Raw genomic sequence first — 72,089 nt, forward strand, 5'->3', positions numbered from 1 at the left:
GGTACAGTCTGCATACAGTAAAATGTACTCGTTTTCACTGCATGGTTCAGTGAGCTGCTACAGATGTGAGCACTATGTAAGCAGCACCCCAAGGAAGATACAGAACGTTTTTCTTCATCACAAAAAGTTTTTTTTTTTTTTTTTTCAATCACAAAAAGTTCTATCTTTGCGATCTCTCCCCAGCCCTCGGTTACCACTGACCTACTTTCTGTTTCTGGAGCTCAATTTTGTCCGTTGTAGAACTTCTTATAAATTGAACCAGATAGTGTGTACTCGTGTGTAGGTTTTTTTTTTTTTTAGCTCACATGTTTTGAAATTCCTGCTATTGCATATGTCTGTACTTTGTTCCTGTTTGTGTGTGTTTGCTGTTACACTGGCGTGTATCACGATTCCTTTATCCAGGCACCTGCTGATGGATATTTGGGTTATGTCTAGGTGAGGTTATTATGAATAAAGCTGCCACAAACAAGTGGACAAGTCTGTGTCTAGATCTATGTCTCCCATTCTTTCTGGAAAATATCTGTTAGTAGAATTGCTCGGTCCCAGGGGCGATGTAGGCTTGATTTTACAAGAAACCGTCAACCTCTTCAAAGTCGTACCATGTTACATTCCCACTACGAATTGGGAGAATTCTTTCCCTCCGCATCCTCACCAACACTCGGTATCCTCAGTCTTTGTAGCCATTCCAGTCCGTGTGGAGGAGTGTCTCTCCTTGTACTTAATTAGCGTTTTCCTATGACTAATGATGGTAGAGAGCTTTTCTCATGCTCTGTGGTTCTTATTTCTTTTGTGAAGTATCTGTTCAAGTTGTTTGGCCACGTTTTTAGATCGGGTTGCTTTTCTTCCTATTCTTGATTTATAAGAATCTGTTCTATATTGTAAAAGTCCTTTGTCGGATATATGCATTTTTACAAATGTTTATTCCAGCGTGTAACTTGCCTTTTCCTTTGTGGGTTTTTTTTTTTTTTTTAGATTTTATTTATTTATTCATGAGTGACACGCACAGGGGGAGAGAGAGGCAGAGACACAGGCAGAGGGAGAAGCAGGCCCCATGCAGGGAGCCCGACGTGGGACTCGATCCTGGGACTCCAGGATTGCACCCTGGATCAAAGGCAGTTGCTAAACCACTGAGCCACCCAGGGATCCCTTCCTTTGTGTTTTTTTAAATGAAAAAACAGGAAAGTTAATTTTGATTAGGACCAATGTGATGTCCAAGATGTATTTACATCTTTCATAAATCCTGCATTTCATGTCCTAGCTAAGAAGTTTTTGCCTATCCCAAAGCAAGGTTGGACTTCTTGTGGGAAGATTTTTGATAATGAATTCAAGTTCTTTTTTTTATGCTTAGGAGTTTTATTTAAAAATTACTTAAATCGACTAAACACATTCCTTAGCTTTATGAAACAACAATGACAAATGCTTATGCTGTGACCAAAGAGAACGATCCCAGTGGAATTAGCCCATTTTTCTTAGTTACAAACACATACAGTCCAGTTGAATTCAAGTTCTTAATAGATATAAGGCTTTTCATATTTTTATTTCTCCATTTGTCAGTTTTGATACACTCTTTTTCAAGAAATTTGTTTCATTTCACTTAAGTTTTCAGATTTGTTGCCATAAAGTTGTTTGCAACATTCACCTATTATGCTTTTAATGCTTATAGGATCCGTCATGATGTTTCCTTTTTAATTCCTGATACTGATAATTCATTTTCTTCTTTTTCTTGCTCATTATAACTGAGATAGTATATATTTAATTGCCCTTTTTTAAAGTACCAGCTTTTGGCTCTGTTGACGTTTTTTCTTTATTGCTTGTCTTCAATTCCGTTAATTTCTGCCTCTTTTTCCTTCTATTTATTTTGGGTCAGTCTCCTGCCCACCCCACTCCCTGGCCCAACTTCTTAAGGTAGAAGCTCAGATCATTGATTTATTCTTTTTTTCCTTTAAAAATATAAATATTTAAAGCCACGAAATTCCCTCTAAGGCCAGCTGTGACTGGATGCCACAAACTTTGATAAGTTGTGTTTTAATTATTATATAGTTCCAAGTATTTTCTGTTTCCAGTGAGATTTTTTCCTCGACCAGCGATATGGTGGGCTTGTATTATATCAGCTTGGCTGAGCCAGAACTGTGTTTCCCAGAATTACCTTCCTACCTAGTTCTAGGTTAGCATGCCTACCCAAGTCATTTTATGTCAGATTTAGAAGGTGGAAATGGAGTAGCAACCATCTTATTTTCTGTGCTGGGAAAGATGAGGCTGTCTATGAAACCCTCTTGCTGCTCAGTCATGTTGTGACGTGTTTACTGGCTCACCTGGTTGGCCTGTGGCAGCATCTGGGCCCAGGGCAGCTGCAACTCCCCTCTGGTACCCTTTAGCTTCTTCTAATTCTGGGTCTGACATGTGTTTAAGCCTCTGATGCCCTCCATGTCAGTGTTGTGAGGGGATGACAGAGGTACCAGTCAACCATCCTGAGTTCCGGCACAGAAACTCCTCGCCACTCCCTCATGCCTACCTCACAGTTCTCTTCTTTCCGACTCCCTCCTCCACACGCTTCAGAACCCAACACCAGACGCAGAATCAGTCACCACATAAAAACTGTGTGACCAGCTTTCACGAGTTACCTGTGGTCAAATCCTTGCTTCCCTAATGGAACACAGACAAAAGATTTGGCTCTGAAAAAAGTGGTTTCAGAAGTCACAATCTTAAGAATCAGATCTCTGTAGACTTTTCAAATCACTACATTGGATACCTGAAACTAATGGAATGTTGTGTGTCAACTCTATGTCAAATTAAAAAAAAAATTTAGGGGATCCCTGGGTGGGTCAGTGGTTTGGTGCCTGCCTTCGGCCCAGGGCAGGATCCTGGAGTCCCGGGATCGAGTCCCACATCAGGCTCCCCGCATGGAGCCTGCTTCTCTCTGCCTGGTTCTCTGCCTCCCTCTTTGTGTCTCTCATGAATAGATAAATAAAATCTTTAAAAAATAATAAAAAATAAAAAAATTTAAAGAATCAGTTCTCTGAATTAGTCCCATGTTAATCTGCAGTTGGTTCTCTGAGTCGATTAGCTTTAAAGTCATTAATGATCCTGTTTGCAGAACTAAAGGGAAATATTGGAAGTTCATGATATGCAGTAGCAAAATGGTTACTTAACCAATCCCTTATAGTTGCCTGTAATCAAGGGCCTATGGAGGGCAAGGCTCTAGAGGAACAAGTATTTGTGGCGTAGAACATTTTAGTAGAAGCTGAGGCTAGGAGTTTGTCAATTGCTTTGAAGTGTGCTGAACAACTTAGGCAAAGATGATGCTGAGTTCATGACTTTAAATTCCCAGTTCAGGGTCCAGTTAAGGAACCTAAATGCTTCTGTGGTTGCCCTAAAATAAACTTTTATCTCCTGTAGTTGTAGGGCAAAATTTCTGAAATCCACATCAAAGTTGAATTGTGCCGATAGCAAGTTTAATTCCCAATCAGTATTACTGAGTTTTTTTATGTTAAAAGACTCTGAAAATGAGATGGGGTATTAAAAGGGTTTTGCACCCCAATTCCAATGTGTGTGCAGGGGGAGGTGAGTGGCGTTCCACGCAATCCTCTGGCCCCAGCTGGGTGTCCTCCATTCCAACTCAATTCTGACACTGTCTACTCAGATTTCACAGGTTAGGGGCTCAGTTCCACAAGACTGCCCTCTACCTCAGGTGCCAATTTCAAGTCCAGGCTGGTACCTAGAGTTCTGACCAACAGGCTATAAATCAGGTTTTACAACCCCCTCCTCAAGTTTGATTAATTTGCTAGAGTGGCTCACAGATGTTAGGAAACCTGTTTACTCACTAGATTACTAGCTTATTACTAAGGATATTAGAGGATACCAATCAACAGCCAAGTGGAGACTTAATAGGTTGAGGTCACAAACAAAGGAATTTCTGTTCTTATGAGTTCAGGCTTTGGAGCTGAAGCAAGCAGAAAGGTTCTGGTTCTCCAATCTATAAGTTCTCCAAACCCGTCCCTTCTGTTCTTTTTATGGAGACTTCATTACGTCAACATGATCCATTAGGTCATTGGCCATTCGTGATTGATTCAAGCCCCAGCTACTCTCCCCTCCCAGGAAATCAAGGAGCGGAGGGAAAGTTCATCCTTCTAATCACATGGTTGGTTCTCCTGGCATTCAGACCCCTTAGATGGGGTCTAAAAGTGCGCTCATTAACGTAACAAAAGACACCTTTAATACTATCCTCACTTAAGAAATTCCAGGAGTTAATAGGAGCTGCTTGTGCCAGAAACAGGAGGAAGACCAAATATGTATTTTTTATCATAAATCACAATATCACAGGTATATAGGCAGATTTGATGCAGCTAGGGACCTTGAGCCCGTAATTCTGCTGAGCCTCCTTTGCCAAAAGAAAACTGTAGTAGGCAAAGTATTGGGACAGCACTATGTAGCAGAAAGATATATGGCATAAAAGTAATACGGGTTCAAACACTGGTTCTGAGCTTATGCTTTTTCTTTTATAATTAAGAGATTAAAGGGCCACCTGGGTGACTGAGCTGGTTGTGTCTGCCTGCAGCTCTGGCCATGATCTCAAGGTGCTGGAATCAAGCCCAGAGCCAGGCTTCCTGCTCAGGGGGGAGTCTGCTTCTGCCTCTGCCTTTGCTTCTCTCCACTCTCTCTCTCTCTCAAATGAATAAATAAAAATATTTATTTAAAAAAAGAGATTAAAGGCAGCCTAGGTGGCTCAGTGGTTTAGCACCTGCCTTCGGCCCGGGGCACGATCTTGGAGACCCCGGGTCAAGTCCCACGTCGGGCTCCCTGCGTGGAGCCTGCTTCTCCCTCTCCCTGTGTCTCTGCCTCTCTCTCTCTCTCTCTCTCTCTCTGTCTGTCTTTCATGAATGGATGAAAAAAATCTTAAAAAATAGATAAAATAAAAAAGATTAAAACACTTCCAGTATAGTAAATAGTTACCATTATTGAATAATATCTTGTGGAATACCTTGTACAGAGCTCTTTACATGCATTATCTTAATCTTTCCCCAAAAGCCCATGGGGCAAATTCTTTCTATACTGTACAGATGAATAAATTTGATGCTAGGAAGGTGATGGTAATCTGTGCTAAATCACAGAGCAAACAAATGGCAAAGTCAGGATTTGAACTCGGGATTTAAACTCAGGTCTGTTTAATTTCAGCCTTTGGTTCTGTCCTAAACTACACAGCTGTAATGTAAAGATGAACTGATACAACATTTGTAAAATGCCGAGATCAAAGTGCCTGATGGCTGGCCCTCAGCAAGTGGCTGTCCTTCTTATCATTCATTTTAAATCTGCTAACCAAAGCCCTTTCCCAGTGCTTTTCCTTTCCTCAGATGATGAGGGTCTTACAACTTTCAGCTCTCACTACTATCGGTCTCTTTTTCCAGGTTAAAGCCTCTATGATTAATTCACTGGCAGGGGTGAATGACTAACATCATAACCCTTCTTCTAGATGGAATCACAAAATGTTAGGCCGATGGAGGACACGAGGGATCATGAGTTCAACCCTTTATTTGCAGAGGAAGAAACAAATCCAAAGAGATGACCTGAATTACTCAATGTTACATTGTGAGTTCATAGGTAGCGTGGTATATCTGGTGAGAAGGGTAAGAGAAAGACAAACCGTCACTAAAGCAGGTGTTCGAATTCCCTCTAAAGCAACTATGCTAATGATAGCATGTAGGGCAGCTCCAAATGTAAATTCTTTTTTTTTTTTTGTAGTGCTGGAGTTAAAAAAAAAAAAGTAGGCCCTTGATGAGCATCTAATTACTTACTGGGTCATTATGGGTAATCCTTGCAAAATCCTATTGTTCCAAGTACCATCCTGAGGAAATTAAGGAATTTGTTTATCAGACTTCCAGAATAAGAGCTGGCATGGGAAGTTCCCGCTCTCTTAGGGGTGCCAAGCTTCCAGCTACTTAAATGGTCATTAGAAATTCGATGCCTACTGATAGAGAAAGGCTATGTTAGGCTCAATCTTAGAATTTAGTTAGGACGAAGAATGAGGACTCCAAGTGCTAGAGAAGTGTTTCTTTCCTCTCCTCCTCTTCCTGTCTTCCTCCTTTTGTTCAGTAATTCAGACCCGAAGCCACTAGGTGGTGTCAAACAAGGAAGACTCCCTGTCTGTGAGTCTGGCGCAAGAGACAGACCCCCAGCAGGTTGAGGAAGGCTTTGTGCTTTGTGCTTTGTGTATTACCCTTCGGAATAAATAAAAGTTCAAGAATACATTTCATTGATGTTGAAAAAAATGAATTAAGAACTCCCAGGGTGCTGTTTCAGACAAGGTAGTTGAGAAAGCCCTCTGTGAGGGGGGTCACATTTGAGCTAAGACCCAAAGGGAAAAGAAGAGCAAGCCATGTGGGCACCTGAGCGGGGAGCATGCAGGGCAGGTCTTTGGTGTGGTTGAGAAAGAATAATGAGGCTGCTGTGACCTGAGCCTTGTAAGATCTGGAAAGTTATGAAACTGGAAGCAAATTTGTAAGTTACAGACAGAGGTAAGGCAGGTGAAGAGGCCAGAAGTGGGACAAGGTGCCTTCAGGTTGCCTGAAATACAGATGAAGGAGGAGCAGGACCTGTGAGTGGAAAGAGAAAGGACTTGAGGTCTAATGTTTGATGACAGCTCTACAATGTTGGCTCAGTCTCAAAAGTGTAGAAATCTGCACACCTCGCTTGTGGGTAGTCGGACACTTGGGCCTAACTTACCTCTCCAGGTCTTTGTTTCTCCCTTGCCAAAGGAAGAGCCAAATTTCCTATCTTTTCCTTTCCTCGTGCAACGGTCTTACATAATATTAGATGTCAAATATACGAGTGAATACTGGAACTGTGCAAAACACAGGTATTAAAATCACAATCATTTTGAAAGGCTGATGTAAAAATACATGTAATTTGGAGGGAATATTCTCTACTATAGACTGCAATTACATTCTTTCCAGTGGGTAATACACGTCTTCTCCCCTATTTTGTTTGTTTTGTTTTTCCTGGCTGAGGCTGAGTAGTTTCCAGGATCAGACTGTAGGTGGAGCGGTTATGCTTTTTCCCCATGCTACAGCAATAAAAGCAAGAGCATCCACACTCCATGTCTAGACAGAGGACGTGCACGGAATCATAAAATCTGCAGACCGGAGGGCTCTGGAAAGGTCATCTGCTCCCTCCCTTGTCTTTAGAAAATCTCACCAATGAACCAACCTGACAGTGATGCATCTTCCCTGCTATGTTCCTTTTGACTAAGTTTAAATCTCCATCATCCCATTCTTGGTCATTTATTTTAGGCTCAATAACAAGATACACAAACAAACATCCCCCAAATAAAAATCCAGCATGTGCCCACATCCCTTCGCCATGGGGTAGCAAAGCACCCCTGGTACTGCAGGGTATCAGAGTGATTCTCCACATTCTGATGGTTTAGTAAATGTCATCTGTGGGGTCTCACACAGCATCGTGTTTGTCTTAGGTTATTTCCCAGTATTTTGGGTCCTGACACATAGAAAACATCAGGCAAATATATTTACAAAATGGCAGGACTAAGAATCAGTAAGGCAAGATGTAGACAAATGAACATCCCCCACTGGCCCCGGGGAGACACTTATTCCAATTACATGTATCTCCCCCAGAAGGAGGTGTATGAAAAGGTTTTTTTTTTTTTCAATTATGTGAAACTAGTATCTCCTGATTTTTTTTTTCCGATGAAGCTCTTGTCTCTGCAGAGTTAATCCTATTTTCCCATTAGAAATCACAGTGTTTCCCCCTCCTTTGGAAAAACCTAGGTCTAAGGATTAATAAAGTCAGGGGTACAGTCATTTTAAAATGTTTATAGGACTATTTTCATGATCAGCCATTAATCATACTACTCAAAGCGGGTTGCAGACTATGTACAAATTAGCCAGTCAGTCGAAAGGAAATAAAAGCCATGAGTTCTTTAAATCAGAATTTAGACACCTTTTCTATTAAACTCACGCTAGTTTTCTACAACAGGACAGGAACACAGCTACTGTTTTGTGTTGCAACCTTTTCCTCCACAATTTTCTAAAAGAGCCTAGTTGTTTTTGGATAAACAGGTTGGTTTGGAGTTAGCGGTGGATTAGTTAATGGAGGAATGCACAAGGACTGCCTTCCAGAAGGAAAAATTCTCAGATATGAATGTTCAGGTAGTGTTACTTATAACTATCCTTTTAGGGAAATTTGTTCGTTCAACTAGTGGTTATGAGAATCTAGTGTATATTGGGCATCGGGCTAGGAGGTGGGATAGACCAGCAAGTAATTAAACAGGACTATCGCTAAAGTATAGCAAATATTTTCATAGGAAATATGCAGAAATGTAGTGGGGTCACAAGGCAGCGGGACCCAACTTAGCCTGATGAGGAGGAAAGGTCTCCTCAAAAGGATCCAACATTAACCACAGATCAGAAGATGACAGATGGGTGGGCCAGCAGAAGGTTCCAGATGGAAAGAACTGGTTGGAGGAAGTTGAGAGATGGAGGAGCCTGGGCCATTTAAGACCAGGAAGGAAGGAAGTCTAGCACAGTGGGAATATGGAATTCTGGGAGGGGCCTGGGAAGAGACTGAGGCTGGAGTGTGCAAAGTAGGGAGGTTTTGTTTTATCCAAAGAGTGATGGGGAGACACTGCAGGGGTGTTTGTTCGATGAAGTGACAGATTAAGATCAGCATGTGAGCAATATCATGCGGGCTGCTGTGTGATGGATGGGTGGCAGGGGGATATAGATTCGGAAGTTAGCAGCATATAGATGTTAATAAGAGCCTGGAGACAGGTGGCCCAGGAAATATGTGTTGAGTGTAAAAAGAGCCAAGGACAGAAACCTAAAGGCAAAAGGAGGGGAATTCATAAACGTGGAAGGAGACCACGCAATGAGGTGGCTTTGCAGGAACTGAGGTAAGAGCCTGCTTGAGAATGGAAGGACTGGCAGCGATAACAAATGTGGCCAAGTAGCCAAGCAAACTCAGCGTTGAGGTGCACCTAGTACGTTAACACAGGGAGGTCTTGGTAAAAGCCAGCTCAGTAGGGTGGAAGGGGCACAGGCCACCTGCAGTGGGGTGTGCAGTGACTGGTTGGTGAGGACGTGGAGACAGATGGCTTTTCAAGGAGTCCAGCAGCGAATGTGAGGCAAAGATGAAGCCAGTGGTGGGTGGTTGGGCACTGGATCAAGGTGGGGGTTGTTTTATAAAGACGAGAATTTTGGAGGATATTTTAGTACCAAAGGAAGTGACAGATTGTGTGGAGGGAGTTAAAGCAAGTCTGGGCGGAGGTCACTGGAGGCAGGAGAGGCTGAGATTCAGAATACAAGTGGAGCAGTCGCTTTGGACAGAAGAAGGAACGTGTTTCTGTTGTCACAGGAGGGAAGGAGGAGAGAATGGGTGTGGGTGCTGCGACATGTGTGGGATTAGTGGCAAGTGCCTGAGAGTGTTCCCGTCTGCTGGCTCTCATTTTCCCTGTGACACAGAAATAAGGGGAACCTTTTTCAGCATACCCATTACGAAGCTTTGAAATCCTTGTTGAAGAGAAAGTCTCTAAAAAGCATTCATGAACTTGACAGAAAATTCTTAAGATGTTGTATTTTTAAAAACAAATTTAGATAAATGTAATGCACATGGTCCAGACAGAGTATGAAGGTAAGAGACTGATGAAAATTGATGGTTGGAGGTGGGCTCACTAAAGATATCAATTCAAACTAAAATTGCGTATCTTAAACATTTTATGATCGAATCTAATGGTTAGATGAATTAAAACAGTTCACTTTACACATTCAGATTTCATGCTTTTTTTTCCCTCTGAGCAGTTGAATGAATACATAATCACTAATTGCAGTAGCATTCTATTAAACTTTATAGAACAGGATGATAATTAGCACAGTAACCTGAACTTGATTAGATACTTGTATTCAATGCTGGCAATAAGCGAGCACTTTCTTGATATCCAGCTTAAGTGCATACTAAATATCACAGCATGGTCCAATAAAAATATACACAAATAGAGTTAATAGAGTTTGAAGAAATTTGACGGAATAAATGAATCATACTTTTATTCACCTGGAGCCCACTCTGGGGGAGGGCACAGGGAGGCTGCACAAATATGTTGTTTCCTTGTCTTAATATACAGAAATCCAATGTTCCAAACCAGAAAGAGTTAACCCTCCTAGCTGAAGCCAAGATTTTTTTCTGTGGCATCACTTTCGTCACTTTCGAGAGGAGGAAGCACTTGTCCTCTAGAAGGACCTGTGAGGTCTTCCTGTTAGGAGGACTCCTCGGCAGCAGGAACCAAAGTTCCCTTTGTTAGAACTCAATGTACAGTTTTCTCTATTTCCAACCCAGCGATATAGACAGGAACATTCCCCCAAGTCATCATTATGATACCCCTTCAGATCTTAGCTTTTCGGGAATCTTCTCTGCAAAAAAGAAAGTCCCTCATGTTCATTGTCCTCTGTAGCAAGCTCGGAAGAACAACTTGCAACCCACAGTTATACAAGGGCACAGAAGCTCCTTCACCTCATTCTAAATATAAACTCTAATGACTTCAGCTTTGGTGGCACAGTCTTGGAAGTCATATTCACATGGGTCCTACAGCAAAAGTCCCAGCAACTACTGACGTCAGCCCCGCATCCCTTTGTCACAGTGGAGCAAGTTATTCACAACAGCAAAGAGGAAAGAAGATTTTCTCATCTCCTGAAGGTCACTGCCCTGGTTCCTCAAGAATCTCACAGCTAATGTCGTCTATACGTGGACACGTGATATCCTGAGCATCCTTCTGATCCTTCCTGGTTCTATTTCAGGCCACAACCCAAAAGCCATCCAGCCAATGGTGTTGAAGGGGCCAGGAGCGACCACTGTGGAAGCCATACTCCTCTACTTTCTCCCTCCATCCCCCCTTCCCCTCTCTCTAAAATCTAGTGAACCATATTCACCTTTCAAAAGGCTTTCCAATCAGCCTACGTACTCCTGTTAATTCATTCTCTTGTCCTTCTGCATTTAATGACTCAGAAGTGTCAGGCTTGCCTTCGCTCGGTGCATTTTTCAGGTTGTTTTGTATGTGTTGTGGTGACATATTCCAAGGAAAGGTAACAACCTAGACAGCTCTCTTTATCTTTAACTTGTGTCCTATGATGCTCATTGCTGGCCCTGCAGAGTGCAGGCTCAGACAATGCTGTTCACAGCTGGACTGTTTATTTGTTATAGGGCTAAGTATATGAGTTTTGGCATTGGACAGACCTGGCTTTGGATCTTGTCCCTTGCCACTTGCTGTGATTGGAGACTGGGTAAAGTTATGTAATTTCTATTGGCCTCATTTTCATCATTAGTAAAATGAGAATTACTATGCCAAGGACTCTGTAGCATTATCTCAGTGCCTGGCACACAGTGGATTCATAATCCAGCTGTTATTAAGAGTCTGAGATTTTTTCTTTATCTTTCACAGTTTTATAAGGAAAGAGACCATGATTTTTTGTCCCCATGTTGTATAAGGTACTGGCTTTATAGATACAAATGGCCCAAGGTGAAGGCATTTATCTTTTAAATAGTAAGAAAGCTCTGTCCTCAACTACTCAAATGGAGATGAGCCTTAAATCAAACTGTATGTAGTGGAGTAATAGCCTTTTTATTGAATTATAATTGACACGCAATATTATATTAGTTTTAGGTGTACAACACAGTGATTTGATATTTTTATACATTACATAATGACCAACATGATAGGTCTAGTTACAATCTATCACCATACAAAGTTATTACCTATTAGTGACTATATTCCTTATGCTGTACATTACATCCCTGTGACTTACTCATTATATAATTAGAAATTTTTTAACTCTTAACCCTCTTTACCCATTTTAGCCATCCCTCTACCCACCCCCCTCCTCTGACAACCACTAGTTTGTTCTCTGTATCTATGAGTGCATTTCTGTTCTGTTTGTTTTTCAGATTCTGCATATAAATGAAATCATGCAGTAGTATCTGTCTTTCTCTGGTCTGACTTACTTCACTTAGCATAATACCTTGTAGGTCCACCCTTGTCACAAATGGCAAGGTTCCCTTTTTTAATGGCTGATTAACATTCCATCTTCTTTATCTATTTATCCGTCAATGGACAGTTAGGTTGCTTCCATATCTTGGTTCTTGTAAATAATACTGCCATGAACATAGGGGTGCATATATCTTTTCAAATTAGTCAGGGATCCCTGTGTGGCTCAGCGGTTTAGCGCCTGCCTTCGGCCCAGGGCGTGATTCTGGAGTCCCGGGATCGGGTTCCGCGTCGGGCTCCCTGCATGGAGCCTGCTTCTTCCTCTGCCTGTGTCTCTACCTCTTTCTCTGTGTCTTTCATGAATAAAAAAGAAATGAATTTTAAAAAAAATTACTGTTTTTGTTTTCTTTGAACAAATACCCAAAGTGGAATTACTGTATTGTATGGTAGTTTTACTTTTAATTTTTTGAGGGACCTCCCTACTGTTTTCCACAGTGTATACACCAATGTACATTCCCATTAACAATGTGTGAAAAAAAAAAAACAATGTGTGAGGGTTCCCCTTTTTTTCGTATCCTCACTAACACTTGTTCCTTGCCTTTTTTGATACTAGCTATTCTGACAGATGTAGGTCATTGTGGTTTTGATTTGAGCTTCCCTGGTTATGAGTGACGTTGAAACATCTTTTCATGTGCCTGTTGGCCATTTGTATGTCTTTGGATAAAATCTATTCAGATCCTTTACCCATTTTTTAATTAGTTTGTTTGGGGTTTTTTTTTGTTGTTAAGTTGTATAAGTTCCTTACATTTTGGATATATTGTTTGAAAATACCATCTCCCATTCAGTAGGTTGCCTCTCTGTTTTTGTTGATGGTTTCCTTCGCTGTGCAAAATCTTTTTAGTTTGACGCAGTCCTGATTTATTTTTGCTTCTTTTGCCTTGCCTGAGGAAACAATATATATATGTGGCTTTATTTTATTTTATTTTATTTTATTTTATTTTATTTTATTTGCTAAGACTGACGTCCTTGAGTAATACATTTTGACAATCTTTTTCTGGGTCTTGAATAACCCAAGATCAAATGCCACCCATCTTCAGCTAAATAAGTTGCATGAATTTTCTACATAGATCTAAGAACAGAGCTGAGAAAGGACTCGTGCTCTAGTATATTTTCCATAAGTGTGTGATAAATGAAAAGGAAATACTGAACTTTTATTCTCATTTAACTAATATTTGTTGGGTTTCCACTAGATGCCAGCCTGTATGCTAGATGCTAAGGCCATAATGAAAAATGAAATAGACATGGACCCTGTCCATCTGCCCTCTTGGATCTTAGAGTCTAGTAGGGAGATTCCACTGACAAGGAAACAAACAAGTGAGATAAGCTGATATGTGCCCTGGAACACCAGCATGCTGCAAGCTGGAGTTATAGGACGTGTAGGCAGTAAACGTCTCTTAAGGGGTGACATTTAATCCTGAACTTAATGGATAAGAAGCCAACAACCAAGAGAATGGGGGAGGGAGAAACACGAAAGAGGGAAATGCAAAAGGCAAGGGCTAGGTTCAAAAGGGCTAGGTTCAAAGGTTCTGGGTGTGGCCGTAGGACCTGAATGAAAGAGGGTCACTGTGTCAGGAGCTTGGGGAGTGAGTGGGAGTGGCACTTTGTCATAAATGTGATGCTATTCCTCCTGTTGTCTCCCTGAGTACTTCAGGAACCCACTCAGAAATGCTTTCAGAAGGCAGCTAGCCTTCATATTTCACAATTGAAAAGTTATTAAAGCAAATTGGGAGTTTCAATAGAGCAGAACAATTCATGGAAGGACATTTCAGGCTCTGTAACCTGAACTGGTAACTGGAATTGCATTATTATTTTTAAATGGCCCATCTCCACCTTTTAGTGTAGAAAACAATTATACCTAAGATCTCCCTGTGTCAGGAATCATCTGGATATTCAGCAGCCACAGGCTTTAATATGAAGCAGGGATGAATTTTAATACAGTCATAGTCTCCAAAATTTTCTCTTGCTTAGTCTTCTTTAATGTTTTTGAAAATAATCATTATAATTTTTATTTTTGGAATTAAAAAGACTGCAGGCTAAATGAAAATGTTTTTGGGAGCATTTTGACAACACTATTAACACCATTGTTAGGCTTAAATCAAGCTTCTTATTAGGTTAGGTGAGGGTGACCTGCTATGGCTTTTTTTGCAGATTGAAATCACTCAGCCCTCCCAGCCTGTCACGTGTACTTCTAGAGAGATGTGTACTCACAACTCACAGAAACTGAGTGACACTGCTCTCACGGTTCCATGGCTCCCCTTGTCACCTCTGTCCCACCCAGGACACCACAGCCCTGGGGAAAGGCAGCCTGACCTGTTTCAGGCTGGCAAAATAAACATCTGTGCCCTGCATTTACACAGTGAGGACTGGCTCACACACTCAGTTATGAGTCAGCTCCTCCTACAGACTGCTTCTTGCACCCACTGCTCTTTGAGCCCCTTTCACCCCTTGTCTTTAGAAGAATAAACATCAACCTCTCACATGGACATAGAAGCACCTCACTGATTTGACAGCAAATAATAGATCCTTTGAGGGGAAACAACTCAACCACCTTTCTTCGTGGGTCTTTAAAACATGATCACAGTAATGATAATGAGAATGCTAAACTCTTCCACCATCTACTATTAAATGAATTAGGATCTGTAAAGTTCTTTCATTTTTGTTTTTGTTTTTTAAGATTTTCTTTATTTAGAGGGAGAGAGTGCACGTGAGAAGTGGGAGGGGCAGGGGCAGAGGGAGAGAGAGAATCTCAAGTGGATTCTAACCTGGGCATGGAGCACAATTTGGGGATCGATCTCACAACCCTGAGATCACCACCTGAGCCAAAACCAAGAGTAGAACACTTAATTGACTGAGCCACCCAGACTCCCTGTAAAGTTCTCCTTAATGCCTGACATATATTAAATATTATGATCATCATTATCGTGTATTAAGCACATACTAAGTTTCAGAGCACTATGCTGAATTCTTTCCATACATAACCTCGCTTAATCATTGCAAGAACTGCATAGGGTAGATATTTTACACCCATTTTACAGATGAGGAAGTGGAGAACATAAGAAGTCGAATGGCCCAAGTCCCACAGTGAATACATTGAAAGCTGGGATTCAGTTACAGTCACCATAGCGCACACTGTGTGTCCTCTAAATTGGCTGTCTTTATGTTCAAATGGGAATGATTTAGGGATAGTCCTTTGCAAACGTTCGGGGGACCACCAAGCTGGGAGGTTCTCTTGGACTTGAAAATTCTATACTGAAGACTTGGGTGGTCTCTTAAACATAAAATGCATTTGGATGGGTGAGGGGAGAGGAGTAGAAAAAAGGAAGAAGGTAAGCATTTGCAGAGGATATACACTTATTATTTAGACACACACACACACACACACAAGTGTATAAAGTCCTTGGGATTTGATAAGTATCCCTCTTATCACCCAGTTCATTAGTGGCTGATTCAAAAGTCAAAGCCAAGTTGGTTTGGCCTCAGAGCCCAGCCTCCTACCGAGGGCTCCAGGTTGTACATTTGTCCTCCGCTCCCTCAACGGTACTGCTCTGTAAGTGCTTCCATGATAATTTTTCTATTTCCCACTAAGATACTAAAATGTCTTACCAGAGGAGGTCAGGGCAGTAGCTTCCTTAGAGAATAGTCAGAGAAAAGGCCAGACAGTTGCATTTGGGGGATGGTTTTTCAATACAGAGCTGCCCACAGGTGTAAAGATGGATAAGTTGACCTCTTAGGTCCCTTCCAGTCCCAGAGCTCCAGGATTTATTTGCCAATGAAAATGTCGGGCTTTCTCTTCTATAAAATGATGTATGATGGTCTGAGTACATTCTCCACTCCCACCCCACCTCCTTTTATCTGATTAAAAAGCTTGGATTAAATCAGCAGAAGCTGTAGAAAGCCAGAATTTCTCCAGGAGTGATGAGGGTTTCCTGAGACAAGGCAACAGGCCTGGTGGAGGGAGTCAAAGGAAACGTCGTGGTCCAGTGGGGACAAGCCGAGCCAGGCACAGAATGAGTGGACGGGACAGAGGACAGATGCAGCTGAGCTCTGAGGACTGTCACTCCACATTAATCAATAGGCACAGAGTGTAAACCAGCTCTCTACTTCTGAGAAGAATATGCTCTAATTAAACAAGCCAGATTAATGGACACGAAACAATCTGAGAACCATCCGTTTCTAACCACGACATGAGAGGTCAGACTTGAATCAGAAGTCATTCATTCAACTCAGTATTCATTGAGCACCCACTCTCTGCCAGACACCCAGGAGGGATACAGAAATGAACCAGAAGGTTCCAAGTCATGCCCTACTGGGGGAGGCAGAAAATAAAGGTAAGTACAACATGTGATATTTTAGACAGCATTGAGGGCTAAGTAGAAAAATAAAGCAGGAGATAGACCGCGCCAGTGAGGGGCAGGAGTCAGAAGTCCTGATATCTGATGGAGGGCCAGGGGTGACGCCTCACGGAGAAGGACATGTCTGAGTCAAAAGAGCTGAGGGAGCAAAGAAGGGAACGATAATGAGATCTGGAGGAGGAAAATTCTAGGCAAGGGAAGGCCAATGCAAGGTCCTGAGGTGGGAGTTGCCCGGTGGCTTACAAAATAGTGCGGACACCAATGTAGCTGAACAGAAGGTGGAGTCGATGCATTTGCAAGGGTTGCATCTAGCAGAGCACTGAACGGATTGGAAGCGATTCTGGCTTTTACTGGTGGGAGATAGCGGGCATTGAGGCCCCTGAGCTGGGGAGCAACTTCATCTGACCGGCGCCCTAACAGGATCATTCTGGAGCTATGTGGGGAACAGGCCATCCTCTGGGGAGGGTGAGGTGGGGAGACCAGCAACGAGGCTGTTGCAATCATCCAGGCCAGAGAGGAGGTGGTTCAGACCAGCAGCAGGGGTAAAGGTGGGGAAATGTAGTAGGGTTCTGGGGAGACATAAATACTAGAACTTCAAAGGTGAAAAGTAAGTCTCAGGTGGAGGGGGGAGGAAGGAAAGCCTTTGCTAATTATCCGCCCCTCAATAATCCTGCCATACTTTGACTTAGCAAAAGAACAGCGAGGCTGTGTTAAGACTGCAGACTAGCATCCTCTTAGTTGGTCTCCACGGAGAGTCACGCCATAGGGTCATAGCTCCCGTATTTACAGGAGACTGATGCAGGTTTGCACCAACTACTGTGCTAGGCACTTCATATGCAGATGGAAGGAGACAGAAGACATTGTTCCTTGTCTCAAGGAGCTCTTAGTCTAGTGAGAGAGACAGGTGCATAGGCCATAAATTCCATGTGATGGAATAAGGGAAGAGCCCCGGGTACTATTAGGAGCACAAAAGCACAAAATAGTGTCTTTGGCTTCGTCTGTGGAAAGAAAGGTGGTTGGGGAGCTGCAAAGGATGAAGGAATCAGACAGGGGACAATCATGGGGAGAATCTTGCAGGCAGATGAGCAGCAGGTACAGAAGCAGGGAGGTGTGAGCTAGAGCAGGACCGCTGTGGGCTGTGAGGGCCCATTAGCCAGGTAAAGCCAAGATGCACCTCGATGTAAAAGTCACATCAGGGGACACCTGGGTGGCTCAGTGGTTGAGCATCTGCCTTCAGCCCAGGGCGTGATCCTGGAGTCCCTGGATCGAGTCCCACATCGGGCTCCCTGAATGGAGCCTGCTTCTCCCTCTGCCTGTGTCTCTGCTCTCTGTGTCTCTCATGAATAAATAAATTCTTAAAAAAAAAAATAAATATCACATCAGTGAGCCATTTGGCTGCCTGGTCCGGAGGGTCACCAGTAGAGAAGAAAGGACTCAGCCTCACTCTTAGGAAAAAACCAACCCATGGTATGCATTTCCATTCCTGACTTGAATCACCAATGTCTTTAAATATCAACCTGTATGTGTATGAAGCTGGGAGACCAGAAATACGGTTTGAAGTCCTGCCTTTGCCACTTGCCTGACCTTGAGTAAACGACTGTTTCTGTGAGGCCCGCTCTGTGTCTGCAGAACAGGAACATAGGGACATATGCCTGGTGGCGCTGCCTTGAGAACCGAATGAAATATGTCTGCAAAAACATTTCCCCCGAAACGTAAAGAGCTGCTCAAATATTAGCTATTCCTGTAGAGCCGCGTGACTGGACAAAGCCACCGTGAGCTGATGATCTCTTGCTTCCATTGCTTTCGTGCCCTCGCTGCCACTGCTAGTAACTCACGCACCACCGAGCTCCCCACTCTTGCCATTTGCACCCCCATGGGGAAGTCCTGTCTTCTGTCCTCTCTATAACCAGGCCAACTCCAGTGTAGATGAGCATTTCCTCAGAGTCTCCTCTTCCGTCCTGCCTGGTGTTCAACAAACCTCCAATCTTTTCTCAAGTCCCAACGCCTCCTCCCTACCGCCACGTCAGCTGCTCATTCATGATCTCCCTTCCTCTTTGGGACCTTGCTCTATCCATAATCCCCCCTTCTAAAAATTTACTTTCTTGCCCTCAGCCCTACATCAAGATTCACTTTAGAGGAGAAAGTCTCTCTTGCCGTCCCCTTGGCTTTACAGCCAAGCATCTTGAAAATAGAAAATAGCCCCTCTGAATGGGGTCTTCGCTTCCCATTCCTCAACCCACTGCGCCTGGCTTCTGACCACATCACTCAACTCAAACTGCCTTCAAGGGCATTACCTCCAAATGTCACTGGACACCCCCAGTCTTAGTCGAACCGGGCTTTTCTGTTGCAGTTGACTTCGGTTCTTCCTGAAATTCTCTACTTCTCTGACATCTCTCGTGATTCTCCTCCTGTACGTCTGATCATTCCTTTCTGTCCTACTTCCTGGGGTCTTGCTCCTCTGCCAGCTTCTTAAAATGTTTGCCTTCCCCAAAGGGTTTCCTTCTGGCTCACTGTTTTATTTTCCTACACTACCCCACACAGTCATGATTTTAAGGCTTCCTCCCCTCCCTGGAAGGGAGGCTGATGGCTTCTACATCTAAATCTTCCAGACTGATGAACCTCACCACTGGACTTGAGATGCCTTCCCAACCACAGGCTGCTGGACATCTCACCTGGAGATCCCAAACATAAAAATCAGCATGGCCCAAACTACATGCATTGTGGCTCACTTTCCCCAAACCAGAATGTTTTCCTGTTTCCTCTGTTGGTAACTGACATAATCTACTCAGTTACTGAAGTCAGAAAAGCAGGACTTATCCCAGACTATGGTAATTGATTCGAACAAGTGGCCAATCATTAAATCTCACCAATGTGGTCGCCCAGCCATCTATGGATCAGGTTCTCTTCTATGCCTTGTCCCCTGACATAGTTCCTGGATACACACAGCTGTAGTCACTTACAGATTGGTCTCTCTGCTTTTGCTTTTGTTTCTGTCATCCCACCAACATCCATGTTCAGCACTGTTGCCAGAGAGACTAAACTACAGAATGCGGTTCTCAGTGGGTTATTCCCCACCCTAAAACCAAAGTCAGGGGGATCCCACCTATGGCCTTTATGACAAAGGCAGTCCATGAGCTGGCTCTTCCAAATCTGTTGAAACTCATCTTGTTTCCACTTTCCACCTTACATTCCCATTACCTGTGTTCTAGAAAGCCCACTACATAGCACCTCTCTTGTAGGAGTTCTGAATCAGTTAAGTAATATGACAAGGAGACCAACATGTGAAAGACCAGTATGCCCCCTTTATTACAGATAAAGTTTACCCTGGAGAAAGTGGCTTTTCTTTGCAGACAAGGAGGGGGGAGCTTTCTCTTTGTGGACCTCAGAAGGAGACAAACATGAGCTCCCCGTAAAGAGCTCATTCATCACCATTAGGAAGACAAGAAAGCCGAATCCGGCACATTCAAATCACTCTTCTCAGATTTACTAATCAGAAGCCATTCTGACTAATAAAGGGAGAGAGCGGGCAGGAATTGATGGAGGAGCTTCCTCCACATGGACACAAGCCACGGGGAATGGAGAAGGAGCATCCCCTCCATGTCACCTCACATCTGTGTGCCCTTTGTCACGCTACTTTGAATCCCTAGATTATCCTGCCCACATTTTCTACCCATCGAACTTCTACTCTTCCTCAAAGACCCAGTTAGATTGGACCTCCTTCAGAAAGCTTCCATGAGGGAGGCCTGGGTGGCTCAGTGGTTGAGCATCTGCCTTCAGCTCAGGGCATGATCCTGGGGTCCTGGGATCGAGTCCTGCATCAAGCTCCCCACAAGGAGCCTGCATCTCCCTCTGCCTATGTCTCTGCTCTCTTTCTGTGTCTCTCCTGAATAAATAAATTCAATCTTGAAAAGAAAAGAAAAGAAACCCAACCCTTTATAAATTGCCAGGATGTGCCGCCCCTCTGTGCTCCCATGTCTCTCCCAGAGCATTCACCTTAGTAAAGCTAATGTCTATTAAATTGGCCTCTTTCCCTTAAAGGAAACATGCCATTCAACTTTATGTTCCCAGCACCTGGTACACCGACTGGTACATAGTAGGAACAAAGCAAATGCTTAATGGACTGGCTGAGATCATCTAGACAAGCTTCTTCATTTGATAAATGACCTTTAAGAGTTTCATTTTGTATATTGAAGGCTTTAGTAGCAAAAAAAAAAAAATTAAGACTTAGAGTCAAGCTGATTTTTCTTTCTGATTCTAGACCTACCACTTATTAGCTGTGTGTCTTTACTCAAATCTCTTGTCTTTTCCCAATTTGCAAATGAGGATAATACTACCTTTCTCATCCGTTTGCTATGATAATTAAATAATGTAAAATAAGTAAATTACCTAGCTTACTGGTGCTTGGCATAGCATACACAGTAAATAAACAAGAACTATAATTTTATTGCTATTCTTATTGATAAGCTATATGTTATTTGAAAAAAAATGTGTAATTGAATGAATTCAGCAATAAATAAAGGTGCAATTCCTACCCTCAAAGAACTTAGAGTCCAGAAAAGGAGCTCAAAATTGGGACACTATATTTCTAGTATTCTACAAAGGATTTTATATTTTGGGATATTCTAGTCAGGGTTCTTCAGAGAAACAGAACAAATAGAATATATACATATATTAATATATAATTATTAATATATAATTAATATTAATATATGAATATATATTCTATCTGTATATTCTTCATATATGAATATATGTATTCATATTAATATATATGAACATATATATATAAAGAGATTTGTTATGAGGAATTAGCTCACACAATTATATATATATATTTTTAAAGATTTTATTTATTTATTCATAGAGACACAGAGAGAGAGAGGGGGGCTGAGGCACAGGCAGAGGGAGAAGCAGGCTCCACGCAGGGAGCCCGATGTGGGACTCGATCCAGGGTCCCCAGGATCAAATCCTGGGCTGCAGGTGGTACTAAACCGCTGCACCACTGGGCTGCCCAGCTCACACAATTATAGAGGCTGAGAAGTCTCACGATGTGCCATCTGCAAGGTGGAAACCAATGGAGACATGAAGAAACTAACATGCATATTCCTACGTGAACGAAGCCAATCTGAAAAGGCTCTGTACTGTAGGATTCCCAGAGTATGGCATTCTGGAAAAGGCAGAACTATGGAGACAGTAAAAAGATCAGTGGTTGTCAGGGATTAGAGGGGAGGGAGGGATGAATAGGCAAAGCACAGAGGACTCTTAGGACAGTGAGACTATTTTGATACTACAGTGGGGGATGCATGTCATTATACATTTGCCCAAACCCATAGAATGTGCAACAGCAAGAGTGAACTGTGATGTAAATTATGGACTTTGGATCATAACAATGTGTCAGTGTAGGTTCAGGGATTGTAATAAATGTGTCACTCTGCTGGGAGGGATGCTGGTAGTGGGGATGTATATGTGTACATATGGGGACCTTCTGTACTCTCAGCTCAATTTTGCTATGAGCTTAAAAAAATTGCTCTAAAAAATAAAGTAATTACTTAAAAAGAAGATGAAAAGATAACCAGTTTGCTTTGGAGTTCTGCTCTTTCATTTTGCCGCAAGCTGAACTGCACGTATACTTCTGGCCCTCTTTTGATCACCCAGTGACATCACTGCATTTGATGGCAGGTCTACACCACTCGGGAAACTGGCTTCTCAAAGGAGCTCCTGGGACAGAGCCCCCTGCTACCTGCCAGGCCCTGGCACTGATGTCGGGGGTGTGTATTAGAAAGAAAGGGGCTAGGCTTTTGTCACAGCAGTTTACCCTTTACCCAACCCGGAGAGGAAAAAAATGAATGCACAGATGAATGTATACCACACTTTAGCCCCAAAGGACATCTAAGGTGGATTGTAATCATTTGTGAGGTGAATTATGATACAAAACCAAGTATAAGTCATTATATACCAGGAGCAACAGTAGTATGCAAAAAATCCAGGATCACCTACTCATAGCATTGAAGCAGTGTTGAAGGATTTAATGCACAAATGCCTGAAAACTGAGGCAAAAAGAGAAACACATGTTCTACACCATGTCTGATGAAAAGAATTATATATTTTCTTCTGTATGATCTCAGAAAATGCCAGGATTCTGTATTTCCAGGACCTACGTATTTATCACCATAGGATCCTACTGTCATTGGGGGGTAGGCCATGGGGAGGAAGGTAGGAGGAGAGAAATTTTCAAGCAATAAAAGAAATACTGGACAGCCCTTCAGACATGGAGGCTAAAGTTTTCCCTTTTATCCCCTGCCCCCCTCACCCTCTCCCATCTCACCTGCCCCCACCTCCCCATCTATGCTTCCCCTCAATACCTGAGTACCAGTCTCGCCATATAAACTGCAAGGCTGCGGCTCTTCCCTGGAGACTAGGCTCTCTGACTGCTGTTCCCTGGAGAGGAGAGATGGTAATGAGGCCAGTGCTTGGGGGAATAGGAACCGAAGCCTGTAAAGCTGTGAGGAATTTCTGTTAATCATCGAATTGTAACTTCTCGCTAGAGGAAGGAAGTCACTTGATCTTTTCAGCCAACTCTGGGGAAAGCAACACATCTATTTAATGCTGACCTGAGATCACCTCTTCATTCAGTGGGAGCGTTCCCTTGCCTTCCCCAAGAGATTGGCCAGCTTGGGGAAAGCCAGCCTGGAAGACGGCTAGGAACTTGGTGAGCTTTCCTGTACCCTCTCCACTCTGGATCTTTGGCTAAAAGTAAAAATTAGAGGCCTCAGAAGAAAAGAAGGCACATAAATAAGTGGCCCCAGCTGATGAAGGGGGCTCCGTAAATAAGGTAATTAACATTTACTGAATCACCGTAATACCACACGGTTTCAAAGAACTTGAGACCCCATAATAATTTTAACAAAAAACACTTCCAGGGTGCCTGGGTGGCTCAGGTCAAGATCCCAGGGTCCTGGGATGGAGTCCCGCATTGGGCTCCCTGCTTAGCGGGGAGTCTGCTTCTCCCTCTGCCGGCCGCTCCCCCTGCTTATGCTCTCTCCCTCTAATAAATAAATAAAATCTTTTAAAAAAAATGTTTCCGGGATCCCTGGGTGGCGCAGCGGTTTGGCGCCTGCCTTTGGCCCAGGGCGTGATCCTGGAGACCCGGGATCGAATCCCACGTCGGGCTTCCGGTGCATGGAGCCTGCTTCTCCCTCTGCCTGTGTCTCTGCCTCTCTCTCTCTCTCCCTGTGTGTGACTATCATAAATAAATACATAAAAAAAATTAAAAAAATAAAATCTTAAAAAAAATATTTAAAAAAATGTTTCCTACTCATGCATATTATAAAGTCTTTAGAAAATACAAACTCAAAATAAGGAAAACGTATCATCCTCCCTGTGATGACCACTGTTACTATTTCAGGGTTTAAGTCTCTCCCTGGGTCCCCCCACCTCTGAGGTCTCTGGCTCTCTGGCCACCTCTCCCTACCTCTTTCTCTGTCTTGCTCCCTCTCTCTTGCACAGAACGTTCTGTAACTTGCTTATTTTGTTTGATCATATAGAAGAAATATTTTTCCATTTTTAAACCCACACAGCCACAAGAGGATGATTCAGCTCAAAGCTCTTAACTGGGGGCAAGTTTATGTATAGCTGTGGTTCTCCCCCTGCACATGCTCACTGGGTGCCCGGCTGCACCAGGCTCTGTGCTGGGGGGTCAATGCGCTGGAAGAGACCTGGTCCAGTCCAACAGGAGGATGGATGATAAGCAAGTGATTCCCAGTGGGGCAAACATTGCATTAAAAAGAAGCACAGAGGGGCACCTGGGTGGCTCAGTGGTTGAGCATCTGCCTTTGGCTCGGGTTAATATCTCAGGGTCCTGGGATCGAGTTCTGCATCGGGCTCCCCACAGGGAGCCTGCTTCTCCCTCTGCCTATGTCTCTGCCTCTCTCTGTGTGTCTCTCGTGAATAAATAAATAAATAAAATATATAATAATAAAAAAAAAAGCACAGGGATTTTCAGGATACATAACAAAGGTCAGGTTAGGATAAGGCAGAAAAATGTTAGTTCAACTGGTTTACCTGAAGAGGAAGTCCCCAGATCTCACTGGCATTGTGTCAGGGCCAATTCACCTTTTTGCTGAGTCTCTCCACGGGTAAGAAGCACACGGGGCCAGTCAGGCTGTTTCTAAATAGAGCCCTGCTCACCAAAGTCACATTCTCACCCAAGTTCAGTGTGAAAGGAAATGGAGAAGTGGACCCTTTCCCAGAATGCTGTTAGAACTTAACAGGTAGGGGCCCCTGGGTGGCTCAGTCAGTTGAGCTGCTAACTCTTGATCTCAGCTCAGGTCTTGATCTCAGGGCCCAGTGTGGAGCCTACTTAAAGAAAAAAAAAAAAAGAAGAAGAATTTAAACAAATCCACTCTTTCTAGGAAAGCAGTTTGGCAGTGTGTGTCCCAAATACATGGTTAAAAAGTGACTAAGCTTTGATGCAGTAATTCTTTACCAGGGGTCTAGCCTAAGAAATTGATGAGAAGCTTAGGCACACTTTTATTTATTTATTTTTATTTTTATGTGAGTATTGTTGGCACACAAAGTTATATTCGTTTCAGGTGTGCAACATAGTGATAAACACAATCTTTTTTTTTTTTTTTTTTTTTTGATAAACACAATCTTAATATTTTCTTTTAAAAAAAAAATTTGTTTAGAGGTCCCTGGGTGGCCCAGCAGTTTAGCGCCACCTTCAGCCCAGGGTCTGATCCTGGGGTCCCGGGATTGAGTTCCACATCAGGCTCCCTGCATGGAGCCTGCTTCTCCTTCCGCCTGTGTCTCTGACTCTCTCTCTCTCTTTCTGTGTCTTTCATGAATAAAGAAATAAAATCTTAAAAAAAAATTTTTTTTATTTATTTGAGAGATGGAGAGAGAGAGCAGAGGGAGGGGCAGAGGGAGAGGGAAAGAGAATCCCAAGCGGACTCCCAGCGGAGTGCTGCAGAGCTGGATGGGGCTCGATCTCACAGCCCCAAGATCATGACCTGAGCCGAAACCACAAGTCAGACACCCAACCGATGGAGCCACCCAGGTGCCCCCAAACACAATTTGATGTACAAAAAGTCCTTGATACAACTGTTTTTTTTTAAAGATTTTATTTATTCATGAGAGACACAGAGAAAGAGAGAGGCAGAGACACAGGCAGAGGGAGAAGCAGGCTCCACGCAGGGAGCCCGACACGATCCCAGGTCTCCAGGATCATGCCCTGGGCTGAAGGCGGCGCTAAACCACTGAGCCACCGGGGCTGCCCAGATACAACTGTTTATAATACTGGGGAAAGGTAGCAACCTACCTTTTCATCAAATTTTGATTTTCATCAAAATCAGAAAGTCAAATAAATTATAGTCCACTCATCTACTAGAATATTATCATAAATAATAATAGCTACACATTTACTATGTCCCAGAACCTGTGGAAAGCCTTTGAAATACTACTTTCAAAAAATGATATGGAAAATGCTTATTACATAAAGTTGAGAGGAGAAACGGGAATCAAGAATTTTTTATAGTCTAATTTGTATTTTGTCATGTGTTTATATGTACATACAATGAAAAAAATGCCAGAATGCTAAGTTTTGGTAAGATAAGTGACTGGTAATTTCTTCCTCTTATTTTTTTGTATTTCTAAATTTTCTGTGAAAAGATACATTAAACACATTGATACATTTTAAGACATATTATCTTGGGGCACCTGGGTGGCTCAGTCGGTTAAGCACCTGCCTCTGGCCCAGGGGGTGATCAGCCCTGCTCCCAGTTACCTGCTCAGCAGAGTCCCCTTCTCCCTCTTCCTCTGCCCCTCCCCCCTGCTCGTGCTCGCTCTCTCTCTCAAATAAATAAACAAATCTTTTTTTTTTTTTAAGGATTTTATTTATTTAATCATGAGAGACACAGAGGGAGAGGCCGAGACACGCAGAGGGAGAAGCAGGCTCCCTGGGGGGAGCTCGATGAGGGACTTGATCCCAGGACCCCGGAATCACGCCCTGGGCCAAAGGCAGACGCTCAACCACTGAGCCAAGTGCCTAGATAAATAAGTCTTTTTTTTAAAAAAGGACATTATCCTATAAACACACAATCAGGCGCCTGGATGGCACGGTCAGTTAAGTGGGCACCTCTTGGTTGGGAAAAACATGAATGTTAAACCTCCATGAAAAAGAGGTTCATAAAACAGTCATGGCGTGCTTGGCTGGCTCAGTTGGTAGAGCACACGACTCTTGATCTGAAGGTTGTGAGTTCAAGCCCCACCTTGGATCTAAGGCTTACTTTAAAAAAAAAAAGTAAAAATAGCTCAGTCCTGATCTCAGGGCTCTGGGATAGAGCCCCGCACTGGGCTCTGTGCTCAGCAGAGTTGGCTTCTCCTTCTGCCTCTGCCCCTCCCCACCACCCCCTGCTCCTGGGGCTCGCTCTCTGTAGAGTAAATAAATAAATCTTTAAACACATGCACACAATTGGATGCTATGAATGACTCCTTTTGATCAAATGCTTACATGTTAGGAAAAAAAAATCAAAAGCCAGAGTATATCAGACAGTTGTAAGCAAAACTGCAAGTGGCCCTACTTCCCAGTTGAGTTTGCAGGTGGCACAGATCCGCTTCTCCGCTGGTCAGACTCTACCTGGGTCACCCTGGAAAATTTGAAATTGCTTCAGAGAGAATCTGGCCTTGAATCCTGATCCTGTCACCTAAGGAGCAGATCCAGGACAACAGCTGGCTTCACCTCTCAAATTGTTTCTCCATCTGTAAAATGGGGAAAATAACACTGACTTCACAGAGTTGCTGCGAGGATCAAATACTACCCAGAATGGGGAACTGCCTGTGCAGGTGCCTGCACCTGCTGCTTATACTGCTGGCTCCGAATCGGCAGCTTGGGGGCTGCTCACGGAGGGCCCCCGTGTCATCGGCTGTACTCCTGAGGCACACACATGGGGTTTGCACCGCCATCCGCCTGCGGGACTGATTACAGTTAGCCGTGGGTCCCTTGGCAAGAGCACCATGCCAGGGATGACAGCTGTATGGAGTTGCTGAATGACGTTGGTTCTCCTCTGTTTCTGACCCCGCGCCCAAAAGGAGCTGGTCACTGTTCCAGGCACGGGTCCAAAGGAGAGGGAGATGGACAGTTTTCAGGCCGCTCTGCGGCTGGTGAAGGAATGTAAAGGCCTGGGCTGGGGGGTGCCCCTGCATGGCTGGATCCTCGAGAGCAGGGACTGGGGGAGCCACAGAGAGAGCGCAAAGCACCAGCCTGCCGCTGCCTACCGCTGACCGCGGACAGGGGCCCGTACCCCAGAACTACAGGATCTTCCTGTGTGCTTTGCACTGACCCCCACCAATCTTTGTTTCTGAAACAGACTCAGCACAGCACCATGCACAGCTAGGTATTTCAACAATCAAGCCTTTTTAAAAAGTTTTTTTAAAAGATTTTCTTTATTTATTCATGAGAGACACAGGGAGAGAGGCAGAGACACAGGTAGAGGGAGAGGCAGGCTCCCTGCAGGGACCCCGATGTGGGACTCGATCCCAGGACCCCAGGAACCTAACCTGAGCCGAAGGCAGATGCTCAACCACTGAGCCACCCAGGCGTCCCCAATCAAGGCTTCATAAAATGATTTTTAACCTTTATATTAAAAGAAATCCCTGAGAAGTAATGGCTCTAAGATGTGTAGAGAGACTAAATTAAAAATGTAGCATTCTGGCGCTCAGAGCTAAGAAGGTTGTTGGAAAGATATTCCCCTGGGCTGGTCTTAAATAAAATCTCCTTTGAAAGTCTGGAGAGGTACTGAGTCCCTACTTTGTGTAATGTGGCTTCTTTCGGGGCTTAACTGGGCTGAGCCTAAGGGACAGACACCCACACACTTATCACAGTCAGCATTAATCACAATCTTTGAGAGGCACTGCCGATTGCTCTCTCTAGCTTGTGGTCCACTATAGCACCGGATTCTTTTCACCTCCACACCCTCCTCACTTCCTGCATTTCTTGAGCAATTGATTTGCTCTACCTGCATGTATCCCAACCAAACATCAAAGCAGTGGTTTGACTTACCACCTCTCCAATATTATGGACCAGTTGAACCACAGAGGAAAACCCAAATGGCAGCTGTCCTAGATTTATGGGTGTGTAGGGGGTATTATCCCTAAAAATAATGAGAGCTCGTGTCCGCGGGGGCTCTGCAGTCAGAGCAATAATTTCAAAGCTGGAAATCAGCAGAAAAACTAATGAGACCATTTAAAATGTGTGTTAATATGGTATGCGTATAAAATTAACAACCCTTTGATCGCTGAGCCACAAACACCCTCCTGAGGTGGATCTGGAAGTCACAGAGAAGACTGTCTCTGCGGGGCGGTGTGCCAGACATGAGCCGGAAGGCACTGGAGCCTGGGGATGACCCAGCTGCATCTTAAAATTAATACTGTGTTAAATTAGCTCCCATGTTAATGCTATTTTGTAACAGCTGCCTGGACTGGGGAGCAACAGCAGGCTGGTGCAAGCAGGGACCTGCCTCAGGACCTTTCCCCACCCCTTCTTGGGTTAATCGACGCCAAACAATAAAGGCAAAACTACTGCCTTAATATCAATGTGCTTATCACTTACTGAGTGCTTACTAAGCACCAAGCACTGTGCTAAACCCCTTACGTGCATTATCCTGTTTATTCCTTCCATTATCATTGTGGGGTGGGCAGGGCTAGTAAGTATCCAATCCAACAAATAGGGAGCCAGATGCTCTGAAGGTGGCTTGCCAGTCTCACAGGCAAGTGGGTGACCTGGGGACTTCCACCTGGGTCCGTCGGACCCTCAGATGCTCTCTCCACCTGCAGCGTGGGCTTCCTTCACACAGGGCAGGGCGCTTTCTCGAGTTTACAACAACCAAAGTCCAGACGTATTTCCAGCCAAGAGATCAGAACCTGTTCTTCTGATGGGCCAGGGTAGAGGCATCTGCATTTGGTTTCTTAGTTCTACTCTTTTTTTTTTTTTTTTAGGATTTTATTTATTTATTCATGAGAGACATACAGAGAAAGAGAGAGAGAGAGGCAGAGACACAGGCAGAGGGAGAGACAGGCTCCATACAGGGAGCCCGATGGGGACTCGATCCCAGGACCCCAGGATCACACCCTGGGCCAAAGGCAGATGCTCAACCACTGAGCCAGCCAGGTGTCCCATCTTAGTTCTACTCCTAATCCTACCCCTACCAAGGTACAAAAGGAGGAAGAGCAGGAGCAGGCTATTGAAACGCAGCCCGGGACTTAGAAAGTCTTACGGAAATGAATCCTCCCCACAGGACATCTGGGCATCTGTTCACTGCCCAGCACTTTCGGAACTGGTCTGGATCAGAGAAGAGACATCTGCGACCTCATCCAAATGGCCTGGGATCATGGAGAAGGAGAAGCCGCCCACACTGGTCACGCAGTTCACCCCACGCAGATGTGACTTGACTCTGCTGTGCCCTGCTCCCCCACTTGAGCAATCCCTGGGGGCATAGTGAGGACCGCCTTGTTGAGGTATGTTTCCCAGGACACCTTGGAGCAGAGTCCTGACGCACATAACATGTCATGTTGAGCGAGTCATACTGCTGCCTCTGCCAGCAGAGAATTGAAAGCCTTTCAGAAGCTACCAGAAATACAGCCAAGAGACCCATCCTTCCTTTTAAGAAGGGAAGAAAGAGAGGCAAGTCAGTAGACAAGGGAGGAAGGCTCCTGGCAAGAAGCATAACCCAACTCCCAGTCCCAGGGTAGAAGGGAGAGAGAAAAAACTAAGAAAAAAAAAGTCAGCAACTTATGCTCTTTTCTATTTGCACAACCAAGATCCCCTGGCTGACCTTTCAGGCCAGCTGGGAAATTATACCACACACTGAGCATGCAAATAGGGTCCATGCTGTCTCCACCGCCTGCCCCAGGACCTTGCTTCGTCCCTGGGGCCACCTCAGTTTCACCAGAAAACCCCAAATAAACACAGCCTGGCTGGGGGGCTAATATGGGGCCAAGAATAAGGATACGATATCAGGATGGCTCTAAAATCTGTTCTGGTGGCATGAGTCCTGGCTGCCAAGGTACAGGCGGGCTCCCTCACGTAGATGACAGGAGAATGCCAGCTGCAGAGCAGTCAGGAAATGGGCTCCCATGCCAGATCTTAAGAGCTCTCCTTCTTTCTCCCTCAAAAGCATAGAAAGGGCAAATGGCCCCACAGACCACCAGACAATGTCTACTTGTCCTTTGGGTTGTACTTTTCTTTTAGCACATGCCACATTTCCATAATCTAATCCCCCAAATCCAGGGCATTTGACACCTTCCACAATCTAGCCCAAAGTTGGTCTCAGAGTCTGCCCCTAGCTCCCCAGGACACCACCAATCTGGGCAATTCACCATTTTCTGACCTCCTATCACCTTGTCACGTCTTTGCTTGAGCTGTTCACTTTGCCAGTCACGTCTCCCTTCTCACCTCCTCCTAGCCCATAAAACCCTACCCGTCTTGCAAGGGCCAGCTCAACTGTCATCTCTATCATAGTGCCCTCCTTCATAATTCCAGCCACAAATCATCTATGAAATATGAACAGGACCCCTCATGCGGCCCTTCCTACATTCTAGCATGTATCATAGAGACTTATTAGCTTCTCTCCTTTTACCATATTGTGAGTTCTTTCGGATTAGCCAGTGTTTCTTGTATCGCTTTGTGTTCTCTGCATCAGTTAGTCCAATACAATACAGCTCTTCTTTCTCATTGTTCTATCAGATTCCAGTCCTCACCTGTTAAATGTGGCATCTCTCTGACCCTTCTAAATGCTGAGCTTTCTGACTTTCTTCCTCGTCTGGTGGGCTCTGAAGATCCTGACGCATTGAGAATTTCAAATACAATTTCAAAGATTCTGGGGGCAGGGGGAGTTGGGAAGAGTCAGGGCCATGGTGTTGCAGTGTGTTCATGCGGATTTTCCTGCGAAGTGTGTTCCATGAAAAATTGTGTGATTCAGCTGGGCTGAAGCAGCAGAAGCCAAAAGGCTAGGGAAGAGCCTTTTTTCAAAAATCTAGACAAAAATCTAATGTAACTCAAGTAAACAGATGCAGAAAGCATGGAGAGAAGAGAAGTACCAGCAATGCTGTGATGGGAGGAGCAGTGATATGAGACCATAGGGACCCTTTGTTATTTTGCACTTACATAATACCATGCTCTTTTCTCAGAACACAACTCTGATTGATCTTTCCCCGAGGAACCACCTTTACCATTTACAGGCCATCTGGTTTGAGTGGGACTTGTACGCCAAACCTGGCCGATGAGAACTGTGGACTGATTTTTGCTGGTGCTATCAGAAATGAGACTTTTCTCCCCTGCTGATGTGGCAAAGCCAAAGAGCCTCTTGAGAATGAAGACAAATAGAAAAGACAAGGCCAAAAAACAAAACAAAACAACAACAAAAAAAAACAACAACAAACCAAAACAAAAACCACCCAAAATAGAAAGCCAAAAAGACTCCTGTTAACATCTTAGAGAATTTAAATCCTACTGTGCTTGAAACCAGTCAATTTCCCAATCATACAAACTAGTCTGTTTTCTTGTGGCTTAAATCGATTGAGCTGTACTTCTATCAACTCTCAACTGACAGTCCTGACATAAGGATTGGCCATAAGGAAAATCAAAGAGTCAAAATGCCCTGGTGTGTGGGGGTATGAGAGGAAGGTGTACCACCACCAAGACAGGGATCCCTGGGTGGCGTAGCGGTTTGGTGCCTGCCTTTGGCTCAGGGCGCGATCCTGGAGACCCGGGATCGAATCCCATATCGGGCTCCCGGTGTATGGAGCCTGCTTCTCCCTCTCCCTCTGCCTATGTCTCTGCCTCTCTCTCTCTCTCTGTGTGACTATCGTAAATAAATAAATTTAAAGAAATTTTAAAAAGGAAATACCAAGACAAAGAAGTAATGAAAGCAACACACCATATGAGCTGAAACTCATGTAATAATTAAAAAAATTTTATTAAAAATAATAAAAAAAATCCAAACAAGGTGGTACATTCAGAGCAAGAAGAGGAGGCAGGAAAAAAAATGGTACAATCTTAACAACCAGTAGAAGGCAGAATGAGTTCAGTTGCTATTGTATTTCTCCCTTCTCCATCAAGTGATATCTTTGAACTGAAGAGTATAAATACTAGAAAAAGATAAATAGAAGCAAAGATGTGTGACAATCTCGTAAAGAAAAGAATTTACTCAGTGAAAACATGTTTACATCTATTTGGATTACATCCCTGAGTGTTGGAGGAACTTACAGGTGTGGACTCAATAGATCTATGGAAAATCATGGAAATTAAGGGATACACCAAAGGACAACATCCCAACGTTCAACAAGGGAAAAGGGATGGCTTTTGAAAACTTCACATGGAAAATCTAGACATCAATCCCCAGCAAAATTCCAGAGTTGATTATTAAACAAATGGATGTGAATAAAGAATGAATGTAGTAGTCACCAGAAACAAGTGTGATTTCACATAGAAATGAGGCATTTATATCAAGATCATTTCCAAAGTCCTTACCATGCGCACAAGATGCCCGCCTAGCTCTCTTTCCTGGTCCTTACCATCCCCGCCCCTCCTACCTTCTCCACCCTCATCCTCCCATCCCCTACCCCCCCCCCACAATGCACACACATGTACTTACACTGCTCCTGCCACACTGACCTTCATTCTGTCCCTGCACTGTTCCAAATTCTTTCCTGCTACAGAGGCTTTGTTCTCATTATCTCTGCCCTCTTCCACCTCAACGCAGGGTCTTTCTCATCTACTTGATCACAGATTTTATTAAAAGAACCCCATCCAGGGATGCCTGGGTGGCTGACTGGCTTAGCGTTGCACTATTAGTTTCAGCTTAGATCATGATCTGAGTAGGAGGTGATGGTCATGAGATGGAGCCCTGGGTCAGGCTTTGTGCTCAGCCGGGATTCTCTGCTTGAGATTGTCTCTATCCCTCTCCCGGTGCTTGTATGTTCTCTCTCTCTCTCTCTCTCTCAAATAAATAAATAACCCCATCCAGTCACTCTTGATCCCATGATCTGATTTTATTTTCTCCATAGATCATATCCCTATCTAAAAGGATCTTATTTATTTCTTTATTATCTCTCTCCACTCCCTGCATCTGTGCTGACCAGCACAGTAGCCACTAGCCACAGTGACTGTTGAGCACTTGAATGTGAGCTAGTCCTAATTGGTATGTGCTGTAGGCAGAAATATGCACCAGATTTTGAAGACTTGGTATAAAAAGGGATATAAAGTGCCTCATTAATAAAATATTTTGCATATATTGAGTTAAATACAACACATTATTAAGATTAATTTCATCTATTTCCTTCTACTTTTTGTAATGGGACTACTCAAAAACTAAAATTACATATGTGGCTTTTTATATTTCCATTGGATGGCAACACCCTAGGGAAAAGAAACTTAAGAACAAAGACCTTTAATTGTGTTTTTTACTATAAATATACACTCCCATTTAGAACCATAGTTTGTATATAACAGGTGCTTAATAAAAAGTTGCTGATTGAGCTAATGCCTTTCAAAAAAAAAAAGTCCAGTCACTAGACTGGTAGGTATTGGAAATGCTGTATCTTTTCTTTTATCAAGGCATTTGACAAAAGCTATCATTTGTTTATAATAAATTCAAAGTCAGTTGAAAAGTCATTTCCTAAGGAAGTTGATTTGAGGTCACTGGGATAAGCTACTTTGTGAGAGAGAGAGAAAGCAAGTTTATATGATTGGATTTCACTGAATCTAAGTCACTGTCTATTATAAATGTTGTATTATTTTATAGACAGCAAAGAAAAAAATACACCACTAAATAAGTCACAATCCCCAGTGATTTCTACCGTTAGGATAAATTCTCATCCTTGGGGCCTCATGAAAGTTGTCTTCTGACAAGCTACCCAATCATTTCACCAAACATGTTAAGGTTCATCAGCTAGCTTAACAGACCAACTATGTCAGGCCCCTTGGCCTCAATTCAAGCTCAAGTTTGCCAAATCCCCATGGATGATGTCATGAAGTGTATTGTTCCCCCTACCTGAAGATGAAAGCTTAAAATCCTAATTGGCAGCACCTCAAAATGTGACCTTATCTGGAAATGGGGTTGTCACAGATATAATTAGTTCAGATGAAGTCATATTGGAGTACAGTGGGCCCCTAATGCAATACAACTGATGCTGTCATAGGAAGAAGGAAAGTGAATTCAGACGTGCAGGTGAAAGATGCTGTGAAGACACACAGGAAGAATGGCATGTGCTGACAGAGGCAGAGATGGCATGGTGCGGCCACAAGCCAAGGAACACCTGGAGCGACCAGAAGCTGGAAGAGGCAAAGAAGGATCCTCCCCTAGAGGTTTCAGAGGAAGCCTGGCCCTGCCAACACTTTGATTTTGGACTCATAGCCTCCAGAAATGTGAAACTATGTATTTCTGTGGTTTGGGGTACTTTGCTATGGCAGCTCTAGGAAACTAATTTAAATGCCATGGTACCCTCTAGGCTATCCCTCCAGGGGACTTGAAGGAAGGAGGGAGATTGTAATGCTGCCCTATCATGAAACTTTGCATCAGACTTGAGTCCTTTTGCCCCAACCGCTGGGTTATTTATCCCCAGAGTGACCTGGGCCTCACTCCTGCTCCCTCCCTTTGCTATGGCTGGTTGTGAGACCTCTGTAGGCCTCTCAGCTTATCTATTTGATTTGTGATGAAAGCAAAGACCTTCAGTTTTCTTGGCTCACATTTTAGGGACATAAAGAAAAGCAAGTTCTTCTGTGGACAAGATTTGTTCTCCTAGCATCTTCGGGGTTGTAGGCTAGATAAAGGGGGAAAAGTAGTGAGATAATGTGTTGTCAATCATATTCCAAGATAATACAGGCTCACTATCAAATGTGCATTTGCTGTTAAGCTGTTTCTCCACCAGTGGTGCTGACCCCATACCTCCTTGTCAAAATAGATAAGATAAACTTGCCTCAGGACTGAGCAAAATTAATGTACCTATGGGGAAACGAAGCTATCACCTTGGCTTAATTAATATATTATAGCATGCCCTAGCTTATTAAACTCAGAAAAGTTAGAATTCTCTGTTGCAAGTTTAGAAACCATCTCAAGATGGTTTACGATAAAAATGCATTTATTATTGGGGTACCTGGGTGAGGCTCAGTCAGTTAAGTGATGACCTGTGGTTTCAGTGCATGTCATGATCTTGGGGTCCTGGAATAGAGCCCCTCGTCAGACTTCCTGCTCAGTGTAAAATCTGCTTGCAGATTCTCTCTCCCTCTGCCTCTGCCCATCCCCCTGCTCCTGTGCTCTCTCTCTAAAACCAATCAATAAATCTTTTTAAAAAGTTCATTTATTATTAAAAAACAAAATGAAACAAAACTGAGTGTGTCCAGAGCCAAGGGCTAAAGGAAGGGGACTAGAAACAGAGATAGGAAAGTCATCTCTCTACATTTGTCTCTGCTCTTCTCTGTAACTATTTTTTTAAATTTTATTTATTTATTTATTCATAGACACAGAGAGAGAGAGAGGCAAAGGGAGAAACAGGCTCCATGCAGGGAGCCCAGTGCAGGACTCGATCCTGGGTCTCCAGGATCACACCCCAGGCTTCAAGCAGTGCCAAACCGTTGCGCCACCAGGGCTGCCCTCCGTAACTAATTTATTTCCTTTTTTTTTTCTTCCAATCTGCAAACCAGCTCGCTTGGTGCATCAATCCACTTGGTAGAAATCTCTCCTAGGTTTACATACTGTAGGTCCAGCCATGAACCTTCTCTCAGTGCCAGTTCCTGGTTCCTGAAAGGGACTCTGACTGGTTCAGCTTCAGCCAACTGCCCACTTCTGTGCTTGCAGAGATGGTAAGTGTGGGGTGAGGCAAGGAGTAGGCCCCATCATAAAGCTAGAATGTGCCTGCCAAGAGTCATCTCCATGGCTATAAATGGCAATGTCAGGGAAAATGGGCTAGTTGGGCAAACTACCCTAACAGTGTCTTCTGTGATGCTCTAAGGACAAGCCACATGTACACACTAGTAATGCCAACAGAAGAAACAGAAATAGACCAGAAAATCAGCTTCTTCCTTGTTCTCCGTAGGACTCAGATGGGATTGGGGACAAGTCCCAAACTGACACCACGCTAAGAGTTTCCCCACCTCTGGCCACTATTTCTCTCAGGATAAATTCTCTGGCAGGAGATTCCTCAGTCCTTTAGGCAAATAAGCTCTGTTAACACCAATAAACTACAGTGCAAAGAGAGTGAACATCATCTAGACCACTGAGTGTGGGCTCTACATCCAGAGCTGAGGTAGGCGTTGAATTAAAGACAGGAAATGGATATTTTAACTCAGAGGACAATTTAAGAGGGTAGGTTAATTGCCAAATGCCTTCTCCCTACTTCCTTCTAGGCAATATAGTGTTGGATGTAGGGACATCAGTTAGTGTATAGAACAATCTGGGTTCAAATCCTGTCCCCACATTACCATTAGTAGCCTTGGGCAAAGACAAATACCATATGGTATCACTTACATATGAAATCTTAAAAATAAAAAGTAGGACCCATAGAAAGAAAGGGCAGAATGGCAATTGCCAGAGGCTGGGGGACGGGGAAATAGGGAGATATTAGTTAAAAGGTACAAATGTTTAGTTATAAGGTGACTAAGTTCTGTAGATCTAACATACACATGGCAACTATAGGTAGTAATACTGTACTATACACTTGAAATTTACTAAGAGTGTAGATCTTAAGCATTGCCTCCCTGCCCCGATTAAAAAAAAAAAAAAAGATAGCTATATGAGGTGATGGATGTGTTAATTAACTTGATTGTGGGTGATCACTTCACAGTGTCATATATATTGAATCATCTTGTTGTATACTTTAAATATGTACGATTTTATATGTCAATAATACCTCAATTTAAAAAACTAAAATAGGGGCCCCTGGGTGGCTCAGTAGAGTGAGGGTCCTGACTCTTGATTTTGGCTCAGGTCATAATCTCAGGGTCCTGGGATTGAGCCCCACATTGGGCTCCCCGCTTAACAGTCTGCTTGAGGGGGATCCCTGGGTGGCTCAGTGGTGGGGATCCCTGGGTGGCTCAGCGGTTTAGTGCCTGCCTTCAGCTCAGGGCATCATCCTGGAGACCTGGGATCAAGTCCCACATCAGGCTCCCTGCATGGAGCCTGCTTCTCCCTCTGCCTGTGTCTCTGCCTCTCTCTTTCTCTCTGTATCTCTCATGACTAAATAAATGAAATCTTAGAAAAAAGAAAAAAAAAAAACAGTCTGCTTGAGGTCTCTCTCTCTCTCCTCCTCCTCCTCTAAAATAAATGTCTTGGGATCCCTGGGTGGCGCAGCGGTTTGGCGCCTGCCTTTGGCCCAGGGCGCGATCCTGGAGATCCGGGATCGAATCCCACGTCGGGCTCCCAGTGCATGGAGCCTGCTTCTCCCTCTGCCTGTGTCTCTGCCTCTCTCTCTCTCTCTCTCTCTCTCTCTCTCTGTGACTATCATAAAAAAAAATTAAAATAAATGTCTTAAATAAAATAAGCAAAAAATTAAAATAAAAAAAGACTTGTGCAGATTACTTAATCTTTCTAGACCATAGACATGGTTGCAATAGAACCTTCCTCCAGAGCTATATGGATTAAACGAGATCATCCAGGACAAGTGCTTAGCACAATATCTGACTACTCCTTGGCAGCTGTTATGTTACGGCCAGACTTGACATACTACCTTCTATTAATTTCTCTGCAGCCCTAACCTAGCACTCTTTTCTCGTGTGATTTTATTTTCCACAGTGGAGAAGATACCCCTAATACAAATCAGGTGCAAATCTGATTTTGTTTTAAACAGAAGATCCCGATCCCCTCCCCTAAACAATAGGGTTAGGGGAAAACCATCAGCCTATAAGTTAGCCTTCCCATAAAACCATGAATACCACACAGCCTGTGATTGGGCCTCTCTATAGCTGAGCTGGGAGTACGGGATTAGGGAAGAAGTTTAGGATGCTTTGGGGAAAAAACAGAGGCAAGCAAAATATTATTAGCACTCTAGTAAATCAATCACAGATGGCCTTCAAAAATTAACCCAAAAGCAGAATGCTCATTTTCAGAAAGCACCTGCCTTCTTGAAATGATCTGGAAAATCCCCAAGAACATCTCCCATGTAAGCAATCCAATATTCACTGCTTCAGCTGGAAATGGAAAGAAAGAAGGAAAGAAGGAAAGAAAGAGAAAGAAAAAAGAAAGAGAAAGAAGCAAAAGGAAAGGAAAAAAAGTCTTTATTCTTTCAGCCTTTATTATTCCCATTTTTCTCAACAACAGTAGATGGAGGAATAGCACATACTGATTCTAACAGAATGGGTGAAGGGACCCAACTCGCACCCTGGGAAAGGGGCTGGTCCAATCAGAGCTGAGCACCTCTGCAAGCTGGTGCAAAAGAAAGGCTTTCGCTCTGGGTCCAGGATGTGACTATCAGCCAGGGGTACTGAACTGCCTGCCTTCCCTCGCCTGCCTCCCATATCTAGTGGCCCCTTTGCACTGAAGAGTCGTTTATTGTGTAATTAATGAAAGGTAATGGCCCTTGCAGGTGCTTTACCAGCGAGCCCCAAATTTGTGCTACTGATTAAGATGGACTTTCCCCCCCTCCTCGTGATCACCCAGCTCTCTAAAACATTTTTAAAGCTCATGGGGCCTCCAAGGGTATCCTGGGTTATTAGTTTCATCTTTCTTTCAACCAAGATTCCTACCAAAAAATACAAAAAGGCCTACAAAGCAGAAGAGGTGCCATTATTTTCCCATTAAGCCTATGACCTGCTTTCTCTTAGGGGAAAAATAGCTCAACCAAGGGGTTCCTGGCTGGCTGATCAGAGCCCCAAGCTTTGTGTCTGCTCAAAACTCCCAATACATGGTTAAAAATCATAGCTAATGCTTCATGGAAATAAATATTTCAAAACCACTTGCTTTCTGGCCTGCCAGATGGCTGCATTTCACACTTCCAACTGTGTCAGACTCCAAAAAACTTAGCAACTCAAATTCTTGTGGTGGGGTTTATGATCCTGAAATAGGGGTTGGGTGGTGGATGGATAATGTAGTATAGGAAGGGTTTTTCTAACTTAAAAAAAATTTTTTTTTTAATGGAGTAAGTTCCACTAACTACTCCAGGGGCATAGTCCCATCACATGGATATCGTTCTTGGGCCATTCCAGTTAGCCAACAGAGCCAGCAAGAGTTCTTCTCATATTTGCATTTACCTCCTTACACCAACCTCCACCTTCACCTTAAGTCCCATGTCAGTTTAGTTATCCCCTATCTCTCTCTCGCTCCCTGCAAGGATAGACTCAGGAAACACTGATCCTCAAGATGGGAGCCACACTCTTGGAATTCCTTGCTCATGGGTCAGACGTATACAACCACCCAAATAGGACAAGAGCCAGAGTCTTCTGAATCTTTCTGTATTCAAGCTTGTCTCAGTCTCTTCGGGCTGCTATAACAGAATACCATAGGCTACATGGTTTATAAACAACAGAAATTCATTTCTCCCTGTTCTGGAGGCTGAAAGTCCAACATGGAGGCAGAGTCAACGTCTGGTGAGAGCCCACTTCCTGGTTCGAAAATGGCCATCTTCTCACCGTGTCCTCACTCGGCAGATGGAATGAGAGAGCTCTCTGGGGCCTCTTTTTATATAGGCACTAACTCCACTCATGACCTGTCCTCATGTCAGAAACACCTCCAGAGGGTCTGCTTCCTACAACCTTCACATTGGGGGTTAGCATTTCAACGTATAAATTTTGTGGGGATGTCAACATTCAGTCCAATGCCATGGTCTTGATTTCTCTTAGTTCTATCCTGACTGTTCTTCAAGCCTCATGCTGAGAAAGGTATCAGGATAGTATCTGATAGCAGATTGTGTTTGTCGCTAGCAGTAGTAGTGGTAGTATCATTTAATAACATTTTTGGTAAAGAAAAATTCAAACATAAGAATAAATAAAAGAAGCCAAAATTCAAAATATGCATCTACAAACCGTCCTGGAATCTTATGGCACAGAGAAAACCACTACTGACATTTTAGTGTGCTTTCTTCCAGACTCGGTCTGTATGTAACTATATACTCACATGTAAGTACTCATATTTTGTGACATCAGGTACACAGTATACTGTTTTGAAACTTTCTTTTTCATTTAACAATATGTTGTGAACATCTTTCCAAGGCCACATAAACCCTTCTGCACTCATGTATGCATACACACACACGCACACATGCACGCATGCAGCATCGGGATGGCTTGCAAACAGAATGTGCTTCTTCTACAGAAGATGCCCACAGACTTCAAGAAGTTCTGGGTCAGGGGTGAGTTTAACTAACTAATAAGAGCAGGAGGATGACCTTCTTCTCTGACTCCCATGGATGCTCCCAGTCTCAGCTCTGTCCTGGGTGCTCTAGCTGGAAGGACAGGCTAGGAGACCCCATTGGGGCAGCACGAGAAGGGGCTGCAGCCAGGCACTCTTTAGCCACAGGAAGACAGAAGATCAACACTAAAGCTCCAGGAATGTAAACTATGGGAGTCGTTCCAAAAGCAGAGGTCCTTACTCTCACCTATCCCCAGATGAAGCCTGATGTTCAGCATAAAAACACAAATCAGTGGCACCGTGGCTGGTCACCTCCCTCCCTAATTAGCATGAGAAATGTCATGTCCTTGGCAGCCCCCATGGCCTCTCATGGTCCGTGAAGCCAGTTGAGAGAGTTTTAGCAGCTGGGAGGCTCCTGTAGCCTTGCCAACCAGCCTTTCCCCAGCCCCGAGAGGACTGCCACCATTTCTGTGTCCTCTGCCAACAAGCCTGGCAAGAAAGCTCCTCTCCAGAAATCAGCACCTCCAAACAACCTATTGCAGGGCAACTCCTCACCTGACAAGGAACCTGAACCTGCAAGGGGGCCTGATGGTCTCAGTGAACACATCCCCGAGAGCTCTGTGGCCAGCAGCAGCAGCGTTTGCACAGAAACAACAATGTACATGAAAAATTGTTCTTTAAACATTGTCTCTTAAGAAGCTATTAGGGCACCTGGGTGGCTCAGTCAGTTAGGCAACTGCCTCTTGGTTTTGGCTCAGGTCATGATCTCAGGGTCCTAAGATGGAGTCCCACCTCCAGCTCCATGCTTTGCACGGAGTCTGCTTGAAATTCTCTCCCTCTCTCTCCTCCTCCCCCTCTAGTTCCCCTTTATTCTAATATCTACACCAGCTTTTCTTTTAGGAAGTGTCCCCCCAATCCATGGGGTGGGCATGTCACTAGGGCTTGGACAATCATTGTGCCCAGAGGGAGAATATGTTCCATGCAGAGCCAATCCCAGAGTGCTTCCATGAATTTTGATGTAAGGATTCTGGGGGAAAGAGAGCCTCTTTCACTTCTGAATCCAAATACAGTCTTGAGATTTCCAGCACCCATCATTCCTGCCATGTGGACACAATCTGTCTATGGTGTGATGGAACGTAACACACAAAGAGAAGAGAAAACTAGCAGAGTCAAAAGATGAAGAGAGATCTAATGGCCTTGTGTGCACTCCTGGATCCAGCTGTGCCCGAAGCCTTGACAACCTACTATATGGCTTCCTCTCTCTTTATCTATATAATTAGCTTAAGCTAGTTTAATCTGGGTTTTTGTGAATATTAATACATAAATCTCTAGATAGTATCCTTGCTTCTAGTCCTGCTCCTGTTTCCTTCAGTCTGTTCCCAGTGCTATCAGAGGGAACTTTATACAATATATTATGATTCATAAGATATTATTAAAATACAAACATGATGATGTCATTTCTTTATCTAGGAAATATCAGTGACTCAACGTGATCAATGGGGTAATTCCGAACTCCTTATAGTGGCATGTTAGTCTCTTAAGTTCTGATTGCTGACTATTCCTCCATTATCACCATTAATCATTACCTCTTTTGCCCTCTTTATGCCCCTAAACACTATCCAGCTGCACAGCTATCACTTCATACTCCATACTTCATGTTCTATCTTCACTCTTCATACTCCAGCTTTATAAGCATTCTTGTCATCTCTTTTCTATGTCTTGCTGTTTTCCCCCATCCCTACTTCTTGGCTGCCTGGTGAATTCATACCTACCCTTCAAAACTCAGCTCAAGAAATGATTACTTCTTTGGGTAGAACTGGCCAATCTCTCCTTTGTGTCCTATTATCTCCTGTACACACTCTTCATTACAGTATACATCCCTCTGCATATAAATACTTGCTTATTTAACATGGAGGTCTCAATCACTGGATTCAAGCTTATTGAGGTCAAGGCTGTCAAGGCTTATGTCTTATTTGACTTTGAGTTCCTGGCACTTAGCTCTGTGCCTAGCATATAGCAGGCATACCGAGAGTGTTTAATAAATGATTGAATGAATAATGAGAGTACCCTGAGGACGGCCTGGCTCCTGGAGGTTATGTCAACAATTCCATTTAAACACACCAGGGACAAATCAGTCCTACTATTTACATATTTATCTTTTCCTTTTGCATCTACATTTGCATCTAGACATTGAGCAGTCCCAACCTGGGGGGACATTAGAGGGGATAGCTGATCAAACAAAATCAAAGCTTTTTTCCCAGATACTCAAAACATTTTAGAAAAAGCCACTCCCGTGGCTTTTCATCATTCAGCACTCAACATTCTCACTCAACATTAGGGGGCAAAGAGTGGCCTGGAGACAGTCAGTGTCCCCTGACTCTTGGCTCCAGTGAAGCCCAGGGCTCTGTGTGTCTCCTTCATGGTAATGTGCCCAGGCTTAGAAGAGACATCCCCAAAGTACTGCATGACTGAATGACTGACAGGTCACATGTCCAAGGCAGAGCAGGGACAGAATGTCAGCACCTCGAGTGCACCCAATACCTCATCTTTCTCTGGCCAGACCCATAAATCTGTTTTCTAAAGCCTGTTGACAATTATTGACTCCTCCTGGCATAGCATTGCCATTTCTCAAGCACAATGAGAGCTGAATTCTTAGGCTCTGACTTCAGCCTGTCTGCTCCATCACAATGCAGAAGGCCAGGCCACACCAGCATTTGGGAGAGCTGGCTCTCTTTATCTTTCTGGGTGACCATGCCTTAGTGGCCTTCAGGTTGGACTGACACTCTCTCAAAGAAGGGAAATGAGATACAGTCAGTCCTTAAGAGACTAAAGAGGCTCACCCTGACAGGAGCATATCACAGTGTGCTGGCCCGGTCAGGGATTCTAATCAGGTCCAGGGGAGATGGTCAGTGTTGAGATGGACAAGATATCTTTATTATCCACTGACCCTGCAGATCCTGAGACAACTTGTGCAAATTTGGGGGAAATGGGGACAAAAAGAGAGTCTTATATTACAGTAAATACAAGTAAACAAAACACTTGGACAGGACGGCATCATATGAACCTAACTTTACAAGGTCACTAAATTGAAGAGTAATAACAAAGTTAAACTCCATGAGAAGACTGCCCTTTCTCTTGTCTGTCACCAATGGATGGTCCTTGTCACATGGGAGCGAAACGAGGCCCACGGGGGTGCAGGAAAAGAATAAAGCAGTAAGGTTGTCATGCCATCAAATTTATTGGGCCACCATCTCCTCCAGACCATTTGGCCACCAGGGAGGAAGGAGAAGAGCCAGAAGGTCAAGGAACTCAGGTGGATAGGGGCACAGGGCTGAGAGTCCAGGAGCTTGTGCTGGGGAGGGTGCCAAGCCAGACCTATGGGAGTTTTGAAGGGGCCTGGAAAATAACAGCTTCCAGAAAAGAGCTCAGTATAGCTAGCAGTAAGCCGCCAGCTCTCAGGGAGCTGAGGTCAGCAGGACACCTGTCAGGCGGAAGTGTAACCAGGAGAGAGCATGTGGGGGGTGAGCTGTGTATCTGCCATATGCATTTTTGTGTCAGATTCTTCCAAGTATCTGTTTGGATTTTACATTCCATTGACATCATGGCCAAGACAGTTCTCCTCTACTAAGGGAGGGTAACAAGCTTTCCGAATGCTTGGACCTTTAGTAAAAGTTCCTCTGAAGACATGTAAGAGAGACATCTCGACTGCTTTCCTCTGGGGCTGCCAAGGGTCAGATCTGTGCAGAAAGAACCATCTAGCTCTGTAATCGTGTGCCTGGCAATGACACATGCAAATGAGCCTGAGCCATGAAAGACACATGGTCAGACATAAGGAAGGTGGCTGTTAAGAGGTAGAGCAGTTCCCAAGCAAGGCACAAAACATGGTTTGGAATTCAAATGCAGCTGGCAAATCTCTTTCATCTTCCAGGGAGCCTTCAAAAATGCGGACTTCTGTGCACCAACTCCCCTCCCCCCCTGCAGACACTGATTAAATACGTCTGTGGCATGCGTATTATTAAGAAGCTCCTTGGGTAATTCTAGCTAATTCATAGCTAGGCTGAATCACTGGTAGGTAATGATGTAGCTAGAACATGATCAGGAAGGAAGTTGAGGCTCACAGGCAAGGGCAGAACCAAGGCCACTTATTTAGGGCTTCAGTGGCCCCGACTCTTCATTCCCAGAAAGATTGAAACCAAATGACTGACTCTTGACACTTGGACTCTCTTTCATCAAGATACTGTAGAGGAAATTCTAAAATCTGACGCCAGCTCTGACATTCTAGAATTCGCTGAGACTGGGAGTATTAGTATTATAATACTAAAGATGGGACTACTCAACAACAAAACCAAACAATTCCCAATCTTTTATTTTACAAAAACTTTCCAGCTGCTAGAAAAGTAATGGAATAATACTCTACCTTTTAAACAAGGAAACATATCTTTTTCCTTTATATCACTGCTTCGCTTTGGTTTAGGAGGGACACTGAGCATCACTGACCAGGGCCCTGGCTACCATATCCTGAAATCCAGTGGGGCAAAGAGGACATGCCTCCCAGGGACTGTTCCCAGGTAGTGGAGGAATGGACTGGGGATAATAATGCAGATCCTTCCTGGGAGACACTGATCATCTTTGACAGCAGTGTTGGCTCAAGGACTCCCTGACAGCCTCGCCAAACCTTTCTTAGATTGCACAGAAGTCTAGGATGCCTTTCCAACCTTCCTACCTCTGGTCAGGCATGATTTTTGATCTGAGAACTCTCCTTCTTAGTCCTTCTTAGCCTCCCCTTTCTCTCATATAAACATTTCCCTTCACAAAGTCCTTGCTCGTTTAATCCTGCCTTGGACCAACCCCACCCCCTTCTCGGAGGCCCTGGACTAAAGTTCCAAGGCTTTTGTGGTCCTCCAGAAACCTTCAGGGGCTTTCAGACCTGTGGCCTTTGCAGATGGAGGCCTTGGGCCTCCAAGGACCTTAAGGCTAATGGCACCAAGCAAGGGTTCAGAAGAAAGACACAGAGTAGATATTCAGGAAAAAAATCTCCATGGTGACTCAAGAGACAGAGATGCGAGAGCCTCTGATTTTATTTCTTCATTACTACAAGGTAGAAACTCTATTTCTTTTGCAGATAATAAAGCAGAGGCTCAGAGGAGTCAAGTAACCTGCTCAAGATCACTCAACTAATAAATGTCAAAGCCAAGGAAATTTCCAACCTCAAAGGTCATGTTCTCTGCACTCTGCCGCAGTGCTTGTTTGCAGAAAGCAGCATAAGAGGATGCTTAAGAGCACAATTTGGGACCAGACTACCTCAGCTTCCTCGTCTTCAAAGTAAGGATGACGTACTTGCCTCAGAAGATGGTTATGAAGATGGAGTGAGTTAGTATGGGTAAGTGCTAATTAAACATCTGCTGGTAGTGGTGGTGGCAGTCATGGCAGCTGTAGTGGGCTGGGTTTCCTTTGTGTGGGTCCATCAGAAGGTTGGGAATGGTGGACGACGGGGTCTGGGAGGGTTGTGATTCCATCTGCGAATATGTGAAATAAGAAGTCATTTATGTGACTGAAGTGGGGAACGCCTGGCCAGAAAAGCACTAAGGGGAAGGATGGAGCAGGACTGTCTACCCCAAAGGGCAGGGCAGGGGGACAGAAAGACATGCTGAGTGTGTCCATTGGTGACTAAAGCCAGAGAATGTCCTAAAATAATGGGATCCCCCAGCATGGGGAGTACGGGAAAGCTAAAGGAGCAAAAATTGATGTCACCATCACTTATAAGGTAGCAGGGGCAGCCTGATGATCTGAACACAGCCTTGATTGGCCAGATTTTCTCAGACCCACTGAAAGCCAAGGAGAACCTTACACGAAAACAGATTTTTAGAAGCTAGCTATTAAGCCCATGATTTTCTTAATAGCTTAATGAATGTGACTTGTCTTAAAATTCTAGGCTTTTTTTTTTCTTTAGAAGAGAACAATTAGAAAATGAATTATATCTAGATCCTGTGGGAAATAGGACCCAAAAAAACCGATGACCTACAGAGTTTTTTCTGGCAAGTAAGGAAAGAGAGCAGGTTTCGATGTCAAGGCAGTCTCACCTTGTCCTAAGCATTTTTGCCTAGATCAGAAAAATCTTAATGATTAGTGTATCAAGATACTCAGAGGTACTTACGGATATTGCTGCCTTGTTCTTACATAGAAGAGTATCTCCATAACTCAAGGAAGTTCCAACACAAGCTGAGAACGTGAGTGTAGGGGAAGAGAAAGGCACCAGACAGGGCCACAGCTGAGGCCCTGGCCCCACTGGGCTCAGTGCAGCATTTATTGAGCACTTGCTGTGTGCTGTCTCCTGGCCTGGCCCCTGAGCATGTAAAGACAGGGACTTCATAAAATTCATAGGCTGGTGGCAAGAGAGAAGCAGTCAGATGCACCAAGATGTGACACCTGCATTAAAAAAAGTAACACATTGGGGCCCCTGGGTGGCTCTGCTGGTTAAGCATCTGACTCTTGATTTTGGCTTCGGTCATGATCTCGGGGTCATGAGATCAAGCCACGCATTGGGCTCCCTGCTGGGTGTGGGGCCTGATTGAGAGTCTCTCTCTCCCTCTTCCATATTCTCAGGGGCCCCGCCCCCATATCTGGTCATCATGCATTCTCTTCCTAGGCCTGCAATCCTCTTTCTCCCCATCTCTATCTGGCTAACCCATCCCAGCTTGAGTACACTCTCTCAGAGACCTTCCCTCATCCATGAGGCTAGGCTCCCCCACCTTCTTCTCTAGGAGCTTATACATTTGACCTTTGAACACACAGGTTTGAATTGTGAGGTCCACATATATGCAGATTTGTTTTCAATAAATACAATACAATGCTGTAAATGTATTTTCTCTTCCTTGTGATTTTCTTAATAGTATTTTCTTTCATCTAGCTGACTTGATTGTAAAAATACAGTATAGAATATATAAGATATAAAATATGTGTTAGTCTCCTATTTATGTTATCAGTAAGGCTGCTGGTCAACAGTAGACTATTAGTAGTTATATTCTTGGGGGGCCAAAAGTTATACACAGATTTTCAGGGTGACTGAGTGGCTCATTTTGTGAAGTGCCAGACTCTTGATTTTGGCTCAGGCTATGATCTCAGGGTGGGGAGATTGAACCCTGCACGGGGCTCCGAAATCAGTGAGGAGTCTGCTTGAGATTCTCTCTCTCTCCCTCCCCCTCTGCCGCTCCCCACCCCACTCATGTTCAGCTCTCAAATAAAGAAATTTTTAAAAATAAGAAAAGTGGGGATCCCTGGGTGGCGCAGCGGTTTAGCGCCTGCCTTTGGCCCAGGGCGCGATCCTGGAGACCCGGGATCGAATCCCACATCGGGCTCCCGGTGCATGGAGCCTGCTTCTCCTTCTGCCTATGTCTCTGCCTCTCTCTCTCTCTCACTGTGTGCCTATCATAAAAAAATAAATAAATAAAATAAAAATAAAAAAAGTTATATGCAGATGTCCTACTGCATGAGGCTCAGTGCCCTAACCCCCAAGTTGTTCAAGGGTCAACTGTACTCTAAGTTTCAGGGAGGTGGGACTGTTTCATTTACCACTGTATTCCCAAATCCTAGGCAATCGCTGGTTCAGCACCTTAGGCATAGAAAGAGCTCAGTGAATAAATGAATGAATGAATGAATGCACTGAATGTAGGATTGTCTCCCAAGAGTCTATAGCCTTGACTACACTATTTAGAGAAGCTTGGCAAACCTGGGTGATGAAATTCAGGGGACAGGGGACAGCAGCATAAAGTTCCAGGAAACACAGATTAAAAGCTAAAAGAGCAGTGACAGTCAGTCTACAAGTGATTATTCTATCAGTGCAACAGCAGTGCAGACGACGGAGCCCAACTAACAGGGAGGAGGGCTGACAGACATGGTATGATGGCATTGGGGCTCTACCTGTGTCTGTGAAGCCTCAAGACGGTGCACAAATATCACAGACAACTAGTCCAGTGATATAGACCAGGCGGGGATAGTCGGTAGATTTCACACTGGTGACAACAGCATGTAATTGCTGGAAGCAGAGGACAATATTTAGTTAGCTCCTTGCTCTAGAATATCCCTAGACACAGGGCTTAGCACGTGGTAGGGCCTCAGTGGGTTCACTCCCTCCTTCTGCCCTTAGGAATGGGCTGGGCTGAAACTGCAAGGGACGGGTCTAGGGGAAAAAAAGGACCGAAGACCACAGGAGCCCATGTCACCTGCTGGAGGTCTTTTTGCAAAGATGCCTGCTCTTGCCCCTCACACCCAACCTCACCCTCACTGTAATGTGTGCTCTGCCCACCCCCCTGCTCCCCCATCCACCTCATTGGACAAGGTAACTGAACTTCAACTTCTGCACTTGCCAGACGGGACTGGCAATGCCTTTGTTGTAGGACTGCTGTGGAAAATCAAATAGATGCTAAAATATTTGGCGCAATGCTTGTCAGCCAGCAGGTGCCCTGTCAACAGCAGTTTCTAGGTTGTATTTAGCTGGTTAAGGAAGCAGGCTTGTCTTTGGGATCCTCGCTCCTTTCATCCTGGGTCCTTTTTCCACCTCCTGGTGTACATACTCCCTTTGTCTACCTCCCAGATGGCCTCTTTTTTATGTTGCCAAAAGCCCCCTTCCTGTCCTCACGTCACCCCTGTCCCCAAAACACCTCTTGCCTCTCTTTCCCTTAAGAATTCTGTGTATTTGTTGAATTTGATCTTAAGTGCTCGGACTCTGTGATCTCACATCAAGACCCAAGTGCTCTTTAAAAGAAGATACTTGATCACACGGCTGTCTGTGTCATGGGGCTCCTGAGCTGCTGATCTCAGGCAGAGGAATACAGAGAGAGCCGGCGGGCTCAGGCAGAGGTGCTTTCATGACCCCCCCCCCCTTTTTTTTAAGATTTCCTTTATTTATTCATGAGAGACACAGAAAGAGGCATAGACACGGGCAAAGGGAGAAGCAGGCTCCTTGCAGGGAGCCTGATGTGAATGGGACTCGACCCAGGACCCCGGGATCACACCCTGAGCCAAAGGCAGATGCTTGACTACTGAGCCGCCCAGGTGCCCCTTATGACCCCTATTAATTGGACTGGGGAGATTGCACGAAAGTTCTCAAACCTGCCTGTGCATTCGTCACCCGGAGGACTCTTAAGAAAATACAGATTCCTTGGCTCCCCTCCCCTAAATCTTCTTACTCAGACTGTCCAGGAATGACAAGGACAAAGACCAAGTGACCACTTCACTCACTCCTAAAGTTGAGCAGATACCGGGTTTCCCAGGATGGGCGCTGTAAAGGTGTAGTGAGTGCCCCGTGACCTGGAGCAGCGGCTGTCAGCACCAGCCTGGTGTCCTCTCTGATGCCTCCCCCTCCCATCTGCTCCTGCGCCCTCGATGCCACTGCTCTGTCATTGAGAAAACCCCCATCTCCCCACTAGCACCACAGCCTCCGCTGCAACGCCCACACCAACACAATAAATGTAGGCAACTGGAACTGAGTGCAACACCAGCTATTGCATTTATCATTTCTCTGGATCATCCCAACCATATGAGACAGCTGCTGTTATTATCCCATTTTACAGATAAGAAAACCCAAATCAAAGTTAAGTAAATGCCATGGGTGTGAAGCTAGAGCATGGTAGGCCTTGAACCCAGGGCGGTCCAAATCCAGAACTGGGATTCCTAACCCCTGCACTTTGCTGCCTTTCTCTTGCCGGTTACTAGGCTTCACGATGGGCCTGCTTCGTACTGCAGACAATCGTTTCCCTGCATTTGGGACATTGTACACACTCTGCCCTGTGACAGCTGGAGACGGACCAGCAGCTTATAATCAGCAGCGTGGAGACCCCAACTCCAGCAATAGAGTCACAGCCTCCCTTTCTGCAGAGGGAGCCTTCAAAACATTGAGTCATACGTGCTGTCTTCCTGGACTCTCGAAACCAGGCTGTGAAGTGGCTCCCCTTCAGGTTACCAGTGGGACTCCTCCCACAGAATAATCCCTGGGGCACTAATCCTCCAGCACAGCAATCAAACGACAGGAAACTGTGACAACGCATGGAAGTAGACACTCTGTACTTCCTTGGTCCAGCCAGCGCGTGTTTGAACCACTAGAAAGACCTCAAAGAGGGGATTAAATATCATCTATGCTTCTCACATGGGGCTTCTCAACCCTGGATGCACTTTCCAGTCGCCTGGAAAGCTTTAAGAAACATCTCAATGGGGCAGCCTGGGTGGCTCAGTGGTTTAGCGCCGCCTTCAGCCCAGGGCCTGATCCTGGAGACCCGGGATCAAGTCCCATGTCGGGCTCCCTGCATGGAGCCTGCTTCTCCCTCTGCTGTTTCTGCCTCTTTCTCTCAATGTGTGTCTCTCATGAATAAATAAAATCTTAAAAAAAAAAATCTCAATGCCTGTTGCCCTACCACCCAAACGTTCTGATCTAATGGTACTGGGATGGCACCCACAAGTCCCCAGAGATTCTAATGGGCGACCAGGTTTGGGAAGGCCAGCTACAGGATGTTGCTGTTGCTCCGGTGCTAAGAATGTCTTTTAAACTTCAGGAGGTGGTTTTCTGTGCCCCTTGAGAAACTGAAGTAGCTCTTCCCCAGTGAGGGGGAGGCCATTGCTCATTTTGAATGAAGGTTGTTTCTCTTTTCCTTCTCCGGGTAATTGGTCCTCCTGGAAGAACTGTCTTCGATCACCCCACGAAGAGAGCTGCCTCTAAAACCTTTAGCAGGACTCTCGTAACTCATTCCCTCTGCCTCCTAATACTTGGAGTCTAACAATCATTCGTCACATCTAATCCAAATCCCGCCTACTGCAATCAAACGACAGCTCTCTTGTTTGTCCTTGTCAGAAACAAAGGACAGCTGTTCTCACTTGCACAAAGCTCTGAGGACTGATTGGTGAGGGGGCTGGCTGGAGAGGGTAAATACAGAATCATCTGACCTTGATTTTACAGCCACCCTCAGGTACAATGCTTCTCTCTCCCTCCAGACCTGGATGTGCTAATCAGAAGGGCATTCCGGTGTTGAGGGTCCAAGATTTAATTCCCGGGCTGAATAGCGGTGACCTGGGGTGCTTTGTTCTTGTTTCTTTTTCCCATCTCTTCCCATGTGAAGCAGCTAAAATTGTGTTGAGGAAGGGCCACATCCAATGAACAAAATCATTCTTCTTTGTACTCTTCCTACGGCGCCTGCCCCCTGCTGAGTCTCCTAGAACCAAGAGCTTCACCTGAATTTTGTGAGGCAAAGGGAAGGAGAGAGAAAGCCAGTGCCTGAACTGGCTCTCCTCTGTAACCTTACAGAAACTAGGACAAGAGCAGCACGAGGCTGCTGCATTCAATGTCTACGGATTTGTTCCAAGTTTATGGGGTTGATAAACGGAACATAGGTGGTCATCTGAGAATCTCAGGGGACTTACCTCGAGTGGCATGTTCCTGTTTGCTTGTGGCTGCCTAGTCCTCTGTCGCTGCTTGGTAGTCACCCCCAGCACTTGGAGGAAAATCCTACCTGCTTGGTGACTAATTGGTTGAAAACAAGCCTGCAATCTGTTGAGCAGAATGCCTCCCTTCTTCCCCCCTCCCCCTCCCCACCCTACTGCCGCGCTGTTAAAGTTATGAATGTCTCTTTCCAGTTTTCCCCACTGGGATAGCTACGTTCTCAATGTTGTCTTCGGCAAATTACCAAAATAGAATTTATGATTCATTGACCCAGATTATATTCCCACTGACAATATCTGCAGAAACCCCGTTCAACAATGGCCTGCTGAGTTTACAGAAAACATACATCACTCCCTGGAATTCACCCGCCCTAACAAGGCCAACAGAAGTGCAAATTAAATCTTATCTCCTCGGAAGTCCTTGATGAAGAACATCCTGGTCTTGGCAGCTCCCTGAATACTTTGAAAAAGCTTTGAAAGAGCAAGATTGTTAGGGAGTTAAGTCCTGAGGCCCGTAGGAAAGACCTCTCTGTATGGACCAGAGCCTGGTGTCTTAAACCACAACTCTGACCTTAATGCCTTCACACTTACTTTGGGCCCTGAGCACCTTAGGGCATGACAGCTGTTTTTCTTAGCAGGTGCACACAGTACCTGGTAATCAGCTTTGACTTTTCTTGCCCATGATCTTAAAGAGGACATAAAGTAACCGAGAGTTGAGAAACCAAACTTATGTGACTTTCCTTAATAGATAACCTTCTCCCTTAGTGATTTTTTGCTTTTGTGAACTCGTCTCAGAATGAAATAAAGTGAGTAATTTAAGGTCCGGTTTATCAGTTTATAGTCCGTGAAGTAGAGCTACGTAGGATCCTTGCAAAGCAAAAATAGGAGGATCGAACATGAAATGGGCACCCCTACCCGTCTCTCCCAGGGAATGCAGCTCTAAAAACTGGAAAGAATGTGCAGGGCAGCTATTTGAGGATTGAAAAATAAGTGATAGCAGATGGATTGGGAAAGACCAGAATTTCAAGTGCTGCAGAGCCAGCATTGGGGTGCCCTACCCCGCTCTTTTTTCTCTTGACGTTTTCTCGCTTGGACTCAAGGCAGCCCCAAAACTGGAAGCGAGAACTGGTTATGGACAGAGAGGGTTCTAGAAGGCCTCTAATTCTGGCTCTACAAAGCAGGAAGGAGACTCTGAATGCTTAGGGGGAGTGGAGAAAATGGCCCAATTCTCTTTTTTCTTCTCTGTTCTGTTGTGACCCAGTCCCTGACAACCCTGAGGTGCTGGTGGCAATGGCAGGAGTGGGGCTCAAACTCTCTTCCCTCTGGGTTCCTTTGTCTCTTCTCTCTTTTCCCCGTCTCCCTCATCTCCCCAAATCCCTTTCCTATCCAACTCAGTAAGACAAAATCTGGTCAGTAATTGAAATCTTTACACCAGTAACTGCTCAGGCCTGTGCTTGGGAGCCCCACTTGAGGAAGCTGTACGGTCGCTATGAGGAACTGCAGAGCAGAGGTGCTTCCGGTTGTCTTGGGTTTAAGCATGGATTGATACTTTAGAGAAAGGGGTTTTAGAAAGGGGGTTTTGTTCACTCTGCAGTATTTACCTAAAATTCCTTAATCCATGGAGGCATTTGCATGTTAATCCTTTATCCATTTATTCCTTCACGGAAGTGGCATACTTTCAAAGCATAAAGGATGATTGCAAGTCTTGGTGGGCAAATTCTAGTGCAGATTCAGGGCATTGGAAAATATGAGAACATTACCATGTCCTTCCATCATAGAATAGGGTATCTTTTTATGGCTAAATATCACTTAACTTCAGGATGATAATTGATCTATACACTTCCTGAGAACCAACTATGTAGAAAGCACTGTTAAGATTTTGAGAAACAGATTTTGACTTTTCAAAGAGGATTTATTTGCACAGCTACGTCCTGAAATAGCAAAGTGTTTTTGCCTGCTTCTCTAGAATCCTGGTTGGAGCTTGGAAATTAAACACTTAATGCATTTACATAGAAGTAGGAAAATCGGTCTTCCCCACCTAAAGGGACAAGTGAGGTCTAGCCGAGAGAGCCAGTCCTGATGATTCATCCCCAGAATCAACAGTTCCCTTTGTAGTCAGACACAGGTCCCACCTGAGACCCCTTGCATGACCACATATGTGGGTGTGACAACAGCCACCAACATTGGTGGACCATGAGTAGGTGAGACGGCCTAGTTTCCCCCAAGGAAAACAGAGCTTCCCAGATGGATTCTGGACTTTAAGACCAGACAGTTTTCCCTAAAGTGCAGGTGCACCTGAATAACCTGCCTGCCCTCCCACCAGCACTACCCAATTGTCTATATGTGTACAATTCCTTGAAAAAGCAATTGCTCTTCCTTGGGCAGGGCCACCACATGGCAGCAATTGCCATCTGCCTGGGACTGTGGCCCAGCCTTATATCTAGTATCCCTCTTTAGACTAGCTTCCTTGCTAGCCCGATGGATCCCGGACCTAATCTAACCTTCTACCTTGTACCCAGGGCACTATTGCTCATCCTGATGGCTTGTGTCCATCAACATAGACAGAAAGGGAGAGAGGCACCTGGGTGGCTCAGTCAGTTAAGTGTCTGACTCTTGGTTTCAGTTCAGGTCCTGATCTCAGGGTCCTGGGCTTGAGCCCCATGTCAGACTCCATGCTCAGTGGGGAGTCTCCTTGAGGATTCTCACTCCCTCTTCCTCTACACCTCCCTCTGCTTGCACTCTTTCTCTCTAATAAATAAATACATCTTAAAAAAAAAAAAAAAAGACAGAGGGGAGAATTCGATTGTCCCCTGGGCAGCATTGTCCTTCCACACATTTCCCTCTAGATTGTGGTGTTGCAGAGTCACGTTCAGGGTCCCTGTCAGACACCTGATCAACCAGGAGCTGGGAGGTGGTTGAGCTTCACATTTGCAGCCTTTAAAGTCAGAGAGAATGTTAAGTCTTTTCCATGCCTGAGCATCAGGCTGATAGGGTGCAGAACATTTGGTGTGTCCCACATATCGAGTCTGTAAGGCCTGAGCTTCCTGGTTTCTAAATGCAGTAGTGTTTATCTGCACTGTTGCCTTGGTAAAATTCCCAGTCCTGACGATGCTTCCGAGTTACCCAGAGAGCTCCTTATAGATTCCAGCCAAGCTGGTTCCTTGGGTCCATGAGGTGGGGACCCAGCACTGTGTTCTTTAACGGGCGCTGGGGTGAGTCTGAGGCAGCATGAGCTGGCATTTGGAACCGATTGGTGTATACCAGGGCTCTGGGCAAATTGAGATTCAAACTGATTTGGCCTCCCTGAATCTCAGATTGTAGCATTTAGACAACTCCCAGGTGTTCTGGGATTGCTAAGTGTCCAGTTACCTCAGCCATATAGTTTTTTCAGGACATTGGTTCCGCACACCTGCAACTCACCCTCCAGATGAGAAAGTGCTGATGGGAGCAAAGCAAAGCTCACTAATGTGGAAAAGCTCTTAAGCACGGAGATAACAAACTGGCATTCCCCTTAAACAGTTCTCAACAGCTCTTCAAAAATGCAACAGAGCCGATTGTATTTTTAATCACATTCTGCTCACTCCCTGGCTCCCCACTATCCCATATGGCTTCCTCTGGAGGTCACTAAGAACATAAAGTTCCCCAAATGCTGGGCACAGGCCAAGTGGAATGTCTTCATGGAATTTTCTGTTTGTTTTTAATGTGGCAAGGTTACAAACTAAGACAAAGACTCCAATCAGAAGATAATAGAGCAGCCATTGTCACCCATCCATTCACAGGGCCAAGTTCTGGAATCTATCGCTGTGCTCGCTCAAGCCCTCTCAGGCTGAGATCACATGATAGCAACAGAATGGAAACATGAAGTGCCTGTCAGTGGGGGACGGAGTCCGCGACCTCAGATACGGCCGCACAATGGAAAATTATGCAGCCCTAATGAAGAGTGAGAAAGCGTTTGTGACCTGAATTGGAGAACTCTTTGTAGATATAATGTTAATTGGAAAAAATAAACCACAACTAGAGAGGCGATGACGTATGCATGTATTTTTGGTTTACATCGGATTATTCTTGCATTTCCGGGAAGACATATTTAATAAATAACATTGTTTGCCTTTGGGGAGAAGGAAGTGTGGCCGGCAGGGAGGGAAATGTGTGAGGGAGGATTTACATATACTCTTTTTTTAAAAAATTCAAATATAGTTAACATACAATTGTTTCAGGTGTACAATAGAATGATTCAACAATTGTATGCATTTCATGGTGCTTATCATAAGTGTGCTCTTAATCCCCTTTATCTATTCCCTCCATCCTCCTGCCCACCTCCCCTCTGGCAGCCACCAGTTTGTTCTCTGTATTTAAGTCTGTTTGGGGGTGGGGGGCACCTGGGTGGCTCAGTCAGTTGAGCATCTGACTCTTGACTTCAGCTCAGGTCATGATCTCAGGGTTGTGGGATGAAGCCCCACATCAGGCTCCACACTCAGCGAGAAGTCTGCTTGAGAGTCTCTCTCTCCCTCTCCCTTTGCCCCTCCCCCACGTGTTCTCTAAATAAATAAATAAAATCTTTTTAAAAAGAGAGAATCTGGTTTTTTGTTTGTCTTTTTTTTTCTATGTTCATTTGTTTTGTTATTTCTACATATGAGTGAAAACAACTCTAAGTATCTACATGGATTGTGGGAACAGGTAATCTGAATGAAGCTAACTATAAAGGTATTTATATTTAGTTTTAGTTCAATTTTACTTTTTTTTTTTTGCCACCAATTCGCCTCTCTAATCATGTTTTGCTCACCCTAATTTTAGACCAAGTCTGAGTTATATGAACACACACCAGCTGGACAGTGGGAGGAACCAGCTAAGAAGCCAGTCTGGGAAAGAACATTTGCCTTGGGTGACTGATGTGCAAATAATGAAAAGCGGCTATGGTTTGCAACCCACTTGTCTCCTCAAGGTGACAGCATTAAGGTCATGACCGACTACTAGTATGCCCTGGAATTTGCATGCTCTTACTTACTCTTCTAAGAGTCAAGGAGTCTGAGTTGATCTAAAATTAAGGCAGTTGATTGCAAAAATGGCTCCACATCTTCTGCTCCATGTACTGTGCACATACTCTTTGACTTGTAGCTCTTTCAATCAAGCAGTAGAGTCCAAGTCCCCACTTCTTGACTTTGGACTGGACTTTCAACTTGTTTGGGTCAATAAAATGAAGCAAGAGTAGTATTCTGCTTGGGCACCTGGCTGCTGCAGTCTTTTCAAATCTGCCTTTGGCTCAGGTCATGATCTTGGGGTCCTGGGACTGAGCCCCACCATGGGCTTCTGGCTCAGTAGGGAATCTGCTTCTCTCTCTCCCTCTGCCCCTCCCTGCCATTCATGCTCTCTCATGCTCTCTCTCTTTCTCAAATAAATAAATAAAATCTTAAAAAAAAAAATAGGGACACCTGGGTCGCTCAGAAGTTGAGCACCTGCCTCTGACTCAGGGTGTGATCCACGGTCTTAGGATCAAGTCCCACATTGGGCTCCCTGCATGGAGCCTGCTTCTTCCTCTGCCTATGTCTCTGCCTTTCTCTCTGTGTGTCTTTCATGAATAAATAAATAAAATCTTAAAAAAAAAGTAGCACTGTGCCATATCCAAGGTGAGGCACAAGGAGACCTTGCACACTTCACTTCCTCTCTTGGAGCACTGCCTTGGATATGAGTCCAAACCTGCTTGAGTGATAGCCCTGAGCTGAGGTCTCAGCTCTGCAAGAAGGCCCAGCCATGATCAGCAAAGCCAATCTGCTAACTGAGGGCAGGTGCATGAGAATCTACTCAGGAGCAAAACTGTCCAGCTGATCCATACACTTATGACTAATATATAAGCTTATTGTTTTAAGACACTGGGTTTTCTGGTTGTTTCTTACATAGCCTTATGGTAGCAAGAGATGACTGTTACGGAATTCCTTTGTTGCCCTGACTTTATTTCCTTTCCATCTCTGATACTCTACCCTTGCCTTCTCATTACCAGCTCCTCAGTTTCCCGGTAGGCTCATCTCATTAAGGAGCATCTTTCAAGGCTCCACCTGGGGGGCTCAGTTGGTTAAGCGTCTGACTCTTGATTTCGGCTCAGGTTGTGATCTCAGGGTGGTGAGATCGAGCCCTGTGTTGGGCTTCATACTCAGCATGGAGTCTACCTGAGACTCTCTCTCTCTCCCTTTGCCTCTGCCCCTCCCTCTGCTCACTCTCTCTCTCTAAAAATAAAGAAATAAAATCTTAAAAAAAAAAGAGCATCTATCATGTGTCAGATTGTTAATGCACAGTCCCTGACCTCAAGGGATGGACAGTCAGATGGGGAAGCAGCTAGATAAGACTGAATGTGTGTTGATTGTCACGAAAGTACAGGAGAGGAAAAGTAGCTCAGCCTGGAGGTTCAGCAAAGTTTCCTGGCAATGACCTCTGAGCTTGCTTGCTTGCTTTTCTTTCTTTCCTTTCTTTTTTAAGATTGTATTTCTTTATTCATGACAGACACAGAGAGAGGCAAAGACACAGGCAGAGGGAGAGCCAGGCTCCATGCAGGGAGCCCCATGTAGGATTCGATCCCAGGACCCCAGGATCACAACCTGAGCCAAAGACAGATCCTCAACCACTGCGCCACCCAGGGGCCCACCCCTGAGTTGTCTTAAAGGATAAATAAAGGTTTTTCAGTGAAAGAGTATACAAGGGATTTCCAGACAAAGGTTACAACATAGAGAAAGGCATGACACATGTACTTCTTACCCGTTTCTAATCCCTTCTGGTTTCTAATCTCCATATCTTCCCTCACTCTTGCTTCTTTTCCTTTCAGTTCCCCCAGTTATAGTTTATGGTTCAGTCTCTTAGAGCCTCGGTATTCAAAGTGAGGCCAGCAAGACCAGCAGCTGTGACATCACCTGGGAGCTTTTTAGAAATGCAGAGCCTTGAGTCCCACCCCCCTATATATTCACAAACATGCATCAGAATCTTTATTCTAGAGGATCCCTGGGTGGCTCAGTGGTTTGGTGCCTGCCTTCAGCCCAGGGTGTGATCCTGGAGTCCCAGGATCAAATCCCACATCGGGCTCCCTGCATGGAGCCTGCTTCTCCCTCTGCCTGTGTCTCTGTCTCTCTGTCTGTCTGTCTCTCTCTCTTTGTGTCTCTGTGGATGAATAAATAAAATCTTAAAAAAAATCTTTATTCTAACAAAATCTCTAAGTGGTTCATATGCAGGCCAAAGTTTGAGAAGCGCTCTGCTCTAACACCAGCATTAGGGGGAGGGCTAACAACTTGCCCTATACCTTCACCAGCTGTATCAACCTTTTCAGGGTAAGTTTTGCAGAAGATTAGATTCAGCAGCAGAAGGTATACTGCATGTACCAACTACACTTTATTTATTTTAAAGATTTTTATTTTTAAGTAATCCCTACTCCACATAGGGCTCGAACTCACAACCCTGAGATAAAGAGTCACAAGCTCTACCGACCCAGCCAGCCAGGTGCCCCGCCCCCCATCAGCTACACTTTAGACTGCTTTCTAATATAGCTATTTTTCTTGAAGACGTGTTTTATCTAATTACATTGTAATCAAGAATTGCATTTCTTTGATTTACCACTCTTGAGTGCCTCAGGTTGGAAATGCCAAGAAGGCGACAGGATCTTCACTATAGGAGTCTGCAATTTAGTACAAGAAGTCCACTATGGACGACAACTCACATCCTCGAGCCTTGTTCAGCAACTTGCCCCTATCCCCAGGGGGATATCCCTGGGCACATTTCTTGATGTCACCGAGCCTCAGTTTTCTCATCTATAAAATGGGGATAACACATAAGTTGCAAATTCATTGTAAGGAATAGAGCTATGTGTGTTCAGCACAGACCTGGCACAGGGTTGGCATTTCACAAATAGGTTCCATAAAGGAGAGATAAACAGATACACTGACACTGCAGAGAAGGGAAAGGTTACATTTAATTGAGGGAATCAGAACAGACCTTGCCAAAGAACTAGTACTAGCAACGACAGGTAAGCATTAAACAGGCAGAGATAATAGAAAGTTTTTTGTAGGTAAAAGAAATAAAATAAGTGAACATCTTCTCATAGAGATTATATAAGGCAGATGTAGGAGACTAAGAACTCATCCGATTTTTCCCCCTGATTTGGAATTTATTATTGACAAGCATAGCCTTCTAAAAGGTAAAACAATTAGAGCGCTTAAAAAATATGTATGCATCTTATGCAGAAACAAGTTGACTTTGCTGTAAAGATTAAAATGATTGAGAAACAAGATCTCCCAGGAAACCTGGGCCATATGGTTACTTCACATTGTGGTTGTGCACTCAGATTCAGCCGTTGTGTTGGCTGCCTGCTGCCCAGACAGAGAGGGGTGAAGTCAGGACAGAGCCCCTGCTTCAGCATGAATGCCTCTGCCTTCTCCTGCTAACACATTCCCTCCGCCACTTAAGAATGCGCAGAGCATTTGCCAGGTCGGGAATGCCGGGCTATGACAGCACCATTTGCAAAGTAAAGAGTCTATTTATGAAGATAATGGCAATACTCAGGCCAAGCCCACCGTGGGAGAACCTTGGCTCCTAATTAGCAAGAGCGGTGCATTTTAATGAGGACGCCTCGGTAGGCAGTTGGCTCCTGCCTTGACTGCCAATGAATCTGGGGCAGAGAGAGTGTTGGCAGAGAGAACACAGAGCAGGTGAGGAGAACAAAAGAGAAATGCGCTCATCTCTTGGAAACTTTAAGCCTTAGAATTATTTGATTTCCCCATTAGCCTGGCTGTCATCCCATAGGCTGCTTCTCTGAGAGCAAATGGCTCTTAGAAGAAGCTGTGGATCTTGGGTGAACTGAGGTAAGCAGATACGTCAGTCTGAGCAAGCCTGGAACTATTGTGGGGAGCATGGAGGCCCAGAAACATGGGCAGTTAGTTGGTTTCTCCTGTAAGGCGATGAATCCACACCAAAAGGCCCACGGAGAAAACTGAGTCCTTTGCATTCTTCTAATTGGGCAAGAGAGCAGCGATGGCTTTGGCCTCTGTAGGCACCATGGGGGTGATCTAATACTAATACTGAACTTCCAAGTCTGTTGTCGAATGCTGATGGCATGCTGCTGATGGGCAACATTAAGACAGCAGAAGTCCTCAGCCTCTGAGTTGTTTCAGAATTCTGTCTCAAAGAGAGTGATCTCCCCCCTTAAAGGGCAAATGACCATTCATAGGTGGGGACAGGGGTTCCAAGATGCAAGAAGAAGCTGGGGAACACCCTGAGGCTTCAGACAATGTCAGATGTTGAGCCCCTGCAACCAATACCAGGATGATGAGCAACTTGGTTGGACCTTTAGCTGTTATCTCTGGGCATCGGGAACAATGAGAGATGGGCTGGAGACTGAATTGTTTTCAGGAAAAGACTCCTAACACTACAGGCCTGAGAGTTTGACAAGGATCCCGGCAAGATAAATGATGGGATTTTCAAAAGAATGTTTGTGGGCAACTTGAAGAGAAAGAGGTGATCTTTAGGAACAGCTGTAAGACAGTTATTAAAAAGTCATGGTAGAGACTACTACCTGTCCCCCAATATCTTTTCTTTCCTTTTTCCATAGGAATGGATATTTTAGCCCAGCCAATGGGTACTATATTAGTTTCCTATTGCTGCTGTAAAAATTGGGATCCCTGGGTGGCTCAGCGGTTTGAGCGCCTGCCTTTGGCCCAGGGCGCGATCCTGGAGTCCTGGGATCGAGTCCCACGTCGGGCTCCTGGCGTGGATTCTGCTTCTCCTTCCTCCTGTGTCTCTGCCTCTCTCTCTCTCTCTCTCTCCCTCCATCATAAATAAATAAATAAATCTTAAAAAAAAAAAAAGGAAGGAGAGTACAAGTGGCATGAGACTGTGGCTGTTGCCCTACTCACCACACAGATGCCCCCAGAGCAGGCTGAGATGGGAAACTGGAAGAATGTTCCCAAGAAGAATGGCAGGGGTCTCAAGTCCCAGGCACCTCTCAGAGTATAAACCTCTTGCTGTACCAAGAGTGGCTCTATTTACAGAACTGTACACACATGTACCCTCCACACAAATCAAACCTTTAAAAAAAAAATCACCCCAAGTTTAGTGGCCTAAATCATCACAAATTTGCCATTTTATAGTTCTGGAGGCCAGAAATCTAAAATGGAAGAGGAGGACTGCATTTTGTTTGGGGGCTTTAAGAGACAACCTGTTTCCAAGCCTTTTCTAGCTTCTAGAGGCTGCCTGCATTCTTTGGCCTATGGCCTCTTCCTTCATCTTCAAAGCCACCAGCACATCTTCACGTTTTTCTCTCTTTCTCTCTCTGACCTCTGCTTTCATCCTCTGCCTTCTGACTCTCCTGTCTCCCATGGACGAGGACCTTCTTATTACATTGGACTTAGTTGGTAATTAAGAATAACCTCACATCTCAAGAGCCTTTGCTTAATCACATCTGCAAAGTCCCTTTGTTATAGAAGGTAACACACAGGTTGTAGAGATTAGGACGTGAGTATCTAGGTTGGTGGCTGGGGCTGGGGGTGTGGGCTATTCAGCCTACCTGAGCTACTTAAAACAAAAGTGAAATTTCTTAGCCACGTGACCAAGTTCTGGCAATGCGTATGAGCAAAAGGTATGACTCCTTTTTGAGTCATGCCCTAAAACAAAAATACACATGATTTACTAAAATGTAGATGAGGAAGTCCTTTAAAACTGTGTGGATGAGGGCAGTACCTGGGAGCAATTCAGAAACAACCTATGTCCCTGATAATTTCTTGGAACAAAGCCAGCATCCCAGCCTGGACTTTTACTTGAGAGAAAAATTAGTTGCTATCTTGTTACACCTATGCAAATAGAATTATATGCTATTCAATAGATTATTCCAGTAGACCTTGGAACTGTAACAGACAAAGTGTTTCGGGACTTGAGCAGCATTTAACAAGATCTCCTATGATATCCAGATGTTCCAGATGGAGAAATATGGGTTAAGGCCACCAACTAGGTATATTTATAACTGCTTGAGTAACCCTAAGGGTACAGATTAGTGGGTTGGTATTAATCCCTACAGAGAGATTTTAATAGTGTGACCTTGTCACAAAGTCCCTGCTCTGGACAAGTCAGTCTACAGCTGAGAGGTTTAATTTTCTTACAAGAGCCTCTCTTGAAGAGAGGAATACCTATTGGAGACTATGTCTGGGATAAAACACAGTGGTGAAAGGACTTGAAACCAGGTATCATAAGGAAGTGTTGAAGTAGCAGCAATAAAGATATGAGGGTGTGGTGAGGCGCCTGGGTGGCTCAGCCCGCTGAGCATTTGACTCTTGATTTCAGCTCAGGTTGTGATCTCAGGGTCCTGGGATCAAGCCCGATGTAGACTCTGTGCTTAGCAGAGAGTCTGCTTAGGGTTCTCTCTCTCTCTCTCTCTCTCTCTCTCTCTCCCTCTGCCCCTGTCCCCACCCATATACACTCTCTCAAATAAAAAATTAATTAATTAATTAATTAATTAATTAAAAAAACTTTTACAGAAGATATGAGCAGGGCCCTCAGATGTTTACTGAGCATTTGTTAGGTATAAGGTACAATGCTAAGTGACAAGGGACAGAAAAGATGACGCGAAGGACACATTTCTGAGCCCTCTTCTTGTAGGGGAGAGGAAGCATTTACTATAAATGTATACGAGGTAACCCAGGGAAAACTTAGCTCATGGCGGGGGGTGGGGGTGCTCATGAAGAATCTATTGTCTGGGATTTCTTTTGACTGTTTCTATTCTGCTTATGTTTTGTCAACTGAGGCAAAAAGTCCTTTTGTCCATCCCTGGTAGATGATGACTCAGCAGAAAGGTCTGGAAACATTATTTTCCTTGGGCCAAAAAAATCAACTTGTGTTTCTAGGAACTGAGTCCTCCCCAACCCTGTGTGAAGATGAACAAGTTTTCAGATGTTGCCAAGGACTGTAGAGACTTTCTAGTCCATCTACCAACTGTCCAGCCCTTTGGGGGAATCAGTGAACACTTTAATGGTTGGAAAAAAAAAAGTGAATGAGAATAAGGGCTTTTGAGAATGAGGTCAAAAAAGGGAATGAGGAGAAGATATGGAAATGGGCCCTGAGTCTGAAGGTATCTATTCCCAAGAGTTGGACCCAGTTGGATATGGTCCCAAAAGTGCCAGGGGTCATAGACCCCAAGAAGAAGTGTGGTGAGGGATGATGCACAAGTGCCCTAAGCAGGTCCAGGACCTCAGCCTAGAAGGCCTTCATCAGGGCAGGATGGGACACTGCCCCAGCCTGTGCTTCAAGTTGTTTCTCCAAATCCTCTGCCCATGGTCCCCCAGGACCCTCATGAATGCTAGAGAGCCACCATAATTGTTTTTTGGGGCTGCCCTAAGGAGGGTTAGTGCACTCTGAGCTGAGGATGCAAGGAACCAGGATCCCACCACACAAATGATTAGAAACATAGAAATAACTCAGATTGCCAAAAGTGGGGGCACTTACTCTGGCTTGGAAAGACCACCACACCTAGATAACCTGAAATGCCCCTCATGCCCCTTTATGGACAGGCTCCAGAGAAATGTCTGTTTTCTTTCTCTTTCCATTTCTGATTCTTTTTTTTTTCTTTAAGATTTATTTGTTTGTTTATTTATTTAAGAGAGAGAATGAGAGAGATCACAAGCAGAGGGGAGGGGTAGAGGGAGAAGCAGTCTCCCTACTGAGTGGTGAGCCTGATGCAGGACTCAATCCCAGGGTCCTGGGATCATGACCTGAACAGAAGGCAGACACTTAGCCAGCTGAGTCACCCAGGCATCCCCACGCCCAGTTCTTAAGACTGTTCAGAAGAGTCTCAATGTTATAAGTCAGTTGAACATCAACTTCCTTTGTCCTCTGGCTCTTCCTGCCCTTGCATTTCTCTCCCTGCCTAGGAACCCCTCGCCTCCTTCCTGTCTCTTGACCACTGTTTCTCCATCCCATGGTAAGGGTGGAATGCAGCCTGTATGAACTAACTAACTCATGCTGTACACTGATCTGATTTAGGGTTAATACCAGTTAGAGACCATCAGAAAGTACTTCACAGGCAGAAAGAGTGTTGACCCCCTCTTTATTCCCCAGCTCATGGGTGTGTTCACTTGTCTAGTTGATAGAACTCTGGGGATGGGTGATAAACTGGGGCATGATCTCTTACTGGCAATGACAACTCAGAGACCGTGTCATTAACCTGGGCTGAGTCTGCAAGTTGCTTAGGAACAAGAGCTTACCAGCAGAGTTAGGTAAATGAGCATTTCCTCAGAAAAACATTTTTTTTCAAGAAATCTTGATGACACTTTTCCCAGCCTGCAGGTTTTATATTGAATCCTGCTAGAGTTCCACAGACATAACTTTAAGAGCTCCCATTAATTGGCTGCCTGTTGTGCGTCAGAAGCTTTTCATACACACCTTAGGTGGGCAGTATCACTGTCTCATAGAAGAGAAGCTCAGAGCCAGCCCTTAAGGGATCTGTGCAGTGTCCTCTGGGTTAAGGTGTGAAGGTGGGATTTGAGCCCAGGTTGGTCTGGTCCCAAAGCATGTGTTCTTTCCATGATGCTTCCCCAGTATCACAGTAGTTACAGCAAAGAGAAAGTCATCTGAACAGGAGTTACTTTATCTTTTCCACATCATTCAATACATCACAGTCCACATGATCATTTTGACCCCCTACTGCCACTCCATACTGTAATAACTCAGAGACGTTTCACATCAGGCAGTTGGCCCTGCTTATTTGCATGCACACAAAGAGAGCTACAAAGATCCCAAGGGCATACATTTTTACCTTTGGTGTCTGGTACTTCTTGAGAAAACCTACTCTTCCCACATTAGCTGCAGCAACCCTGCTTTGAACAAATGGGAGTTCATCTGTGGGGCAATTGTCTATTGTTCTGGGGAATTGTCTTCTTCCTCAGGGGCTGGAGGCCTGATACAGATTCCTGTAAACACCTCAATCCATCTGGGTGCATGAAGTGTTTGAACACTCTGCAAAGGCCAACAAGAATGCAGAGTCCCGAATCTTATATAAATCCCCACGTTCCTTCCCAAAAGATTGAATTAGGTTCACTAATCTACTGTCTTTCACACACTATAGAAGCCAAGTAAATATCTGCTAAATAATGAATACTAATTAGCATATAACATTTGGGGCAAACCAAAGACAGGATCCAGGCTCTCTTACAACCTAGGCCAAAATCCAAAGCACAGAAATAGAATAGGTAGTCCGAAAATTGGGTCATTGAAAAAATGGGCTCCTTTTAGCATCACTATGATACTGATATAATTGTGACTTTTCTCATTGCCTCAGTTTACATAGGTGACACATGAAGGGTGTGACTAGGTGATCACTAAGTTTTCTAGCACGTGGGTTTATAATCTAAAATATTATTTTTAGAAAAAATATTATTTTTAGGAGAAATAAATGAAAGTAAATTTCCTCATCAAGAAAAGTTTGTTTTTTTTTTTTTTTCCTTTGAGCTAAAACCATTTAGGGAATTGGATCTGAACTACTTCTCATTCAAATTTCTGATTTTTTTGGAAGTAAACTGGCAGAAATGATGATTTCAAAAACTAGAACAAAAATTAAGTCATTGCACAAAATTAGAGTCTTATTCTGAGTGACACATTAATAATGGAACAAGAGTACTGAGCAAATTGCATTAACTTTGTCACTTCATAACAATAGGACACCAAAGAAGTGATTAAATTTATCTCCCTGACACAAGTGATAACTCCATACCAAATGCAGTGTTATAGTGTGTAGAAAATGGCATCTTTCCCCTTCCTGTTCTAAAATGTTAGATAATGACACATAAAACGTAATTAATAGATTCCTAGATGGTAGCTTACTGAGCAGCTTAAACTATTTCTTTTTTTAATTAATGTTTATTTTTAACAAAGTAATAAATGAACACAGAAAAAAAAAAGAGAGAGAGAGAGAAAGAAAGAAGAAAGAAAAAGCAAGCAAGCAAGCAAACCAAATGGTCCTGAATGGAAAGAAGAAAAGGCTGCTGCCCCCTGTCTGCATGCCTCCTGTCCACAGCCCCACACTTTAGATGCATTTACTTTAAAATTATAAGCTATTTCTTCCGGGATTTATTTCTGTGTTTATAAATAATTTTATACTTAGACTATTATATCTTGGTTTACAAATTTAAGTAATATCTATTCTTCTACTTTAGAAGTTGAGGATTTCATGCTCCTATACTCCTCTTTTTTCATCTCTTGCATTATTTTTCATTTCAACTTCTGCTAATTTGTGTTCAGTAGTTATATTATTATAGCTGCAAAAATAACATTCATTACTATTCATTATAATAGTATACTGAGAGTAAGTATACTGGCAGATGATACTGAGATACTGAGAGTATACTACTAGGAATTAAGAGTAGTGTACCATTATTGTGTCATTTGTTGTACAACCTTTTGTATTTTTCCTAGAGTTAATAATTGTTTTCATTTTTTAACTTGCTTAATTTTTTAAAAAAATTTATGCTAAAAGTTATAGGTAATAATAGACTAGGAGATGAAATCCTATTGACCTCGTAGAAACTTAGGCTAAAAGTAATAAGATGAAAAGTAATAAGGATAAATATACAGTTCGTACATAAAGTTCATAAAGTCAGTTGCATGGCTATAAGGTAGGGACCTAACAACCTATACCTGAGAGAGAGTTGTGTTCTTTCACTGATCCCAAACTCCACATGTGTCAGTAGAAGAATTCGGTCGTTAAAACACAATCTAGGGCTATATTAATTGAAATGTACTCTCCAGAAAAGGAAAGATGATAGCTCTATTTTCACACTCCATAATGAATTCCATGAGAGAGTGTACAGAATATATTGGACAAGATCATGAGAATCTGAAAAACATGCCATATGAAAAATAAAGAAGGAAATTGAGAGCATTAGCCTAGAAATGTTTTAGGGGGAAATTACAGTTGTCTGCAAATATGTGCAAAGCTATCACATAGAAAATGAGATCATAAATAAATGCTGCTTGACTCCAGGGGCAGATGTAAGACCAATGGGTGAGTGTCAAGGAGGCAGGTTCAGTTCAATGATCGCAGAACTTTCTAACAACTAGGTCCACTAACAGTAGTGTAGACACTGTGGTTGTCCTTCCAGCATCAATTCTCCCATTGTTGCCTTGGTAACAGCCATTTAAACTGGGCCCTTGGTTGTCCAACTGAAGATTGCATTTTCTACTTTTCCTTGATATGGCCCTGAAATTAGGTTCAGACCATAGGGATATAAACAAAAATGACACATGCCACTGCTTTCTTATGCCTTTAAAAAGAAAGGAGTGTGCCCTCTTCCTCTCTGTCTCCCTTCCTAAGGTTTGGAATGTGGTCAGGATGAGTATTCTTTGATCTTGTGGACAAATCTAAAAATCCCAGAGCAAGAAGATGGAAGGAACTTGAGTTCCCTCCTTTCTCAGCCTTGGATTATTTGAATTGTTAACTAAGAGAGAAACCTTCTATCCATAAAATTTGTACTTGGTTAAGCCACACATTAGATTCTTGTTATACTAGCTGTACCCTATATATTAAATAGTAAAGATAGCTTTTATTTATTTTGTTTTATTTTATTTTATTTTATTTTTTAAAAGATTTATTTACTTATTAGGGAGAGAGAGAGAGCATTAAGTTAGTATGGGGGGGGGGCAGAGGGAAAGGGAGAGAGAAACTTTACCAGACTCAGTACTGACCTTGAAGCCTAACATGGGGCTCAATCTCATGACACTAAGATCATGACCCAAGCTGACACCAAGAGTCGGACACTCAATAGACTATGCCATGCAGGGGCCCTGATTGAGACACCTTTTAAACAGGTCTTCAGGAAATCATCATTGGGTTCTCCTTTTCTCTTATTCCACTGCTTTTTTCCAACACCGAGCAATTAACTCAGTTCTGACACTGTCTACCTGGAATTAGCATCAGATACTATAGGTCCAGGGTTCAGTGCTACAAGACTGTCCCACCTTCAGATGGCAATCACAAATCCCAGTTGTTATCTGTGCTTCTGGCTACAGGTCACAGATTCTCACACCCCCTCCTTGGGATTTGCTAGAGCAGCTCACAGAACTCAAAAAGAAACATTTACTGACATTTACCAGTTTATATTATAAAAGGGACACAGATGAACAGCCAGATGAAAGAGTTTGTATAAGGCAAGGTATGGGGGGAAAAGGCATGCAGTTTCTGTGCTCTCTCTGACCATGCCACCCTTCCAGCACCTTTACATGGTCACCAACCCAAAAGCTCTCTGAACTCTGTCCTTTTGGCATTCTTATGGGTGCTTCATTACATGGGCATGATTGAAGAGAACATTGACCATTGGTGATTAAACTCATGAGCTAGAGGCATGACTGAAAGGGATTTGTTATGAATAGTAATAAGACACTCTTGTAATCATATGACTCTAGAGCTATTTTAGGACCCAAGGACAAAAGACCAAACACTATAAAAAAAAGATTCTCCCATTATTCTTATTGCTTAGGACATTCCAAGGGTTTGGGGCGTTACGTGTCAGCAATAGGGATGAACACCAAATATATATTTCTTTTTTGTTTTGTTTTTGTTTTTTTAAGTAGGCTCCATACCCAGCATGGAGCCCAATAGTGGGAGGAACTCATAACCCTGATATCAAGACCTGAGCTGAGATCAAGAGCTGGAAGCTTAACCAATTGAGCCACCCAGGGGCCCCTCCTTGTTTAAGTTCTAACAGCATTCTGGGAGAGGGTCCACTTCTCCATTTCCTTTCACACTGAACTTGGGTGAGAATGTGACTTTGGTGAGCAGGGCTCTATTTAGAAACAGCCTGACTGGCCCCGTGTGCTTCTTACCCGTCTTACCCGTGGAGAGACTCAGCAAAAAGGTGAATTGGCCTTGACATAATGCCAGTGAGATCTGGGAATTTACTCTTCAGGTAAACACTTTGGAGCTAGCACTTTTCTGCCCTACCCTGGCCCTTGTTATGTATCCCAAGAACCACTGTGCTTCTTTTTATGTAATGTTCACCCAATGGTTAATTACTTGCTTATCATATGCATTTGCATATGAATCATAGGTTGAGCCTCTCAATTTCTGCAAAGAAGCTAGTTAGAAGTATGATAGGGTTTGTGTTGAATCTGTACAGGTATTTGCCACCATAAATTTTCTTCTAAGCACTGCTTTAGCTGCATCCCCTAAATTTTGCAACGTTGTGTTTTTGTTTTCATTCATCTCAAGGCATTTTCTAATTTCTCTTTTGATCTCTTCTTTGAGCCATTAATTACTTGGAGCGCAGAGTTTAATTTCTATATATTTGTGAATTTCCCAAATTTCTTTGTTATTGGTTTCTAACTCCATTCTACTGTGGTCAGAGAAAGTACACTATATGATGATTATTTCAATGCTTTCAAATTTGTTGAGTCTCATTTTATGTCTTCACATATAGGCTTTTCTGGAGTATGTTTCATGTATTTTGAGAAGAATGTGCCTTCTGCTATTTTGCGTAGACTGTTTTATGTCTGTTAGGATGTTTGGTTGATAGGATTGCTCAAGTCTTCTATTTTCTCATTGATCTTCTAACTAGCTGTTTTATCTGCAATGGACAGTGGGTGGTGAAGTATCCAACTATTCTTATTGAAACATTTATTTTTCCTTTCAGTTCTTCAGGTTTTGGTTCATGTATTTTGAGGATCTGTTCTCAGGTGCAGATTTGATTATAATTATCATATTTTTCATGATTGATTGAGCTTTCACCATTATAAAATGTTCCTCTTTATCTCTAGTAACACTTTTTTTCTTTTAAATTTTATTTTGCCTGATATTAGTATAGCCACTCTAGCTTTCTTATGGTTTCAGTTTGAATGATATATATTTTTCCATCCTTATACTTTCAACCTATTTTTGTCTTTGAGTTTCAAGTATCTGTCCTGTAGATGCATAGAGTTGCATGTTGTTTTATTTATCCAGTCATTGGCTTATTTAATTCTATTCAAGTTTAGTGTTATTATCGATATAGTTGGATTTGCATCTGCTATTTTACTTTTTGTCCTCTATATGGCTCATATCTTTTTGTTCCACTGTTCTTCTTTTACTGTATTCTTTTACATTCAGTGAATATATTTTAGTTTAACATTTTGGTTCTTTTCTTTTTTTAACATTTTGGTTCTTTTAATTTTTTTATTATATTGCTTTGAGTTATTTTTTTGATAACTGCTCTAGGGCATACCATATATATCATAACTTATTGGAACTAACTTTATTAACTTAATTCTAGTAAAAAAAAACTTACTCTTAAAAAAAAAAAACTCCTGTGTGACTAGTCCTTCTTCTTCCTTTTTGGCTATTATTGTTATACATATTACATTTATAAATATTATAAACTAAACAATACATTGATATAATTTTTACTTTATATAATTTTATGTCTATTTTAAAAGCTGGCAAAAGAGATCAGTGATACATTCATACAGTTTGATGTAGTAACCTTATCTCCTATTTCTGACCTTCATTTGTTTCTGTGGATCAGGATACCAATTGGTGTCATTTTCTTACTATAATACAGCTTTGTTCCCACCCACCTCCTTTGTGCTGTTACTGTCAATTATATTGTATTTCCATATGCAATAAGCCCAACCATACAATTTTATACATACCAGTTTATACAATTGCTTGTGAAATCAGGTAAGAGAAGAAAGAACACAGAGGCATTTATGTTGTCTTTTAAAATTACATAATTATCTTTACTTGTGCTCTTTGTTTTTATCGAATGGATTTTAATTACTGCTTGGGGTCACTTGCTTCCATTCTGAAGAAGTTTCTTTATTATTCCTTGAATCCAGAGGGGAAGGAAACCTGGCAAGAAAGAGGTGGTTTCTTGTGAGAGTGAGCAGCAAAGAGAAAAATGGAAAATTGAGTGAAATCAAACAGGCAAATGACTGGCCAGCTACTCCACAGTACTAGGA

The 72,089-nt window shown here is 43.7% G+C and overlaps 1 protein-coding gene across 2 annotated transcripts in view; it reads left to right on the forward strand.

Annotated features, from left to right (window-relative positions):
- SC5D (sterol-C5-desaturase) overlaps positions 1-494 on the forward strand; it is a 16,903-nt gene extending 16,409 nt beyond the window's left edge. Inside the window, exon 5 of one of the 2 annotated variants that reach the window (XM_055306423.1) lies at positions 1-493. This exon is cut by the window's left edge and continues 5,779 nt beyond it. The gene's annotated coding sequence lies outside the window, so the exon portion shown is untranslated. The other variant, XM_055306422.1, reaches the window with a different exon arrangement.
- Positions 495-72,089: the final 71,595 nt, after the last annotated feature.

This window comes from Nyctereutes procyonoides, unplaced genomic scaffold (assembly GCF_905146905.1).
Source record: "Nyctereutes procyonoides isolate TBG_1078 unplaced genomic scaffold, NYPRO_anot_genome, whole genome shotgun sequence".
NCBI classification, from domain to species: Eukaryota; Metazoa; Chordata; class Mammalia; order Carnivora; family Canidae; genus Nyctereutes; species Nyctereutes procyonoides.